This window comes from Furipterus horrens, unplaced genomic scaffold, assembly GCF_987537825.1.
Source record: "Furipterus horrens unplaced genomic scaffold, mFurHor1.1.pri manual_scaffold_10, whole genome shotgun sequence".
NCBI classification, from domain to species: Eukaryota; Metazoa; Chordata; class Mammalia; order Chiroptera; family Furipteridae; genus Furipterus; species Furipterus horrens.
In genome coordinates, this window is record NW_028327180.1 from 68,831,967 (window position 1) to 68,897,806 (window position 65,840).

Below are 65,840 nucleotides of genomic sequence, written 5' to 3' on the forward strand. Positions count from 1 at the left end.
CTGTGTGCTCTTGGGTAAGCTTTTACCTTCTCTGTGCCATAGTTTTCTCTCCCATAAAATGGGGATTACATTAGTGCTTATCTTAAATGAGGTCCCGCATTTAAGGCTAGGTGACTGACTCATGGTAAAGACTCAGAAAATAAAAGAGTTGTCAGCTTAAATGTCACTTATACAGAGTTGGAAGTGGGTACTTCCAACCCCGGCAGTTACTGTCCATCGTGGGTGTGTCACACTTTGCTCCTAAGTTACCACATGCGGCCTGTCTCTCCCCACACCCCAGTTTCTACCTCAGCATTTTCTAGGACTGAGATATCGCCCAAGTTCACCCAAAAAGTTATATGTGATTCAAGGAGCAACTGGCAAAGCATTCAGGAGGCCTTTAGAAGCCTCGAGAAGATCTAAGAACTGCCTAAGATTTGGAAAGATCCAGGAAAGGAAAGCCCTAGAAAAGATCCAGGAGACCCTAGAAGACATCTCAAGCCAAGGGTTAGCAAATGACAGCCTGCAGGCCAACTCTGGCCCACTGCCTGTGTTTATCGGGTGTTACGGCAGCACAGCCATGCCGCTTGTTTGTGTGCTATCTATGGCTGCCTCTGCACTACGGTAGCAGAATTAAGTAGTCGCACCAAAGCCTAAACTATTGACTCTCTGTCCCACACAGAGAAAACATGCCACGTTGTTTGCAAACTGGGTTCTAAGAAATAGTAGCACCCCTCAAGATGATGGGGGCCAACACAGAAAAAACAGGAGAGGGGCGATTCCTTGGTCAAATATGTTTGAGAAACGCCTCCTTCTAGATTTCTGCCCTAGAAATTGATGTTAATTTTAACATATGACTCCAGAAAGTTCTGCAGTTAAAACAAAGAGCAGCAACAACAATAAAACCTCTTTGAAAATTTCCCAAACTGATTTTGCTTGTCAGTGAGGTACTTTTTATGATGAAACCAATATTTCATGGGTTACTAGTAATGTGTGGTTTGCAATGACAAATATCTATGTAGCTCATTGCTGCCCATTTCAGCCATTTGTATGATCTTTATATTTGCCATGTGTATATACTACCCATATACTACTTATTAAATGTAATTATTAAAAATGTTTACTAAATCTTTCTTAAGCTTAATATTTTTTAAATTCTTTTTCATTGATTGATTTGAAAGAGAAAGAGAGAGAGATTGATTTATTGTTCCACTCGGTATTCATACATTCATTGGTTAATTCCTGTATATGCCCTAATTGGGGATTGAACTGATGACCTTGGCAAATTAGGACAATGCTCTGACCAACTGAGCTACCCAGTCAAGGCTTTAATTTAATCTCTTTTAAAACTTGGTCTCAACTAGGCAACAATATCCATGAAAGCATGGGCTTTATGTGCCTGTGTGTGTGTGTGTGTGTGTGTGTGTGTGTGTGTGTGTGTGTGTGTGAATGTGTGAGTTGGGGAGGTATAGCTACAAAAATAGACATATTTTCCTGTGTACCCACTTAATTGTTCACATGCTACCAATGGAGGAAACTATAAGCCATTTTGGCTTATAGTGGTTTATCCTACTAAAATGATTACAGTACCCAATTCCAGTGGGCTGTGGGATGGGGTAGGTCCCCTCACACCAAGCAATGCTTTGATAAGAGCTGCATATAATACAATTCAACTCGATTCTGACAATACCTGGAAATAGCATCAGATCCCACAGGTTAAGCGCTCAGTCCCACAAGACTTCTCCACCCCACTTCAGTCACCTGTCACAAGTCCAGGTTGTTACTTGTGTTTCTGAGCAGCTATATAAATCAGGAGTTTTCACAACCCCCTCCTTGGGTTTGATTCATTTGCTAGTGCAACTCACAGAACTCAAGTTCTTCAGTCTCATTAACCACACCGTAAATGTGCAAGCGCTCAATAGCCAGGTGGAGCTAGTGGTTACCAGACTGGGCACTGCAGATATACAGCCTTTCCATAATTGCAGAAAGTTTAACTGGATGGCACTGGGCCTTTCTAGAACCTTTTAAAACTACTCAACATTGTTGCCTCAGTCACCATCCCCACCCCTACCCTGTTTTGTATAAGTCTCCCAGTAAACTGGAAAGTATAGCTATTGGGGTTAAAGCTAACACTGTTTATCTTCTCCTTACTCCTCATTCCTCCCACAGTCTACCCCTCTTACACACACACACACACATGCGTGCACACACACACATAGACACTAATGCCACCAATTTGCACCCTTTCATTTATATGCAAGGATCCAGGTTTGCCCTCAGGGATCCAAGGACCAGTCTAGAAACTTACTGGGCAAAAAGAGTTTTCTATTCTGGACCACAGGCTCCCAAAATGCAAAAGAAGATTGAATTTGATGAGCTATCACAAATTGGTGGCCTGTGAACTCAATCTGGATTACAAAGGTGTTTAGTTTGGCCTACCTGATTTTTTAAAACTTTTCTTTGAAAGAAGGAGACATAAAAAGATAATGCATTTTAGAAATTTACATTTTCAGCTTCTCTTGAAAAATCAGATTTATTCACCTTGGAGCTCATTGTCCACCTGGCAGTGACTGGCTGATAATGAGTAACTTCTGCCCCTTGTAGGCCAGGTATGGACCCTCTAATTCACCACAATGGGCACCATTCTTCAGCTGTGTGTGTGGCTCACTGTTCTCATTTACATGATCTTCTGGCATTTGAGTCTGTTACCCTGAACTGGATAATCTCATAAGTTCCATCAGTTATTTTCTACCTATGAGTGTGCTCTCCTCAGAGGTAGTGCAATGGTTCTTGGGACCAAGGAGAGAACTAGGTACTATGTGGAGTAATGAATAGAAATGCACTTGTTTTCAAGGGCTGTTCATTCCCTATGATTGGAACCTTTATCTAGTAATAGGGTTGAAGAGCTGGGACTGGCCTAATATATTCCTAAATTTAGTATCTTCAAACCTATGACATCTTATTGCCAAGGTAATACATACTTGGTGTCTATAAACATAGTAGTTAGATTTTGAAGAGGTCACAGATCACTTTGAGAATTTGATAAAAGCTGTAGACTTAGTAAGGTTGGGAATATAAAAATAAAGAGACACCATTTTGCATATAGTTTCAGGAGCATACAAAATCTCCCTCCATTAAATTAGAGTTCCTGATCTGGAGCTTTCCAGTCAAAGCAGGAGACTGGACCCATGCATCAGCTTCGCTTGCTCCCAAAACCAACCTTAAAACAACCATTAAAGGGTATCTAAAGCATGACCCTACAGGGACAAAGAGAATAAGAAAGGAGACAATTGAAAAAAAGAAAAATGGGACCCTGGAAAGCAAACAAGTAAAAGTATTTCATTTAATAGAATTCAAGAAAGCTGCAAACTTCTGGTCAAGATGGAGACATAGGTAAACATGCTTTGCCTCCACACACAACTACAGAAAAAATTAGAACAAGCTCTCAAAACAGATAACATCCAGAATCATCAGAAAATTGAGCTATATGAAAGTCCAACAACCAAGGATGTAAAGAAGCCACATTCATCCAGATGGATAGGAGTTGGGCAGAGTTGTGGAGATAGGCAGAGAGGTTGGGAGACTCAGTGTGGTGCAAAGAGGCAGCAGAATGGGCAGTCCCACATCCATATCTGATGGATGAAAATCAGGAGAGATAACTTGGGGGTGAAGGATCCCACCTCCAGGACAGACCATAGAGCCCAGGGTTCCAACACCAGGAAGATAAGTCCCCATAACTTCTGGCTGCAAAAACCAGTGGGGGTTGGAGCGGTAGAAGAAACTGCTGGATTTTCAGGAGACTCTGCTTAAATGGCCCACACACACTTAGAACTAACACAGCCCCTCTGGGATTCAGCACCAGGAGAGCAGCTGGAAGGGCACCAGTCACATACAGGGAGTAAGTGAAGTGGCTAGAAACAGGGCAAGTACTGGGCAAACCTTCAGAAGCCAGGCAGCAGCATTGTTCCCTCTCCATATCCTCTCCCCACACAGAGCCACAAAGCCATGAAGCAGGTTGCCCTGCCCTGGTGATCACTTAAGGCTCTGCCCCACACAATTTACAGGTGCCTTTTCTACAATAGGCCACACTACCTAATACACAGGAACAAACACAGGGAGACTGCCAAACTGAGGAGAAAAAGGAATATGGCCCAAATGGAAAAACAGAACAAAACCTCAGAAAAAGAACTAAACGAAACAGAGATAACCAGCTTAACAGATACAGAATTCAAAACACTGGTGGTCAGGATGCTCAAAGAACTCATTGAGTATGGCAACAGCATAAAAAAGACCCAGGAAGAAATAAAGGTTACATTAAGTGAAATAAAGAAAAATCTACAGGGAACCAACAATGGAGGGGATGATGTCAAGATTCAAATAAACAATTTGGGACTTAAGGGAAAAAAAGCATTCGATCAGAAAAGAAAGAAGAAATAAGAATTCAAAAAAAATGAGGATAGTATAAGGAGCCTCTGGGACATCTCCAAACATACCAACATCCAAATAATAGGGATGCCAGAAGGAGAGGAAGAGCAAGAAATTGAAAAGTTATTTGAAAAAATAATGAAAGAAAACTTCCCTAATTTGGTGAAGGAAATAGCACAGAGTCCCAAACAAGTTGGACCCAAAGAGGACCACACCAAGACACATCATAAGTAAAATGCCAAAGATCAAATATAAATAGAGAATCGTAAAAGCAGCAAGAGAAAAGCAGACAGTTACCTACAAAGGAGTTCCCATAAAATTATTAGCTGATTTCTCAAAAGAAACTCTGCAGGCAAGAAGGAGCTGGCAAGAAGTATTCAAAGTGATGAAAAGCAAAAGCCTACAACCAGGATTACTCTAACCAGTAAGCTATCATTTAGAATGGAAGGGCAGATGACATGTTACCCAGACAAGGCAAAGCTAAAGGAGTTCATCACCACCAAGCCATTATTACATAAAATCTTAAAGGGACTTATTTAAGAAAAAGAAGAAGATCAAAACTATGTTCATTAAACTGGCAACAAATTTACAACTATCAACAAGCTAAGGAAACAACCAGAAGAGACAGAATCATAGATATGGAGATCATTTGGAGGGTTATCAGCTGAGAGGGGGGCTGGGGAGAATTGGGGATTAAAAAGCACAATTGGTAGGTACAAAATATACAGGGGGATGTTAAGAATAGTATAGGAAATGGAGAAGCCAAGGAACTTACATGCACGACCCATGGACATGAACTAATGGAGGAATTGCTAGAGGGAATAGGGCTACCAGGTGAAGGGGTCAAACAGGGAAAAATTGGGACAACTGTAATAGTGTAATCAATAAAATATTTTTTAAAAAGAATTCAAGAAAGCTGAATCCTTAGGCAGCAGTGGGAAAAGCTGATAAGCAACCAGAATTGCACAGAAGATTCCCTAAAATACTTGAGAAGTGGTAGTCCCACATATTTCTGGAAGTGGGACTTAAGGTAAGGGTGTACATGGGAGGCTTGTTTGGGAGATTGTTGAAAAAATAGTAATGTACAATAATAACAATGTATGGTGTCAGATGAGTGCTAAACTTATTGGGGTAATCCTTGCTAAGTTATATAGATATCTAATCACTATGCTGTATACCTGAAACTAATATGTATGTCATCTGTAATTAAAAATTAAATAATAAAGATATATAAAAGAAGCAGTTAGATTCTCACATTACCTCACCCACTTGACACAGGTAGGCAACTGCTTCTCCCAAACCTGGCAGAATACTGGTAATTTACTCACTGGAAAAAGGATTTTAAGTCATTGTGTTTGGGACACCAACCATTTAGAAAACAGAGGAATTAAATAAGATTTTACATTTTAAATGTTAAAAGTCCCTCTCATTTCCCTCATGTGGCACCTTAAACATGGGCAACTACACATATATCCTCCAAACAGGAAATTTAGGGATTCTTCTCTGGAAATCTAACCAGTTAAAAAAAAAAAAAAAAAAGCAAACAAAACGAGAACTAGTATTAGGAAACTCTAAGGAAACAGCCCGGCCAGGTCACTCTAATAGAAAACCAAAGTAAACAAGGCCAACTCATGTGCACAGAGTTTTCATTGAATTTTTTTACCCAGTTAACTCACCAGAACGTAACACAAGGCACAGAGACCAAAACAACCAATAATATTGAAAATAAAAGCACCTTGGGGGAAGCAAGCTCTGAGGAATCAGAAATTTAGAAGACATTATTACTAATATTTGGGATATAACTCAGAGATATAATAAGAGATTGCATTCATTAAACAAAAGAAAGTTTCTTTAAAGAACAAAGAGATTTTTGGATTGTGTGTGTGTGTGTGTGTGTGTGTGTGTGTGTGTGTGTGTGTGTGTGATAGGAGCAATAAAAAACTCAATAGAACAGTTGAAATATAAAATTTAGGAAGACAGCCATGGCATAGGAGGACTTGCCCCCTCCCATGAGTAAACTCAAATAGGAATAGCCCACTCAGTACAGACAACTGAGGGCTGAACAAAGAGCTTCTGACAAGAGAAAGAGACCAAATAGAGGCGAGGCTCTATCCTGGGGCCCTGGCCTACCTGCAAGATCACAGCAGCTTGTTCCCAGCTACACAGCCTGGAGCCTTTTGCTTTCAGAACACAGAGAGCAGGTGGAACCACGGGTGGTCATTGCAGCTTCGTGGCCTCCCTCCAGGAGTGCTCTAGCCCAGCAGGCCAGTGCCCCAGGGTCCCTAAGTAGCTGCCCAGCTCCCACCGGCTCCCCAAAACTACCAGGCGCAGAAAGTCTACACATCTACACAGATCCACTTGCTCTGCAACAAACAGCAGAGACTCAATAGAGAAGCCTGGGGAGCCACAGGAGCTTTCTGGAGACTGTGGAATTATCTGAGCTGGAAGTTGCGGGTAAGCGCCATTTTATTTGTGCCCTCCACCTCCACGGGTGGATTGGGGCTGTATCCTGGTGCTCTGGCCTACCTACAAGGTCACTGCAGCTTGTTTCCAGACTCATCTCCTGAACCCAATTTGGTCCCAAACAAAAGGAGCAAGCAGGATCAACAGGGATTACTCCAGGCACCTGGCCTCCCCACCTGGAGCGGCTCTGGGCTCTGTGGGCCGATGCCTGGAACCCTTGACACCCACTGGGCTCCTACCAGCCTGCCCAAACCACTGGGCACACACAGCCTACACAGGGGCCACTTCTACCTAAGGCCACTGCTCCAACGCTGGGAAAGACAGCTGTTTTGTCTAATTCATATAAATAAACATAGAATGTCAAACAATTAGTTCAGCCGGAAGTAAGTCAGAAGGCTCCAGGAGAGATTTCTTCAGGAAGATTAAAATTATAGAACACATTATGTGTTTGAAAGTTGGGAGAGAAGGTTTACATAAATGAGAATTTGGGGCTTGTTAATTAAAAAAAGAAACAGTAAATGAAACAAAGGAGAAAAGTAATGATTATTAATGATGCAGAAAGGAGAAGTAACAGTACTTTTTACATGGTTAGGCACTAAATGTTATTTGAGAGTAAAATATATGAACACTAAATATTGATCTAACCAGAATTAAAATTTAACTATATTAGAATGGCAAGGAGATGCAAATTGATGTTGGGAATGAGTGGGAGCTAAATCCTTATCTCATTACAGGGAAGTGAACAGATAATGCCTACAACTGAATGATCAAGAGGCAGCAACATAAACATGGTTTTTAGAGATAGTGAGGTAAGTACCCAAATGCTCAGCTACAGGGGTTGAAAGTGCTTGCCCTGGGGAATAGCTCTTCATCATACGAAGCCTTACTAAACTATCCAAATTGTTAACTTATGGACACACACTAACTTTGATTTTAAAAATAAATTAAAAAGAAAAAAAGTCCTGCTCTGATTCTTGGGAATAACAAAAGCACTGCCTACTTCCTAATTACCTAACCTTCTTGGTCCTAGAACCCAACCTGTGCTCCCTTGCAGGCATCCAACCTCTCATCCTCAGGAAAGCAGCAGCTCTTCTTATACTCCCATCCTATGAAACCATTAAAAATGTGTTTAAACTCTAAAGAGCCCAGCTACATACAGGCCAGCCGTTGGTTTGTTCTGGAGAAGATGTGTCTATCTCAACAGCTCATGTACAGAGAGAAGGGCCACATGCAAGCTGGGTCCATGTAATTCACAGCCAATGGGGAGACAGAGAACGTGGGTCCATCAGTATCATGATCTAGTATGGTTGCCAGGGACATGCACTTTCTTCTGCAGTTGACTGTTACCTCCTCCTGTCATTAAAAAAAAAAAAAATCATAGTCAAGTTCCATAACTTGGTGCCAACAAGTGTTAAGCTAAATCTAGGGCTTTGCCCTGACTGGTGTGGCTCAGCTGGTTGGGTATCATCCTGCAAAGCAAAAAGTCACTCATTCAATTCCTGGTTAGGCACATGCCAGGGTTGCAGGTTGGGTCCCTGGTCCATGTTTCTCTCCCTCTCTTTCTCCCTCCAGTCCCCTCTCTCTAAATATAAGGTCTTTGAAAATAAATAAATCACAGGGCTTTGGAGGTTATTATCTATCTCTTCAGCTTCCATGACTTTTCTCTCTGAAGAGGAGAGGGGAAGGAAAAGAACAGTATTCATAGGTTATAGAGTATGCTGACAGAGATATTCAGGAAGGTTAGGACTAGCTCCCAAACACTACAAACAGGTCAAGGTCAGGTTAACTCAGTCAGCACCTAACAAACAAATTGGTCGTGAGTCCCAGGAATGAGATGTCACTAGTGCTCAATTTGAGTGTGAGCTCCATAGGGGCAGGCACTGAGTCCCAAGTTCAATGCTGGGCCTGTCACAGAGTAATAACATCACAAATATTTGTTGATTTAACTCATTGTATTTCCAAACCTCAGCTATTTCTGATAAAGCCAGGCACCTACACAGAAATCAAGAGACCCCACGTTTCTTCAGTTTTTTTAATTCAACCTGAGCTAGAGAATGAGAAATAAATAAATAAGCAAAATTCAGGCTATTCAGAATCATTTTTATAATTGAATTTATTTTGTGTTGGATCAAATGGAGGTCTTTAGAGGCTTTAAACACTGAATACTTTGTGTTACTCCTCCTATATGAAATTAAAAACACTATCTCATAAAATATCTGAAAGGAAGTCTAGCACAAGTCTGAACCTGACTACTAGGATGCTTTTTAAAATACCAAATATTTCTTTTGTTATTTGAGGGGGATGTCTTTGCTTTGTGAGTACTCAAAGTGCATGTTCAGTTTGCCTTCTGGCAACGGAGCCCTAGCTTAGTGCTTTCTACACAGCCTGTTGCCTCTGCAACACCCAAGGATCTAAATGAAAAACTTCGAGACAATAACCAGTCCTCCCAAACACTTTGACAGTGTGATCAGGGAAGAGGATCATTAGAGGAAAAGAACTGAAGGAACAAAGGAAAAGAAATGTGTTTGTATGTTTGGTTGTTTGTTTGTTTTTAAACCATATCAGTAGGCAGAAGGCAGTCTGGGCCCTCAATCTAGTCCGTACTTTGCAAAACTGTTTTTAAATAACAACCCCCAAGTGACGTCCCACTTCCCCCTAAAGTCTCTATGACCATTACACTAACACCATAGACAATAGAGTGTTTTTGAGTCCCACTAAAACACTAAGTTGATAAAGGAGCAGAACCTAATGTTTTCCCTATTAGTAGTTTGAAGTATATATCTTGGTAATCCAAAGGGCAAATGCAAAGATAAAAATATTAAAATAATATTTGTTTTCCATGCTCCTTTAAGGAAGTTGTAAATTTTTTGGATGAGATGGTTCCTTTATATTTTGCACTGGAGGGATTTAGAAATGAGTAGCACCAGCTCCCTAAATCTGGGCAAGACATCAGAGTCACATGGAGAGATCGTGAAAAATAGAAATTCCTGAGCCCCTAGAAATACAACTTCATATTCTTCAGCCAGAGGATCTCTAAGAACATTTCTCTGTGCCTATATCATGAAAACTCTTCCTTGTGATAGAAAACCCCCACTGTGACAGTCCAGAAATATAGGTCTTCCTCTCAGTGACTTAATAAAAAGAATAGAATAGATAAGCCACCATATATGAAGCCATAAGCAGTAGTAAAATAATATAAGTGAAAATATCAAGAAGTAAAAACTACAGAACAGAGGCATTAGGTTAGGGTGGTCAAAAGGTACAGACTTCCAGTTAGAAGATAAGTAAGTTCTGGGATATAACATCCAACACGGTGACTATAGTTAACAATACTATATTTATATCTGAAAGCTGCTAAGAGAGTAGATCTTAAAATTTCTCACCACAAGGAAATATTTGTAACTATGTAAGATGATGAATGTTAACTAAACCTACTGTGATACACACTTTGCAATATATATACATATGTTGAATTATGATGTTGTATACCTTAAATTAATACAGTGTTATATGTCAATTATAGCTTAATAAAACTGAGTGGGGGGACTATAGAATAGATAACAGGAACTCTGGGAAGTTGAAGACAGAGGAGTTGAAAATGGTCCATCTTCTAATCATTTTACCTCAGCCGACATGATCAGTAATGCACAACCTCAAAGGCTGAGTGAACTCACAGCTACAAGCATTAACCCAGGTCAGAAGGGTAGAAAGATGAATATCCAACAGCAGAGAAAAAGAGTTCTGGCCAGTGTTCTCTTATCTATGGATTCCAGTAGGAGCTGGGATCAGTTTGAGTGCCCGGTACTACCCTGCCCTGCCCCAGTGACCTCCAGTTCCTCTGCTCCCCTCTGAGCTGGCTCTCCCCAGACCTGCCAAGGAACTGGCTTGGCTGAGCCAGGACTATTTAGTCTAACAAAATGTTCTCATCTCATCCTGTCTCCCACACCCACCTGCCTTTAATTTTTAAACTTACAAACTGTTGGTGTTTTTATTTTTTCATTAGGAGGTGGGGGTTGTGTTTCTGCCACACGGTTTTAGAATCTTCAATGCTAGGAACCCAGGAGATACCACATTCAGCAACCCCTTCTCCCAGGTCTACTTTGATTGCACAACTACCTGTTTAAACACAAGGTAGAAAAATAAAATAAGCCCCCAAAATATCAAGTGGAAGATACGCCAATGCCTATATACAGAAGCTCACATAATGTCACAGCTGGCACCTTCGGAAGTCATGTGTTCCAACCCTCTCATTTTACTGATAAGAAAAGAGGGGGCCAGGGCAGGGAAGTCCCCTGTTCAAAATCTCAATTCTAGTTGTTGGTAGATGGGTTTAAAAAAAAAAAAAAAAACCTAGATTTTGACCTGTAATGTAGTGTGTTTTTCACTCCACCACACTGTCTCTTGGGAGACTGACAAATGATCTGAAAATATAATTTTGCCAAAGCTATTGAAAGTCTTTGTTAACAACTGGCTCAAGTCTTTATTTTTGTCTTCAGTAAAGTTCTTCCCAGTTTGCTAACTAGATTCAGTGCTTATAAGTATTCGACCATAAATTCTGATAGTCCCATGAAAAATAACCTTTAGACTTGGTCCAGGAAGTCTTAATCTGAGACCCATAAACTCATGGGTTGAACCCAGGTAATCCATAGTTGAACTCCAGATATTTAGCAAAAATTTTGAATGCACAGATGTACCTTTTTTTTCTGGATTAGGAAAAGTATCCTTGGATTCTCAGGGGAGTCCATGAATCCTATCAAAATTGAAGTACTCTCTAATTCAATTTCCTCAACTTGGAGTTGGGGAACTGAGGCAATGTAAGTGAATAGAACTGCCAAGGTCACAGACAGAGGAAGGCCTGGAACTCAAATCTCTTTGTGCACATCCCAGGTTCTTTCCCCTGCACCATGCAATGCATCCTGTGCTCTGTACGCTGACCAGAGATGATTCCCATTCTCCCTGTAAAGTCTCTTCCACTCCATGCTTTCAACTACAAAAAGAATTCACTGATAGAGTATGCAGGACTCAAAGCAAATCAGTCCCACCCTGTACATCTCACAGCAGTCTGTCAGGATCACCACCTTGAACCTCTCTGGCAGAGACAGAATTGACATTCTGAGGCTCTCAGCTCCCTCACATGCAGGAGTTCAGCTGGAGTTTCTGCAGTCTGGTGTTCAATACCCACCACTGGGTGGATTATTAAATGATGTCACCAGTGTCTTCTGGAGTCCCATCATAGCTATGTATGCCAAGAAGAGTCATCTTACTGCAGAAATGGGCAGTAAAGATAGATTTTTTAAAAAGCATAATAAAAGCAAGGGCTATAGGAACCAAAGTACCCAATATGCAAAGGTAGCTCCATTAGAAGTATAATATCTAATTCCATGGTAATAACAGATAGACTGCCTTAAGTTCTATTTGGAATGAGGTAGGATAGAGCTCAGATCAAGCTATATGTTTGTGAGTAGGCAGTTTATATCCAGAATGGTGTCTGCACCTCCAAATTAATTCTTGGTTAAAAAAGTTGAATCAGAGTTTTCAACTGCCCATTCAATTTATATTCTTATATTGTTGATTTTATACAAAACTTCCTAGGATTCTTGATGTGAGAAGATTATTCAAGATGATTATATCTCTAGTTCTCTGATATCAGAGCAAGAAGTTCATGCACAACGACTAAAAATGACAAATCAAGAAATGGCAACTAGTAACATATCTCTGAAGTAGACACAAGAAATCGATAATGTTATTGCTCTTGGACAAAGGCAACTGGATAACTTGGGCCAAGGATGGGAAAAAGACTTTTCACTGTAAATCCTCTAGTTATTTTGACTTTCAATCATGTATTATTTCATCAGAATATTAAGAAATTATCCCTGAACTTTAAAAAGAGAGAAATACTATGCTGCACACCTGAAACTAATACAAAATAATGCTAAATGTAAACTGTAATTGTAAAATAAAATTTAAAGTTTTTTTTTTTTTTTTTAAAGAGAGAAACCAGGTCAAAATGTATTATTTAGACATGTAAGTAACTTCTACAGGAAACAGCGAAAAGTGGCTGAGGGCGGTGGTTGGTCAAGTTGCCCTTCTGCATTCAGTTTTTACCTATATGTATGACTTATTTTGACAAAATGTAAAACTAATTAAAAAAAATAAAATTACTCCAAGCAACTTGTTTTACAGGTAGGAAACTGAGGCCCAAGGGTGGCAGAAATCAGTGGCAGAGCCTGTATAGGTAAACACTCAGGCTGCTGTATCTAGGGCCAGAGCTTTCCTTACCATGGACAAAGACTCTTCCTGTGTCTAAATGCCTTCTAAGTAGTTATTATTGTTGTTGTTATTATTATTAGATTGAAATATTTTTAGAATATTTGAATAAAATTGACCTCTCCTCATTTTGATCCTCTGTGCTAATAATTGTCCCCCTTTTTTATTCATTCAATTACAAGCAAATCGACAGGAGACATTTATATGAGGCAGCTTAAACCCAAGCTAATGGAGTGCCTAATGACTAATTGATCAGATCCCAGCCCAGAGAGCAGCTCTGAGTGGCCTAAAGGAATTTATGCAATTAGTTTAGGTTTGGTAGAAATTGAGTGCATATGAAAGTAAGCTTTTTATGGTCTTGATTTATGAGAGCTGGACATTAACTATATCTGCCAAGAGGTGAGCCTTCTAGCAAGCCCCAGGCACTGGGGGACTCTCTGGCAGGCCAGGATGCGGGGTTCTGAGCTGATGTGGGGGCAGAGGGGGAAGACTAGAAGAAAGAGAGTAATTGGGATTGGGACTGGAATTCCGCCAGAGACCTCTTAAAATTATGGTGGTTCTTCCCCCTCATGTAATTCAAAATAAAAACAAGATTAAATCTTAAAATATATAAAGAAGTCTCACAAAGGCCTGATTTTCCCAAGATATACACTAGGATTTTTTGTGTGTGAAACTCTAAAACTAAAAGGAGGAGGGGGAGGGAGGGGGAGGAAAGAGAGGGGGGGAGAGAGAGAGAGAGAGAGAGAGAGAGAGAGAGAGAGAGAGAGAGAGAGAGAGAGAGAGAGAGAGAGAGAGAGAGAGAGAGAGAGAGAGGGAGAGAGACAGAGACCGTTGAGACTGTTTCGGTTCCAGGGCTGAGCTACGGGAGGCAGAGAACTGCCGTTTTATGGAGACAAGTACTCCACGCGCGCGCCGGTGACATGAAGCCACGGGGGAATGGATGGCGAGGACTCCCAGGGCGGAGACGGGCCTGGCCCCCCAGGCCTCTCTCCGGAACGCTCCTCCAGAAGCCCAGAGAGCTCCGGGCCCGCAGCACGGCGGAGGGGAAGCCCCCTCCAGGGGCGCCGGGGAGGGGCGGGGGAGAACCAGGCGAACCCTGACCCCGCAGGGGAGCCCCGGGAGCCCCGCGGGTGCGGAAGCGCTGTCGGGAGGGGCGGAGGGAAACCTGACCTAATCGGAAAAGAGCGATCGAAGGGGAGATTAATTCATCCGCCGGGGTCCTCGCGGCTCCGTCTGCCCGGGGCGGGGTTACCGCGGGGGCTCCCGCAGCTCCACGGAAGAGAGAAAGAGGGGCAGGGGGCTCCTCTGCAGCCCCACCTCGCTCCTGTACTTTGGGGTCAGAGTTTAACTCCTGCGAGGTTGGAGAGAAGCTAAGAGCGGGCTGCGTGGGAGACAAACAGACCGACGCGGGCGGGGGCAGAGCCGTGAGGCCCGCCGCGATGGAGCGCCGTGCGGGCGAAGCCCAGCGAGGACAGCGGGCATCCCGGGCTGCCGCCCCCAACACCGCGGCTCCTGCGGCTTCTCCAGCCACCCCTGGCGCGCCTGCTGCGCCCCCACCCCAGACGGCCCGCCAGCCCAGCACGGGCGAGGCGAAGAAACCAGCGGTCTGTCAGGTTTCTCCACCGAACTGTTGAGTTTAATACTTGACCTGGGCAAGTTACGTAAACATTCTGCCTCCCAGTTCTCGTCTGTAAAGTGGGGTTTCAAATGGTATCTCCTCGTTAGGCTCATTGGGGCTGATCACTTCGAAAGTTATATGGACGTCTAATCACTATGTTGTACACCTGAAACTAATATAATATTGTATGTCAACTAATTAAAAATAAAAATTAAATGGTACCTACTCATAGTTTAAGGATGAATAAATTAATGCACATAAGGTGCTTGGAAGAGTACCTGCCACGCAGGAAGCCCTCCGTACGTGTTAGATATCATTATTCTGTTTAAGCAGCAAACATTTGTGAAGCACTCACTCTACTAGACCCTCCGCTGGGTTCAGGGAGGCAGGCGGGACTGGGCAAGTGTGGTGCCTGTTCTCCTGGAGTGCATTTACTGCTAAATAAATAAACAGGGTGCTATCAGGGAGTAAGAAGGACTACTAGAGAGATAAAGTGGGGTAGTGTGATGGAGGTGGGGGGAGCAAATTTAGGTAGAAGGATCCGCCCTTCTCTGGGCCTCAGTCTCTCCTTCAGTAAAGAAAAGAAAAGAAAAAGAGGCGCTTTTAAAAAGATGCTCTGCCCTCCTGCTGACGCATTCCTGCGCCCAAAGGTGCAAGCTGGGCGGGGAGGAAGGAGCGGAGACCCCATCCTTCGCACCTCCTCTGCCCCCTAGAGCCCCGCCCCTCTGCAGGGAGCCTGCGCTGTGTCTGCAAGGCTGAGAGATGCTCGATGCTTGCCAGGATTCTGCAGGGGAGAAAGGCTGGAGTCGACGACTGGGTCAGCTTCTCACAGGGCACTACGTATTCGCACCATGGACTCCTGGAGAGCGAATTCGTCGTCCCTTCCATAGGTGAGATTCACACTGTGCCAAGAGATTTCTTTTATACTTTCCAGCTCCCTTCCATAGGTGAGATTCACAGTGTGCCAAGAGATTTCTTTTATACTTTACAGCTTGTCCCTGACAACCGCGTCGCAAGCACTGCTACTAACCTTATTTTATAGATGAACAGACTGTGTGGCCCACAAGATGGGAAATGTTGACCCCACACCTCTCCAAGCCCTGAATTTGCAACACTGCATCTTTCTTTTTCTGAGTATAAATAATACTTAAAGAGACCAATTATTCATTAATGCCTACTGTGTGTCAGGCCCTGGGCTTATGTGATTCCATTTGATGATCAGAGCAATCCTGAAAGTTAGTCTTTTTGTTCCAGTTTTAAAGATGAGGGTACTGAGGCTCAGGGCAGTAAAGTCACTCACTCAGGCAAAAATGGAGTAGGTATTTCACCCCAGGTGTGTTCACTCTAGACATGGAGCTGTTTCTATTTCAGCAAGAAAATAAAAGAGCTCAAGCACCACTGCAGGGTCATGAGAAAATCAGACACACTCAGTGGGGGAGAGGTCACCCCCTGATCCTCCTCCCTGATTCCTCCTCTAGGTACCAAGGGCCCATGTCACAGAGCACCCCTTCTGCACCCATGATCACCACAGAGCGAGGCAAAGACTCTTCTAATTTAAACAGGAAGGATCTTGGCTACCTTTGAATGGAAGCTTGAGTTGCAGACCACCACCTAGACTCTGGCCCCACCCCCAGAGATACTTGTCTATTCTTGATGGTATCTGTTCTCCCTTATACTCCTTAGACTCTAGAGAAGATTGAGTTGGAAGGGGTCCTTTCATTTTTCATTCATTCATTCAACAGATAGCCATCATCTGCCACTCTGGGCAAGATGTTGAGCTGGGAACTAGGCTTGAAACAGTGGACAAAACTGACACTGCCTTAGGCACAAAGAGGAGACTACTGGCCAGAGATCACATGGCTCAGACTCTGGAAGGGCAAGAATTTTGCCTCCAAATTCTGCCTGCTGGGGCTTTAGGCATGCTGGTTTGTGTATGCCTAGCTTAGTAGGGGTCAGGCCCTGGTTCCAGCCAGGCACGTGCCTAGAAGCCTTTGCCCTGGTCCACAGATGACTGTCGAAGTCCCACCTTGAGAGGCACAGTGCAGCTTTCCATATAAACCACCGTGAACATCGACCTCAGTCTCTCTTGGGACAGCTTTTAAAAACTCCCAGGTGGGCCTTGACCAGTGAATGTTGCAAGTTTACAGGATTTGAGAAAAGAATATCTGTTCTAGGGTGCTTTTCAATGACTTAATATAATTTGTGTGAGGTTTTACAGCCATCAGCAGAGGCTTAGAGAGGTGGTGTGACTTGCCCAAGGTCACACGGTTAGGCAATGTAAACCCCAAACCCGCTAGTACACCTCACCTCCTCCAACGCTCTTGAGAGGTTTGTGCCTCCAACTGACAATGGCAAAGGCGACTGCACAATTCCAGAGAAACCACAGCTCCCATTGCTTCCTGCGCGAGCCCAAGTAGAAAGGCAGCGGCGCCGTGCCGGCGCACTCAGGGGATGGAAGAGAGGGTGGCCTGGCCGCAGCTCCCGCCCTCCGGTAGAAACTGGATAAAATATTCGTGCGAGCTTGCAGTCCCCGGCGCCTGGACCCGACCAGGTGCAGAGGCGAGGTTCCCACTCCTAACCCAGCTTGGTCTGTTCTGACGCAGATCTTGCACTCAGGAGACTCATCTCGCCCTCTCCAAAAAAGTCTTCTAAACTTTTGATATTATTAATTAAAAAAAAAAAACTAAATAAATAACAGCAAGAAACTTTTTGAAAAGGAGATGAAGGCGAATATCCGGTTCTTTCCCTGGCCAGAAAAGCCAAAGGCTCTTACCTGAAGGAAATCTCACAGCCAGCAAAGACGCATCTGTCTGGAGCGCTTCGCTCCGGCGCGGGACGCTCGCGGCCACCTCCTCTGCAGCCCGGCTGGGCTCCGGCCTGTGTTTTATACCACTATAGGCAATTAATATTGCATCAGCCGTATTTTAAATTTTCAAAACCCACAATATAATGTAATGGCATAAGGGCATTTATTATTAAAGGACACCCGATGGAGAGGGGGTGGAGGAATCGCTGGGGATGTTGCACAAGGCAGGGGCGAGGGGCTGAGGCCTTGAGGCTGAGGGCGATCCTCAGGTTTGCTTTTGCAGTGCAGGGTCCGGGAAGGGGGCGCACTGTGCGGAGGGGAGACCCGTTCTGCTCTGAATTTTGAGTGGAAGGTCTGATGATCCAGAGCTCTTTGAAGACACAGTGTGGAGAAGTGCAGACGACTCCTTGACTTGGAGCATTAATTTTTAAACCATGAAGGTGTTTCTGCGGTTCACAAATAAAAAGGTTTCCTCCCCTTTTAGAGAAAGTAGAAGCGAGAGAAGGCAACTAGCGTCTGTTGAGCACCTATTATGCACAGGGCACTACACTAGGATCTTTGCAGCAGATACCTCATTTAGCGCCCCACACAGAAGCCGAGATAGACCATGGAGTGAGTAACCTTTTGGGTGAAAATTCCAAACGAATTTCTAAAGAGACCACCAAGGGGGCCCAACGGATTTTGTCCTAGCAAAGAACACCTTCTTCCCTTTTTGCACTCATCGCCTCATTTCCTATGTAGCTGTTTGAATGTATTAAAATAATAATGTTTAAGTGCCAGGCCACTATCAGAAGCCTTAAATAGTCTTATTTAATCCTGGCAATATTAGCATCTTCATCTAGAAGACAAACAGTAGAGGCTCAGAGAAGTTAAGAAACTGGCTTTAGGGTCATCCAGCCAATGAGTGGAGGCATTGGGGGGAGGGGAGGGCGTACAGCAGTCAGGCTTCAAAGTTTGCGATCTGAGTCAAGTTGAGCGAACAAAGGCTGACAGATTCGCCGGCACAGGAACTCGTGGAGGGAAGTGATTTGAAACACTGAAGTTTGGGCACCAGCGGCAGGATCTCCCTTGAGGAGGTCAGGGCGAGAGGATGAGGCTACCAAAGAAGAGAAAGGAGAGTAGATGGCGGGAGACTGGCTGGCCCAGAAGTAACCACCCAGGTCTTTTGGGCTCTCCTTTTTAAATCCTTTCCAAACCTAGTACTCCTTAGTCTCTGAGAAAAAAAAGAACTGCGATTCGGGTTGAAAAATAAAGGATTTATTTTAGAAGGTAATTGAAAGGGTAAAGAGAGAAGAAAACTTAACATTTATTTGCATCTACTTAGAGAACGAAACCAAAGATCACACAACACACAAATTACATGAAGCAACGAAAAATAAAATGTGATGGGACAAAAGGGAGTGAGGTGAGAAGGACCCAGGCTGGCAGTCTGGTCCCTCTTTCCACCCAAAACTATACGTGAACCTCCACCCAGAGGCATCCATAAAAGGGGGGTGGGAAGAAATGACATTAAATAAATAACAGGAAACAACAATGCTAACAATAACAATAAAGGAACGATGAGGTTAGATGTGTTGGAAGGACTTTGCATGTGATTCAGAGAAGTTACAATTACTTTCGAGAAGCCGCCTCTACAGTGCGCTGGGAGTCTGGCTGGAGCAGGGAACTAGGGTCTGAGAGTTCTCTGTCAGTTGGGAACACTGTCAAAATCCATCGCTCTCCAGCAGGCGGTAATTACCACTTCAATGCCAGCAGAGAGTAGAGGATGGGTGAGAGCAGGTGTCCACTGCTGCTTGCAAACAGCTAAGTGATCCAGCATGTGGGCCCTTTACTGGAGTCCGACCTATATGGAGAAACGCTCAGAGCCCGCAACTCCCTGCACACTTTTTCTGAACTTAATCCATGCTACCTTAGAGAATTTACAGCAAACCGAAGAATGAGATGGATAAAATTTAGGCGGGCAACGGAGTATAAGGCTATCTTTTGGAAACATACATGAGTTTATATACTCTAAATAAATCTCCAGTACATGTTTGTTCCCCAGTTAGACTTTGCATTATTATTTATCACTTTCTTCCCATCCCTTCATGCCTTGCCTAATCGTGCTTAGCAAAGTGGCCCCTTCACCGCAGTTGTGTGATCGGGCCAATTCACTCTCCCCTTCATTTGGGCTCCTGCCCTGAGGTCGCGCAGTCCAGCGCTCCAGGGAGATTTTCAGCACCATGGACAGCACAAGTCCCTCCAGGCCTGCCCTACATGAATTTTTCCTTAGCGCCAAAGCTTTCCTCGTGAGAATAGAATGGAAAAAAAGAGGAAGAGAAAGCCGGGAGACAATCAGGTGGGATAAAGGGGAAAGCCTGTGGCTTCGGGGAAGAGAGCCTGACCTGCCAGAAAACGTCTTGGAGTCCCCCATAACCGTCCCCCCGGGACGTACACTCAGCTTTCCCGGCCCCGAATGCTGCGCCCTGCCGCAGTCAGTGGACAGCCGAGTACTTCATTCGTTTCTGTTTCTGTCTCTGGTTGCAGAACCAGACTCTCACCACGTTCTTTTTAAGGTCCAGTTTCTCCGCGATGGCCGCGATCTTCTCGGATGAGGGCCGCGGCTGAATGGCGAAGTAGGCCTCGAGTGAGCGCTTCTCCGGCGCGGCGATGGACGTGCGTTTGCGCTTTCGCTCACTACCATTGAAGAGCTCCGGCTTGCTGTTTTTCTCTCGGTAGGCAGCCTCGGCTTCCTCTAGCCAAGCCTGGAGCACTGGCTTGAGCGCGATCATGTTGTTGTGGGAAAGAGTGAGAGACTCGAACCTGCAGATGGTGCTCTGGCTGAGGGAGCCTACGCCCGGGATCTTGAGGTTGGCTAGAGCCGCGCCCACGTCCGCCTGAGTCACCCCCAGCTTGATGCGTCGCTGCTTGAAGCGCTCTGCGAAGGCCTCCAGCTCTCGTGGGTCCGACTCCACATCGCTGAGGCATGCGGGCATAGCACTGTGAGGCGCCACGGCGTGTGGGTGACTCATGCCCATTGCCTGGTGCAGGTGGCCCATGGCACCCAGGTGATGCGGGTGGATCTGCGCTGGCATCACCGAGTGCTCGGGGGCGCCCAAGCCGCTGACGCTCAGCGTGGGCGAGATATGCTCTAGCAGGTCGCCCTCGAGGCCCTGGTGCACCGCGTGGTGCGGGTGGGAGGTGAGCGCGGCTGGGTGGGAGATGGGCACGGTGGACGAAGTGGACGTGCAGGGCACGCTACTCATGGTATGGTAAGTGGCGTCGGGCTTGAACGGATGGTTCTTGCCGTGGGAGACGATGTCCACCGCCGCCAGAGCTTCGGCGCGTGCCAGCAGGCTTTCATCAAAGCTTCCAAATATATTACCCTGCAGCTGCAAGCGAGAAGGCGCACAGCACGGTCAGTGGGGAATACTGTCAAGTCAGGATTAAAACACATTTTCAAGCAACCGAGATGCCTCTCCTCAAAGCCCAGGTCATAAAAATTAATACGGAAACAGAGGCTCTGCTGGAACAGACGTGTGGATCAGAGACATGAATGAGAGAGAGAGGGCGCCGGGAGAGAGTGTGGGGGAGACAAGAGAGGGGTTCAGACAGCGGCGATTGTTCTGGGCGACATGAAAAAAACATGAAGCCAGTGCCTGTCAAAAAATGTGCCTTAGAGCGGTAATTATGCTCCACTACGTACCTGCGGGGCTGGGAGGCAGACTCGGCGCATGGCCTCGGAGCCGGAGTGCAGGCTGGAGAATTTGGGTTCTTGAAGCACCGGGTGCATGCCGAAAGGCTGCTTGGTGTTCATGGCCATCATCTTCGCGCGCCTGGCAGGGAGGCAGCGAGGGACATGGATCAGGCTCGTCTCGCTCGCTCGCCGCGCTCCAAGTGAGCGCCGCTCAGCGCCCGCTCTCCCCTCGCCCTCTCGCTCGCTGCCTCCCCTCTCCCCCACCTGCTTCTTCACTCATCTTACAAGCAGCCTGCCAGGAAGGGCCCGGGAGCGCGCAGGCGTGCTCACGCGCCCGGGACTCGCAGGGGCCGCCCGGGAGGCAAGGCCAGTCAGTAGCTCTCCGCGTGCCTCCTGCGCCCGCCACAGCTGCCCCCGTCACGGCATTTATACCCAGACCCGGCCGGGCCTTTCCCGGCCTGCCCCGCCCCGCCTGGCTCCAACCCCGCCGACCTTCCGGATTCTCTCTTCTTCTTCGTGGACTACTCCCCCAAAGTCCCAAACCTCTCCGTCCTGTCCCAACTTGCATTGCCCAGATCGAAGGGCAGGCCGGGCTGATAGTGGCCCAGAAGCTGACCCTACTCCAACTCCGCATCACACACACACACACACACACACACACACACATACACACACGCACACGCACGCGCGCGCGCGCGCGCACACACACACACACACTCCTCGTCGGACCGGCTGCCGCCAAACTGCCCATTTCCAGGGCGCTCCTGGCCCCACGCCCGAGCCGTCCACTAGAGTCCGGCCCCGCGGCGCAGCTAAGAGGCGCCTCCAATCACCCAGACGGGCTCCGGGAAGGGTGAGGGGCTGCCATAATGAGCCCCAGGTGACCCCCATACCCCAATTGCCCGGCATTGTGGAGGTGGGGGAAGTAACTGCCTACGCAGTCGAGGAGGCCTGTGGCTTCCTCCCCACGCTTGCCTTTCCTGCCTTTGCTTAAGACGACTTGGCCTCTTCCCCCTCCTCAACCCTCCAGCCTAAGGAAGCTTACTAAGTATTTTTTAGAACGGTGAGTTCAGGACTGCCCGGTGACATTGGGAATCAGTCAGTGCACTTTTGCCGGGCCGCCAGCGCATACAAACGACCTTCCTTATAACAATAGCTACCATGTTTGAGCTCCTAATATGTGCTAGGCAACTTCGAGTCAGCTGGTGGTGTGCTCACACCCTGTGGAGTAGGTACTGTTATTCCGTTTTACAAACGAGGAGAACGATGGTCAGAGGGGTTAAGGGTCTGCCCAAGACAACATCGTTGGTTGGGATCGGCCATACAGTCACTCGATCGTTTCGCTGTCCATTACACAAATATTTACTGGTGGCCTACTGTGTGCCAGGAGCCAACGTTGGGCTTCCCAGGCTATTAACCATTTACCTGCTTTGTTTTCCGAACTGAAATATGGGGACCGAATTGCTCGGGAGTTACTACTGCCCCGCCCGCGCCTCCCCTCTGTTCTCATCCGGTCTGCTTTCCTCCTCTCCTTTCCCTGCGCTAGTAAACATCGTGAATAATGCATGGGGAATCCTGGGACTGTGGTCGCTCCGCCCTCCGAAGAGAGCAAAACCGGGTCCAGAGAGAAGCCCTGAGCCCATGTCTCGGAGGCTGAGGCCGCCGCCTCTACCCGTGGAGAGGTCTTGGGGGTTTCAAGGCGGCCCAACATGCGGCTGAGCCTCGCGCACCGCTGAATGGGGGGCCGGGTTTCCCAGATGTTAATATAGTGGGGCGAGGGGCGGAGTGTTGGAGGGGACCACCGCTTGGCCTAAGAGGAAGCCCTGCCTAGATCCGGGGGGCTACCTGTCCCCAAGCTTCACCAATCCTTCTCATGTCGGAGCCCTTGCGTGGGGCGAGAGAAGGGAACACGTTCTGACCTGCGACTACATAAAACGGCCCAAGGCAGGCGCAGGAGGTCAAGCAAGGCCCTTTCACTAAACCTCTCTGAGCTTCCGTTACCTGGGCTCTAAAGTGGGAATTGCAGTAGAGCTTGCTTTCTCGGGTTCTGGTGAAGACATTTTAAGCTAGACTAGAAAGAAAAGCATTGAGCATGGATCCTTAGTGCTCAGTAAACCTCCTCACAACGTGTTGCTTTGGAGGGTAGGCCCTGCCCTCAGATTCAAAAGCCACCTCTGCCTCTTGCTGCTTGAGAGGCCATGAGCCACCTCAACATCTCTGTACTACAGTTTCCTCATCTGTTAAATGGTGATAATAGATTTTCCTCCACTGATGGCTGTGAGGAATATGCTGACATAAGCCATTGGCGCAGTGCCTGGCACACTGAAATTATGGAATAAATGTCCCTCTCTTCTTTCTCCTTCAATTTAAAGAGAAAGCTTTGGGGAGTGGGAGTGGCCTGAGTCATCTCCCTAGAGAATGGCAGGTCTGGGTGTGCAAACTGGATCCTTGGTCTCCTCCATTCATTTAGCACCTGCCTGGTGCCAGACCCCACGCAGAGGGCTGGGACAGAGCTGTGGATCAGACTCCTTCCCCACCCTCACAGGGTCACCAATCTAAAGTCCACTGCAGAAAACTGACTGGAAATTGCACCACAGTGGAAGGATGTAGATTCATGTACAAGACACAGAGCAGGGCTGGTGGGATTCTTGAAATAGAGACTATGCATCAGAACTGTGGGTCCCTGGAAGGCTGGGTTCTGACCAGCATTCTACTACTGGGCCTATCCCACAAGGAGAGGGCTGGACTAAATGATTGCAAAGAACTTCAGTCCTAGCAAAAGACTATTATTCTGGTTAATTTAAGTGAAACATTATTAGGAGCAAATCAGAGCTTCTTTCCAGGGATGCTCAACTCCCCTGAAGCTGCATGTGGTGTTACTTTATCACTCACCGGCATTTAGGACCACTCATTCTTGTTTTCTGCCTAAAGCCACAAGAGAAAAGGAGATGGGAAGCTGGGGATACTGCATCCTCCTTAGAGAAAATTCTGTAACTAGCCTGGCCCATGGTGCCCTGAGACCCACACCCACTCCATAATACCCTAGTTGTCTGTGAAGCTGAACCTCCAGAAACAGTGGGAAAGGCCTGCTTTGTCCTCTCAGGGGCCTGGGGAATACTAGCCAGGGATGAGGTCAGGCAGGGGTCAGAGACAGAGCGAGATCAACTGGCCCCGTTAGGCCTCCCATGCTGCCTTCAGCTCACCAGCCTCCACTCCAGCATCCCAAGGCATTAGGATCACAAATCAAAACCCAAGCTTGCATCTGGCAACCTGTGTTCCCTGGATTTTTCCCATTCTTCCTTTTAAGAAGGTCTACTATCAGCTCTAGGCAGCCAGTAGTAAGATGACACCCATCCTTAGGGACCAGTCTTTCTGAGAAGGCCCTGGAGATGACAGACTGGAGAAGAAAGGAGGAAAAGACCATGCAGAAAGCAATGGAAAGGAAAGCCTTAGCATACAGTTGATCACATTCTGTATACTTTACAGGATTTGCAAGCTTAAATTCTGTTAGGAACAAATCTAGTAAAATAAATAAGCTGGATGTGTAAAAAGGAAGATTGAGATTGTGGTAAACTGGAGAGCACGTGCCCCATCCTTTCCTTAAATGGATAAATTTCATCATAATTAAACTACAGTTAAAACACACACACACACACACACACACACACACCATATAGGCCAAACAAAATCTGTCTGAAGTCCAAGTAAGAACCACATGGGCACTTATGCAAGTGTCACTAAGGGGGACAATTTTTCATTCTACAATCATTTCAGAATATCTACTGACAGCTGGGTCTTATGATGAGTTCTGTAGGGATAGCGCACACTGTTTCAGGGGCTCACAATATAGCAGGTATATAAAATTGCCACATGGAAGTCGAAATCAGGACACAAAGCACTATGTTGTCTAGAAGGACTAGCCCTGTAGGGATGCTGGATGAAGCATCACAGGACCACAGAGACTGTGACCACAAGGACGAAGGTGATTTTTAATAGACATCCATGATTAGCATGCAGGCGATCTGGACTCAAAGAAACAGTTTCTCTTTTTTGAGTTTTTTTGCATCATTCTCTATTATCTCCTAGTAAGAATGTGCCATTTTATGGTCTCTGCTCCTTCAAGGACCCTGGGACTTCTTTGAGGATGAGTTTTATCAGTCCTTGTGTCTCCAGTGCCATGCCTACAGGCTAGGTGTCATGTAGGAGCTTAATACAATAATTTGTGCTGAATGAATGCATGCATGAATAATATTCTCCCCAGGCTTCTGACCGATGATGTAGTGACAAGAAGAAGAGCCATTTAGGAGTGGTTCCTGATACACAAGCTCTGGGCTATGTGCATTAGGAGTATTGTACACTGAATCCCCACATCAAGCCTGTGAAGTTGATATTATTATCTCCATCTTACAGATAAGAAAACTGAGGCACAGAGAGATTGAACAGCCCAAGGCCACACAGTTAAGCATGGTCAAGTGAGGACTCGAACTCAGGTTTATCTTAACTAACACCCTGGACTAACGTCAGTTTCAAGGCCTCCCAAGCTCAGAGGCTAAAGAAGTGGGGTGACCCAGGTTTCACTTCTCTCCTAGAATGTCCCGCGTTCAGGGGTTCAGAGGCTGGCCCTGCTCCAGGCATACTTCCGGAGGAGGTCACTTGGAGAAGCCAGCAACTACCCCCTCCCACCTCCATCCCTGGCCAAGCTCCACCTCGGAGGGTTGGGGGGGGGGGGGTGGAATGGGAGATGGCTCCGATAGGATGATAGGATGGCCGGACTCAAGATGCCATCGCGGGGAGGCAGCTGGTGGGGCTGCCCGGCCAGGTGTTCGCAGCCGGCTGCCTCGCCTTCCTCTCCCTTTCTCTCGTCTCCTTTCACAAACTTCTCACATATACGCGCCGCCTGCGCAGCTGCTGCGGGACTCGCCTGTCGGCCGCTTGCTTTGTATTGTCTGCGCGAACCCAGAGGATCCGAGATGCCCAGAGGGACTCAGGAGCTGGAGGAGGCCGAGCATCCGTGGGGGATCGGCACGTGCCAGGAGCCCCCCTTCCCCGGAGATTCCCCTACTCAGGACCGAACGCAGTCACTCAGGCAGTGGGGCTCCAGGCAGGTCCCTGAGCCCTCATAGCCTCCATTTCCTCACCTGAAAAATGAGGGGACCAAGGCATGGGAACTCCAAGAGCTTTTTCTCCATTATGCCTATTCGTTGAGCAACTATTACATGGCAGTCAGAATGTTAGGAGACAGGAATTCAGCTGCATAAGACAGACATCCCCCTACTCCCACTTACCCCCTACTCACCTCCACTCCCCAGGATGCACCTACCCCTACTGAGGCTTCAGAAGATGGTGAGCAATAAAAAAAAAAAGAAACCCTCCAGTAGGGATAGCTGCCACAGAGAAAATCAACTGGGTGATGGAATAGAGACAGTGTGGGCAGAAAAGGAAGGAATTACCTTGGAGTCAAGGCCTGAAGGATAAAATGGAAGGCCAGGGGAGCAGGGTGCAAGCCTTGAGGAAGGAGCAAGCAGGTTGGTCAGAGCAGAGCAGGAAGACTAGAGTGGTGGGCATGTGCTGAGGAAACTGTGAATGTGAGAAATGATGGTCCAAGGGCAGGCCTGGGATTGGGGATGGCCTCAGGGAGCCGCCAGAGTGTAACCAGGACAGTGTTTAGATGTGAGGTCTACTTCTGGTGGCTGTGCAGGATTTGGTTCGCAGTGGTCCAGAGTGGACAAGAAAGACCCCAAATGTTCTGGGTTTAGTCTTCTGCTTCTTAGAGAATCAGGGTCAGTAGTTTGGATTTGAGGTGCCATTGTCCAGAAGACATCCCAATAACCTCCTATGGTCAGTGCTTGGCTCTTTCCTACTCCCACCCTCCATGTAGTTCCCCCCACCCCGTGTCTTCATCTCTGAGCTCTAGACTTTAGAATATCTGTTTCACCAGCAGCATGACCAGCTCTTTGCTCATCCTCAAGAATCTGGATAATACATGGTCCAAGCCCTGGCTGGTTTAGCTCAGTGGATTGAGCGTCGGCCTGCGAGCTAAGTGTCGCTGGTTCGATCTTCCAGTCAGGGCACATCAGAGAAGGAAAACTCTGACTCCAAAAAACCTCCGCTGCCTTGCGGCATACCTCTTCAGGGGAAAGGCTAAGGGAGTAAACCCCGACAGAAAATCCGGAGCCGGAGTCCCTAAGGCGGTTTGACGTTGTAGTCAACACCGGCAACTCCTGCGGTGCACCTGAAGCCAAGCTGTATTGACTCCGTCTTTCCCTTGGACCCTTCAGCTGCGAAGAGAGGGGTGGTCTGCTGCATGGGCAACAGCAGACCCTCCATATTACCCTGCCCAGGCTCTGTAGCTTCAGCGTCATCGCAAGATGTCGATTCAACACGGGAGGAGACAGATACTACCATGTCACTCCCGAGTCGGACTGCACAGCCATTCTCGGCGGTGCAGATAGACTCTTAAGAAGCTATACCATCGTCTCTCGAGACAGACGGCTGCCGACGATTTCTGGCACATGAGGACTGGTTTTGCCTTCTGCTCCAGGTCAAAGTCATAAAGTCAATCCCTGTGTGGCCGAGTTTGTTGTCATCTCTCCCATGGCCAAAGGATTAGGCCATTTCTTTTATCCAGCAAGCTTGGTTGGGAAGAGGCAGCAAGGGGGAGTGGACAGAGCACAGGAGGCCTGGATTCAAACAGGAACACATAGCTAACCTGCTGTGTGTCCCTGGACAAGTCACTAAGGGGCTCTGGGCCTCAGATTTCTTATCACTACAAGGCAGACAGGCTCCATGGGCCCGTTCAGTGAAAATACACCAAGGTTCTAAGTGTAAAGGGTAGAAAAAGGGTAGAGGCCAAATCTATCACCATAAATGGAAACCAGGTTCTGGTGTTTCTGCAGGGGGCTCTGTAGCTTCATGTATTGACCAACCGCTTGCTGAGCCCTTCCTCTGTGCAGGCACATGCTAGGTCTGAAGGTACAAGAATAAACAAGGGCTTGGTGCTTCCTGCTTCAAGAAGCTAGAGTCTGTGTTGTCTTATTCAGTCTTCACAATAACTCCCTAGAAGTGAACATTATTCCCCCACCTTTTCTTTACAGACAGAAAAGGAAACTGAGACTCAGAGAAGCAGTGCACAGCTCATTGTTTCTTGAGCTCTTATTCTGCTTGGCTCTGTGCATCCTTACAGATGCCATATCTGTGAAGTAGGTACTATATTTACCTCTGTTTCACAGATGGGAAGACTGAGGCTCAGAGAAGTTAAGTGTGCTCCTTGAGGCCACACAGGAGTAAGTGGCAGAGATACTATTTGAGCTCAGCTCTGATACTGGAGACCACAAGCTACCCCCCCCACACACACACACACACATACACACACCAGGCAGCCCCCAGAAAGAGGGGGTGAAGCTTCCTGCCACTTGTTCAAGTTCCCCTTAAGCTCTGGAGCAGCAAAGAGAAACAGAGTCATTAGTCAGCTCTGCAAGTTAAAATAAAATAAAATAAAAAGCAGAGGAAAAAAAGGTAGAAAAGAAAAAGGAAGAGGGAGAAGAAAACAAGTGAAGGCTCTGCTCCCATCAGGGGGGAAATCGGCGTCTTGTCGCCTAGCTCCATGCCCTGATTTATGATAAAAAATTTAGAGGAAATCATTTATATTTTAAAGGATCTAAATAGCTGCATGAAAGTTTTATCTAAAGTGCCACTGTATTTATAGGCAGTGCTTCCATGCTGGAGGTAATTAATAGATGTGTAAATCGCACGGGCTATGGCTCTCCTGCCTCCAGGGCTAGACGGCGTGGGCCTGGGCACTTGTGGACTGTTCCGGAAGGGGCAGGGGTGGCATCAGTGTGAGACCAGCATGGCACCTCCTCCCTCCCCAGTCCCCACCCAGCCCAGGCCGCGTGGTTTGTGAAGCCTTTGCGGGGACCCTGGAGATAATTTATAATAGACTAGCGGATCCCCCCCAAGCTGAGCTGCGGTTCCCAGCTGCCTGCCTTCTGCTTTCTTTCAGGAGATGTCAGAAGAGGGCTCAAGGGGCGGTGCTCCCTTCCCTCCTTCTGGCCCTGCAGCCAACATCAGGGAATCTACCGCTCACTCGGGCTGGTTTATAACCTGGGGAGGTTCTCATCAATGAAATCCTGGGCTCCCCTCACTCCTCCGCCCCAGTTTAGCCAAACTCCCCTTTCTCTCTCAGTGCCCCTGCTTACGGCACCCATGCCGGGTGCTTGTTTTGGAAAAGGAACCAGTTGAGAGGCCAGCAGCTCTCTGCTTACTTTAATTAAAGCTGTGAAATATTGATGGTTTTGGCTCTCTCTGTGGCTGCCACACCTTACAAGCAGGGAGAGAAGCCCGGGGATGAACAAGTTAAGGCAGGCCAGATGGTTTCCCTTCAGAAACGCCGCACAGACCTACAGAGGTGTCACTGCCTGAGAGCATCACACATCCTTAAATTATTGATGGGTCTCCTGAATTTGAAAAGGAGAAAAAGTCCACCAAACTGGAAATAACCATGATGACTCACTGGGGTTGAGCCTTTGGAAAGGAGGAGAGGGTGTGCGTACCTATGGACTCAGGGTGGACAGGCTGGGGCACAAACGGCAGCTTCCTTGGCCTGCTTCCTTCACTGGTTCCTTCCAGCAGAGCCCTGTTGAGTGGCTTCCTGTCAGAATCTAGGGCAGAGGCAGCCTTCCCCATCCAAACATGCTCCTTTCTCTTCCTTGGGGGACCAAAGGCAGGCGTTTCTTACAGAGGAGAAACTCCCTTTTAAAGTTCTTTAATTTACCATGCTCTGGTCATGTACCACCAAAAAGTGGGTTTAAAAGAGACTTGCATGATCCCCTATTTACTCCACCATTAAATTTGAACTGGAAGACAAATGTGTGTGTGAGACTGTGTGTGTGCACCTGACTGTGTGTGTGTGTGTATATATACACACATATATATATTAACTTGTCCCATGACCCCAAACACAGCAATATCAATAGAGTTGCCATCCTGGGGCATCCAGACCTTCTGACCTTTGACCTAGTGGATTTATTTACAGGACCTGGAAGGGGAGTGGTGTTGATGCTGTTGGTGGGGATGGAGGTGGTAGTGGTGGAGACCCTATTTTCCAAGAGCCATGTCCTCTGTCTGATCAAACCCTTTTCGGTGAACTGCGGTAAAAGATTATTTCAGCTTTTGACATAAATTTGACCTTGCCCTTGATGTATTTTAATATATTAGTCCAGAAGTTTATAGACAGTGCTTTCTTTTTACTAAAATTCATCAGTTTATAAACCAAACAAAATAGTATAAGACACTATCCCATTCCATTTCTTCCCATGTATATTTATCTATAGTTATTATATTTATCAAACACTTTTAAAATATAACAAATAGGATATGAAGGTCTGGCCCAGTCATCAGGTTTATCATTCAAGTTCTAGTTGGTTAGAAATATAAAAACCCTGGAAGTTTCTCTGCTGCTTTTTCAGACATTTTTTTCTTTCTGTGAGAATGGCAGTTTATCCATTTCTTCTGCTCTGGCATCCTCCTTCCTGAGCAGTGTAGAGAGTCCTGTGTGCATCTGCAACAGTCTTTTAAAATTTAAAATCAGGTCTGGTGGTAAACAGAAGGACCTGGAAATGAATGTCAGGTTGTAAAGACTGTAAGCGTCACAATATGGTAGGTGGATACTCTGTTCCATTTCATTTCACATGTAAAATCACCTTTCTCCAAAGAGAAATGAGTCAGTGTCCTGCAGAAGGAAATTACTGCATCCTTTGTGAATAAGTGATGAATCTTCCTGATTGGTGAGTCTTTGATAACTGCTCGGGGCTCTGTGACAGGGAATGGCCACAGGGCTTGAGGGAATCAGAGAAGCCTTCTCTGGGTTGCTAAGACCCAAGTGAGGAGAAGGAACCAGCCATAGGGCAATCTCTGGGAAGGGTTTCTGGGCAGAGAGAATAGTAACTGCTGTTCTCCAAGCTGGGAATCAGAGACCAGGAACAAGGCTACTGTGTCTGGAGCCAATGAAACAAGAGGAAAGGGAGATGAGGTCGGACAGATGAAGGGATCAAACAGGACATTATAAACCCTGGTAAGGAACTCGTGCTTTATTCTAAGTGCAGTGGAAGATTTTAAGCAGGAGCGTGATATTTTGATAAAGTCTCATAAAAGAGGACAGCCACCCAGGCTGGAGACAGGCTGTTGGAAGGGAGGTTTAAAAACCAGAATACAAAAACCATGGTACTGTTGCTCTTTCCTCTGACTGGCATGCTCTTCCCGCAGAGAGTCACATGACTCACTTTGACACATCCTTTGTCCTTTGGGGGTCAGCCCAGGTGTCAGTGAAGCCTACCCTGACCATATAAATGTCAACTATCTCTCCCCCACCTCCATTTCTTATTCCTCGCTTCCGCTTTATTTAGCTCCATAACACTCACCATTTTATATACTTTACAGTTGTATTTTACTTATTAGTTTCTTGTCTATTTTGCTAATAGAATGTGCATTTGATGAGGGCAGGGACTTGGTTTTACTCACTTCCGTGCACCTAGTATCACTGCCTGGAGCTCAATAAATATGTATGGAATAAGATAATTAACCTGAGCTGGGTTTTGACATCGGATTTTCAAATGCAAAGAGTGACACCACCTGTACTATTGATTTAGCACCTATTTTGAAAAGTTTAGCTCCATCTATATCCCCTCATTCAGACCCCCATGACCAAGTGGAGGCCACACAGTGTGTGCGTGTGTGTGTGTGTATGGTCTTGGAAGATATCAGAGGTGAGCACCCAATGTGGTCATCAACCTCACATTGTACTGTGCTCCCCACCATTCTGATCTCACCACATGGTCCTCAGACATGTGATGCCCATAAGTCCATTCCCATCTCAGAACCTTTGCCTTCCTGTTCCCCTTTCTGGAGTTTTCTTCCCTCATTTCTTCATCTGCTAGCTCCTTCTTGTCTTTCAGTTCTTAGCTCAAATGTCACCTCATCAGAGAAGATACCCTTGACCTTCCCTGACTGCCCAATCAAAATTATTTCCATCTACCCCATCTCCCCATGAGTCACTTTCTATCCCATTATTACATTTTAATTTTTCTACCTAGTACTTACCCTATTTGGAAATTACTTGCTCCTTTACTTGTTTATGTGGCTATTACATGCTTTCACTAGAATATAAACTCCATAAAAGCAGACAAGGTCAACCTTGCTTTTCGTGGAATCTCCGGTGCCTAGAACGCAGCAGGTGCTCCAAATGGGTGCTGAATGAATGCATAAATGAATAAATAAGTCAAACAAGCTAAGGTTGGCCTGGAGCTGCAGAGTAAGTGATTGGCATTGCCCAGGAAATCCAAGTCCTGGTTCCCTCCTCCCCTTTAGACCACATTGCCTTCCCGATGTATGTGGGAAAAGATACCCGAAAAGATAAACAAGAGGAGCTGAAACTTTCTAAGCCGAGACTACAGGGGAAATGCTGAGCTCTGGTGGAGGAAACGAGAAGCGTGTCGCAGCTCTGGGGGGATCACTGCTTCCATTGTTCACCTGAGCCTTTGGGTCAGGAAAGCAGATTTCTGACATCATAAAACCAATGAAGACAAAAAAAAAAAAAAAAAAAAACACAACAACAACAACTCGACACTGGCTATGACATGACTGTTCCACTGTACAATCTGATCGAGGAAATGTATCTAGGATTACCCAGACAGTCAATTATTCATGAGCTAAACGTCCAGGCATCAATTACCTGGCTTGATGCTCTTATTCATTAAGAAGATTGAACAGCCCAACTTAACAAAGCAGGAGAAAGTTGCTAAGTAACAGAAGTTACCTGACCAGCCCACAACACTGCAGCCTCCACAATATGAGTCCTTTCATGGCAAGAGAGGGCCCGGGGATCACCAGCAGGACAGATCGAGTGGTAAGCCCCACTGGGGCTGCTTTCAGCTTTGGCCAAGGGAAGGGGGCTGAGGGTAGAGGGTCTGGATTTACAGAGAGCAGAAGGAATGGACAAGATATAAGCTAAACCTTTTCCAAATGAGGTGGGCAAGGTAGTTACCATAAGGAATATGACTATTTCACAACACGTATTAGAAAATATTTTAAATAAGAGTCAAAGACGCTTATCTGGTATATAACTGAGCAAAAGTGAATTACAAGTATAACAGGAATACCCTGGGTGATACAAGTCCTTGGATTTTTTCTCTTGAGGCATCCATCTGAGAGTGAGTCTAAAAATTATTCTAAATATAGGGAAATTTACAAACAGGATACAAAAGTTTATATAGAGGACACAGGATTTTATATATTAACATAACTTTCTCCTTATAAAAACTTGTTCTGCTATACAATAGTCCCTCGCTATATCGTGGTTCACTTATCGTGGCCTCACTGTATCACAGGATTTTAAAAATATTATATTTAATTATTTATCCTGGACTTCTCGCTATATCGTGGGATTTTGTGGTACTATATACATATGTTGTTAAAGTTACGTAGGTTTAAGAGTGTAGAATAAATGTAAGGTTCCTACTTAGCTGGGGGTCTGGAATGTAATACCTGCGATAAGTGAGAGAATACTGTACATGAAACTATAATCTCCTTGACTATTTCTTTCAGTACATGTCTGTTTTACTTTAATAACCAGAAAAATATTTTCAGATTTGACATACAGATCTTGAGGAAAGGAGTTTGTGTTTTAGGCTTCAGTGGACACGGCAGTTGACACAGATTTATCAAAAAATCAGGATGCTCACCATTTCCAATGTATTGTTATGACACATAGCGTGACATAGGCAGGACCAGTTACAGATTGGGTTGGCCAAAAAGTTGTATGGTTTTTTTCATACAATGGCTCTAATAGTGCTTAATTGTCTTTGATTTTTGTTAGATTGTGTTGTGACAGCTGTCACATCAGCATGCATTTAAAAAAAACTTATCAAAGATGGTGAATTTTTGTGCAGCCATTTTAATATTGAATATGAACGAAGATATGCAACATTTTTGGCATATTACGCTTTGTTATTTTAAGGAAGGTAAAAACACAACTGAAATGCAAAAAAAGATTTGTGCAGTGTATGGAGAAGGGACTGTGACTGATTGAACCTGTCCAAAGGGGTTTGCAAATTTCTTGGTACTATTGAAATTTTGGCCAAATAATTCTGTGCTGTGGGGCTGTCTTATGAATTGGGAGATGTTTAGCAGCACCCTTGGCCTCTACCCACTAGAAGCCAATAGCGGGAGATAGCTGACATTCTTAAAATCTCCAAATCAATAAAGTTATTGGTGAAAATGAAAGATATGTCTTTCATTTTACAGAAAAAAAATCCATATAGACATTTTGGCCAACCCAATAATTTGCAGGGCCCAGCGCAAAATAAAAATGTAGATGCCCTTGTTCAAAAACTGTTAAGAATTTCAAGATGGCAACAGCAGAGTATTAAACCAGGCACCACTTCTAAGCACTAGGCCTTGTGCCACTACACAGATGACACACCCAGGAAGCTGATCCCCAGTTGCAGGGCTAAGATCACAGGCTTCGAGTGAGAGAGACTCCGTTATGAGCCCTGGCTTCACCTTTACAAGCTGCAAGGCCTCAGTGAGTCTCTATTTTCTTGGAGATAATAATAGGAGAAGAATGAGACCATGCCTGGCACATGCTAACCACTCCATGGGGGATAATTATCTTTAATGCTTTGGAAATGTTAATGACAAGTTCATGACAATGGAATGGGCCACTCCAGGCCTGGTGCTAAGTGTCTGCTTGGGGTAAACTTACAGAATCATAACAAACTCCAAAAACAAGGCAAACCACTGTCTCTCTGCCCTTGGGTATCACCTGGTCGCAGGGTTCAGTGGAATTCCTTTCTTCCCAAGCTATTAGCCCCTGAGTAGGGCCTGATTTGGGTTGATGTGAATATTTCATGTGAGGTGAGGCTGTTGCAAGTTTGATAACTGAGGTTCATTCTGAGCCAACATAATTTGGCTCATTCAATCATTCATTCAGGAAATACTTTGATGGTCATTTGCTGGCAATAGGGAAGCAGAAAATCATAAGCAATTCCTAGCATCAGAGTGGAGGAGGGGGCATGAGGACATGCATTCTGGAAAATACTGCCACAGGGCTTCATGTGACTGATTGGCTCACCTCTTTTTAGGTCTCAGCTCAAATGCCAGCTCCTCAGACAGGCCTTCCTCCACTCCCCTGCTTCGCGAACACTGCCAATAACTCTGTCCCCCAATCCATTTATTGCCTGCATAGATCCTGTTGCCTTATTTGTAAACAACAGGGACAGTGTCTTGTTATTCTGCATCTCTAGAACACAGAGAAAGGCCTGGCTCATAGTAGAAGTGCGGTAAATATTTTTCTTTTTTTTTTTAAGTCCTCACCTGAGGATATGTTTATTGATTTTATAGAGAGAGGAAGAGAGAGAGAGAAACATTGATGTGAGAAAGAAATATAGATCGGTTGCCTCTCATATGTACCCCAGCTGGGGATTGAACCTGCAACGTTTTGGTGCACAGGACAACACTCCAACCAAGTGAGCCACCTGGCCGAGGTGCACAGTAAATATTTTTCAGTGATTTAATGAATAATATACTATAGAAGTTTGATGGTGCTGTGGAAGCGTAAAGGAGAAGCACTGCATTCTGCCTGCAATTGTTGCTGACGGCTTCCCAGAGGAGGTGCCCTTTCAGATGTTTCTAAGGGATGAGAGGTAGTTTGACAGGCAAAGGTAGGTGGGGAGATACACCAGTGGGAGGGGTCAGCATGTGCAAAAGCAAGCAGCCCAAGAGACTGCAAGAACCGCAAATGTTTTAGTGGGACAAGGCAGGGCACAGGAGGGCAGGAATCAGGCCCAGAGATTGAATTGGAAACCAGGTCGCTAACTACATTGCATGTGATGCTAAGGAGGCTGAGTTTTCCATCCTGGAGGCAGTGAAGCCAGGCACCAAACTGAGTATAGTGCATACAGCAATGAGCAAGTCATACATGATCCCTGACCTCAGGGAGCATACTTTCCAGCAGGGAAGAGAAACATGACCTAAATACATAATGCTTCATTATTTAATCATTACAAAAATAATTACATGAGTTGTAATTAAATGTTACAGAGAAGAGGAGGGTATGAGAGCCCATCCCAGGGAGTGTAACCTGGTCTAGGGATTGAAGAAGCCTCCTTTCTCTGACTCTCAAATTGATCCTGGAAAAACCCATTGCTAGATGTCAAAAAGTAACTTAAACTGCATGTACCAATGGGAAAAGAATATCTCACATATACGAGGTCTGTACAGAAGGTACCCAGCTACGTGCTATGAAAAACAGAGATATTTACAGAAGAAGATACAAGAAACAAGAAACATTGTACCTAGGACAATGACACCTTAGTCCCCTTCAAACTAGGCACCTTGGGACCTCACACAGTTCTCCCAGTCATCATCAGCTGCCCTGTCATATTTTCCTAAATCTCATTGACAGTCTGAAATATCTTTCCTTTCAAAGGTGATTTTAGTTTTGGAAGAAGCCAAAAGTCACAGGGCACCAAATCTGGGCTGTAGCGGGGCTGATTTCACGTGGGTGATTTCATGTTTCACCAAAAAGCTCTGCACGAGACATGATGCATGAGCGGGCATGTTGTCATGAAGCTGCCAATCACCAGTTGCCCATAGCTGTGGCCTTCTGAATCATCCAAATAGTTTCCATGGAGGAATGTTCAAGCTTAACACAAAATGTGATGCATATTCATTGCTCTACTTGCTCAGTTATTTTTAATTCAATGGCCACACAGTACACATGTTCACTCAACAGCATCTACCGCCCCCATTGACTAGTCCAGTGAAGTCATCATTGTTCATGCGTGTGCGTTCCACTTCACTCTCCTTCGATACCAGGTTACATCAATGTCACGCAAACCATTCTCATTATATTAACAATGGCTGGGCTTTTTCCAGACAGATTGCATACACTCATGAGTACAAGAGGTCTATTCTCAGAAAAATATATTTGGTTTGATGTCATTTATATAATATTTTAGATCATGAAAAATATTATTTTCTACTGACACAAACATATAGTAAAAGACGAGCACGGAACAGATAACACCAGAGTAAGTATTGTGGTTCCTTGGGTGGAAGGGGAGGTTGGAATAAAGAATAGCACTGGGGAGGTTGAACTGTATTCATGTTTTATTTCTAAGCTGGGGATAGATACAAGGGTTAATTTTATTCTCTGTATCTTCTCCTATTTTGGAAGTATTTCTCTTTTAAAAAAATAAAGTTAACTGAAGTCTTTACTAAGTATTTTTTATTAGCCATTATTACCATTAAAGAGATTATAACACATCTGTTCTCCAAGAGAGTACAGGAAATGGAAACACATATGTGGTACCAATTCTGTCATATATTTCAGGGTAAATAAACTCCGAGCCCATAAAAATAGTATTAGGTTAAAAACTTTCCCCTGTCCTGTATATAAAACAAGAAGGAAGTAAAGGAAAGAAATGTTGTTTCTTCTCTCTTTCTTTTTTAAAAAAAAAATCTGTCCTGGTAAAACCAACTCTTCTTACAAACCAGGACTCTTTGGTGACTGGCTGAGCCTCTTTGCAAATTCTCTTTATCTTTAGTTGGGAAAGAGGCAAGTGAAAAAGGAAAGCAAGCCAGGGAACGCAGAAATGGCTGGAACCTCACACTGTCAACAGCAATGCCGAAGTCTAGGCATCAGGGGACGGCACCCTGATCAATGGCTAAGTGCATGGGAAGAGCTGATTCTCTGCCCCATCAGAAATGGCTTTCAGTGGTCCCCCTGTGGAGGGACTCCCGGACTTCTGGGCCTCTCTGGACTCTGTGATCAAGGTCAAAACAGGGCTTCCTCTTTCTGCATCTTTTCTCATGAGTCCATGGTGGGTCTCTGGGGTGGTCCTTAAAATAGCCAGCGAGGAGTAACTGGACTGGCAGCCAGTTATTGATCACTCAGCAAAGTGCTAGCAGTTGTCATCAGGCCAGAGTAATAGAGAGACCATGTACCTGCCCTCCCCTGGCAGAATACATTTCCCCAAATCCTTATCACGGACCCAGAACTAAAAGCCCTAACCAATTTGCTACCTCAGCAGCATGATATCTAATAATATCCTCTGATAAATGGAGATAAATAGTGTTTGGAAGGTGGACAGTACTCTCCAGATTGACAGCCCAGTCCTTAGAGACACAAAGGCGTCAAGCCATCATCTGAAGTGAAAGTCTATACAACCATCAGCAGTGGAGGCTCTTTTCAACCCTGGACCCGTTGCTTCAGGCCTGTTCAATTGCTAACTCCATCCATTCATCCATCCATCAAGACATGGCTCGATGTCTTTCTGTGTCAGGTTCCATTCCAGGTTAGGGATATGAAGATGACCAGGATTCTGGCTTGGAGGAGCATTGATCAATGTTGACTCTATGCCCATGGGAAATAGGACCTGGCATAAGATTTCTAAGGAAAAAATCCTCGCTCCAGCTTTGATCTGCCAAGTGAAGTAGATGATGAAATCAATGAAGACAGCCAGATAGTCTTGTCCAGGAAGAGCCAATGCGTTTGTTACATTCCTGTGTCGTTTACACTTAACTGGTGAAGGCTGTCCAGAACACTGGGATAAGAATGATTCTGAGCGGGTCAGGTGCTGGGGAAGAATATTGTGATTGCCTCGTGATGTCGGTTACAAGTGAAGGACGAGTGGCAGCACAGATCTGCTTTCTCCGGTGCAGTGAAAAGCCATGGGCTGGAACCTTGTACACAGAGACTCTCATTTTACTTTTATCAATAACTGTACCTTAGACAAGATAGTTGCTTCTCTCTCTCAGTTCCCTTATCTACAGAAAAAGGATGATAATATATGCTCTGCTCTATCTTCCTCCCAAGTTTGCTAATGAGAATTGAATGAAATAAAATATGAGAAAGTACTTATTACCATATCCTTATGATTATATTGTAGATTAAGAGTATACTCAAGAAAACTGAGTAGGCTTTAATCTGAGGGGGAAGAAGAACTAATCAGCTTGTTGCTCTTCTTTATGGATTTAATTTTGTTTTTCTGTTCTGTCCATACTTGCGTGAAGTAGGTCTTTTTGGAGGAACATTCAAAACAGGAGAAGAGTATCAAAAGCTTTCCTTTACAATGAGGGGAACAGAATTCTCACAGAAAGCCAGGCATACTGGAGGTTAATGAAGACCAGGCACCAGTTCAAGGCAAGGGGGTAGTTTTTGATCAGATGTAGCCCTAGGACCCTCTCCTCTCAGCAGCAGGAGTCTAATCCCTGCATTGTGATGTGACACTGGTGACAATAATAATGATGGAGTTGAAGGTAGTTATTGGTGCTGTGTCAGGCACTTTATCAAAGGCTTTACTGCAATTTCTACATTTAATCCTCACAATAGTCCATGAGGCATTCTTATTTTAGAGATGAGTTGAACAAAGTGTTAGGAGGATAAAGAATACCCAAAGTCACAAAGCCGGAAAGGACCATCTGACAGCAAAATCTGATGAGGTCTCATTGACTATACTCTACTATCATCCATCCTGGAAGTCTCCAAGAGAGATGATATAACCACCTAACAAAGAAGAATTTGTGCCCCAGCTAGGAGCTATATTAACAATACTGAGTCCTCAATAGTGGGGAGTTCTGTGATTCCAGCCCCATGCACACTGGTGGAAAGCACCATTGTCTTAAGTAGAAAGGTTACTTTTCAGGAACAGGTAACCTGATGAAGCCAAAGTGGGCATAATTAACCCAAGAATGTTGTAGTTCTATTATTCATGATTTTTTTAAAAAGTACTTTGGATTAACTTCTAGCAATGCAGCAAAAATTAGAATTTTCTCCCATTTCACTCACATTACCTGTTTCTGTTCCCAGAACTCGTAAAATTTCCATTTTCTAATATCACATTTTACAGAGCTCTTGTCCATAATGTAGATAGACCACATCCTTTTACCATACATCCTAACAGGTAAGTAACATTAATTTTAAGAAGTTCCCATCACATGCTTCTGAAGAACTAGCTGAAGTCTATATATAGTACAAATGTTTGGGCCTGTCTAGACCACCGAAAGGAACTATTCTGCCATAGAACATTGGATAAAGTTTGTTGACTTGACAGCCTCCTTATAGTCACTGCTTTCAAAATATCTTGTTGAAATTTCACATTTAAAGTTGTGTCTTACAGATTACAGGGACAGAATGAACAGATGGAACTCAGCTATTCAGCCCAAAATTCAGCTCAAGCTAAGGGGCCACAAAGTCCTACTCTTGGGTAGGAAAGTTTCAGAGAGTGGTTTATCTACATTTAGAGTATAATATTTGGTATATCATCATAGAATTGTTTCAAGGGGTAAAAATAAATTAATATGTACCAAGTGCTCAGTGTCTGAAACATTTAGGCCCTCATTAACAGCAGCTGTTAACCATTGCTGTGGTGGTGGCAATGGTTACCATATCTATTTTTCCACATCATTATAGAAATCTGTCTCTCAAGCTTTTCATGACTGCATAGTATTCCACTGAAAGAAATATATATAATTTCTTTATTCATCTGTATTTTCTGAACTTCTTAGAGTGATTATAATGTATCACATAAGTAATAAGAAAAATATGTTTGAAGACTGATACTTGCAGTCACTTGTCCTTGCTACTAAATAATCAGATATTAAAAGTCCTCATTAAACACACACACACTTGTAAGTGCAGTAATATTTTAGAATTGTTAAGGAAAGCCTCATGTAGCTAATCTTTAAATAACAAACACAAATGCCCTCATGTTATTACTAAGTAAAAGAACTATGTTTCCCAGAGAAACCTGGTGCATGGTGACACCCCTCTAAACTAAGAGAATGAGATCTCTATTTGTTCTTTGCAATGTTTAGCAGGATTCAGAGTGCCAACATTAATGTTATGGTAAGCTAGTTAACTCATTTCATTAAGAGCCTGAATATAAATTTTAGCCCCAATCTATATAAGCATGGTCCTCAACAGTGTCTCCTTCTGTAATACTGGATTGGGCAAGTGGGCTGGTTAAGAATCCACAGATAGCCCTGCCTGCTATGGCTCAGTGGATTGAGCATCGGCCCGCGAGCCAAGTGTCGCTGGTTTGATTCCCAGTCAGGGCACATTACTAGGTTGCATGTCAGGTCCCCAGTTAGGGGCGTGAGTGAGAGGCAACCACACAGTGATGTTTCTCTCCCTCTCTTTCTCTTTTCCTTCTCTCTAAACAATAAAATAAAACAAACAAATAAATAAATAAATTATTTGAAAAAAAAAAAAAAGAATCCACAGATAGTCGTGACCGTTGTGACTAGTCAGTTTGGCATCATCCTGCGAAGCAAAAGCTCACCAGTTCAATTCCCAGTCAGGGCACATGCCTGGGTTGCAGCTTTGGTCCTGGTCAGGGCGCGTTCGAGAGACAACTGATCAAGCTTCCTCTCTTACATTGATGTCTCTCTCTCTCTCTCTCTCTCTCTCTCTCTCTCTCTCTCTCTCTCCCTCCCTTCCCCTCACTCTGAAAATAAATAAAAATAAAGCCTTTTTAAAAAAGAAATCTACACATTACACAGTCATTAAGTACAACTATGCGCCACCTTCATTTTGTGAGTTATGGGAGCACTGAAGGGACGTTCCTATGTATTTTCAATGTGTGCATTTGAATAAACACACATTCAAAATATCACAAAGTTTTTAAAGGCATATAATAAGTTCAGACCTATTGTAATGGATTGATATATACACACATGTATGTGTGTGTATATATATGTGTGTGTGTACATTTAAGACAAATGAAATGTATTACATAGTTGGTTCCAAAATGAAGCAAAAGCCTTTACTTTTTTATTGGAGGTTTGAAGACTTTCTCCCAAAATCACTGTAATTGGGATCAGGATAACTGTTTCTATCTCAGCTGCGTGACTAAGTTACAGCTCTGCTATACATTTTATTGTGTCTTCCCATTCCTTTGGCTGTGGACTCTCTGCCTTGTTCTATAATAAACACATGGTTGCCCCACAGCTTCTGGTGGCAGGATTGTGGATGAGAGAGGGTTTATCAGGCAACTCAACCAACACTTCACAAAGGGCCATTTCAGTCCACGGAGGGGCCATGAGGCCAGGGGAAGGGTTTGTGAAATCCACGACCACCCATCACAGCCCTTCCCGAGGGACAGGCTCTGCACTTTCCCGAATGAAAGCATACATACAGTTGGCCCACGGCATGTTCGACTCGTGTCTGTGAAACCCTGAGCGTGACTTAGCTCTGTCTGTGTCATGACGTGGTAGTCATGTGCGGTGTGGCTCCAGTCTGTTCCTTAAAGAACAGCATGGCAGAGGATTGATGAGTCTAACTCCTGAAAAGACCTTGCAATATGCTAACCGTCTTTGAAAGTCTCTACCTCCACAGGCTTGGGAAACACTGTTGGATGAACTGCTCTCAGCAGTTAAGAGTTGGTCCCCTAGGGACACCTCACCCTGCTCAGCCCAACCATAGGTGCAGATAACAGTGAACTTTCTGTCAGGCTCTGGCCAGCACTCCTAAGGTTGGGACATGCCACGTCAGGATGTGTTCGCAATAATCAGAATGGCAGATGGGTAGCAAGGAACGTGCCTGTCCCAGCAGGCACATGCAAAAGACACAGCGTGCACAGGAGGCACTGGTTCTGCGGGGAGACAGTGTGAGATATGGCTTAAGAGCGGCGGTTCTCAAATCTGAGGGACAGGAGCTCTGTGACCTGGGGCAAATTACTTAACCACACTGAGCTTTAATTTCCTCATTTGTAAAATAGGGGTACCATTATTACCTACTTCCCAGGGTTAGGCGTGAGTGCTCATTATAATTGGTGCAATTAAGCAAATCCCTCTACAAAGAGGCTATTCTATCATTAGTCATGCTCGCCCAAATCACACCTGATGACAACAATGACAGCAACACATGGGATAAAAATGACAGCAGTCATTGTAGCCAGCATTTGCCAAGCCTTCACCATAGGCAGGCACTATACTCAGCTTTCACGGACACTCTCAAATTTGACCCTTACAACAAGCCAAGACGCAGGTATAATTTGCATCCCCATTTACCAGGGTGAAAATAGAGGCATGGATTCTTACGTAGCTATACTAATGGAGCTAAGAAGTGTCTGAACCTGGACTTGACCCCAGGTCTGATTGACTTCAGAGGCTGACCTTCTAAAGATGCTGCCTCCAGCACCTCTTGCCTTCTAACTCACTTCCTGACTGCTACCTTTATCTCCCAGCTCTCTAGTCAATTCTCAAAATAGCCAAAGTGATCTCTTTAAAAGAGTTTTGTACTGGTTGGTGTGGCTCAGTGGATTGTGTGCCAGCCTGTGAATCAAGTGGTCGCTGGTTCAATTCCCAGTCAGGGCACATGCCTGGGTTGCAGGCCAGGTCCCTAGTTGGGGCATGCAAGAGGCAACCGATCTATGTATCTCTCACACATTGATGTTTCTCTCCCTCTCTTTCTTCCTCCCTTCCCCTCTGTCTAAAAATAAATAAAATCCTTTTTTAAAAAAAGTTTCATCATATCATACCCTTGTAAAAACCTTCTCATTGCTTACTATCACACTCAGAATAAAATCCCAGAGCTTTCCCAGGCCCACAAAGTCCTACATGATCTACTCCCCTCACCAACTGTCCCCACTGCCTCTACATCTTATCTATCCCAACAATTCCCACCACCCACCCCGCTTCCTGCACCCCAGTGTCTGGAATAGCAGGACTCCACTCTAAATTTACCTCTCTGTCTGGAACCCTCTGCTCCCAAGTTGTGCACATGACTTGTTATCATGTACATCTCAGCTTTATTTGTTTATGTTCTGTCTCCCTCACCAGGATAAAGTCCATGAAAGCAGGGGACTTTGTTTACATCATTCACTGATGAGGTCCCACATTCTATTACTGTGTCTGTCAGCTAAGAGAGATGCACCATATGTAAGACTAAAAATTACACTATCAAATGTAAAACTACAACTGTGACAACTGAGTGTACTAGTCAGGATAGGCCAGGTTATGCTACAGTAACAAACAACCCCCATATCTCAGTGTCAAGTAACAAGAATTGTTTCTCTCTCACAGTACAGGTCCATCATATGTCAGTGGGGATGAGAGGTGGTCACTGCCCAGGTCACCTGAACTCAGTGATGAAGGCTGACTGAATCTCTACCATTGGATAGCACAAGTCCATGGCAGAGAGAAGAGATTAGAGCAAATTGGACTGTTTCTTAAAGATTTCTATAGGTAATTTATACTTGTTGTTTCTATTCTCATTTCTCAAACCAAAGCAAGTCACATGGTCATTCTTACCTCCATGGAGGCCAGGGATGCATGATCCAATCATGTGTCTCTACAGAGAGGAATCAGAAGTACAGTGTGTCCACAAAACCTAAAAACATAGGCAAATACATAATGAATACATTGTAGCTCATGACAGGATTGTACTTTCTTTTGTTTTAAGGATTTTATTTATTTATTTTTAGAGAGAGAGGGGAAGGGAGGAAGAGAAGGAGAGAAACATCGCTGTAAGAAAGAAACATCAATCGGCTGCCTCTCACATGCCCCCAACTGGGGACCTGGCCTGCAACCCAGGCAAGTCCTCTGACCTGGAATAGAACTGGTGACCTTTTGGCTTGCAGGACAATGCCCAACCCACTGAGCCACACCAGTCAGGGAAGCATTATATTTTTTTGTTTCTAGACTTTTGGATACCCTGTGTTTGGTCAGTAACACTATCCACTGTCACAGTGCTGTGCAGATAATGTCTTTCTCAACTATCGTGACACTAAGAACACCAAACAGGAATGTGACCCCTATTTGTGGGAAATGATGTTTGAGCTGAGAGCTGAAGGATGGATAGATAAAGGGCTTGTGGCAAAAGAGGAGAGGCAGAGAACAGCTGGAGACAAAGCAAGAGAGGCAGGTATGACCAGGGCTCTGTGTGCCTTTGAGTGAGGGTTAGGGTGTGTACACTAGTACTATTGTTGCAAAGCTAGTATCAAACTCAAATTGTTTTATAGCCTATTTTTTCTAACTTGATCTTTATATCATGAACAACTTTTATTGTTCTTATAAACAGTAATACAACTTATTTTTAATCACAGAATAGATTATTATATAACCAAATCATAATTCATTTAATCAATCTATTGTTTAGCTTTAAAATGGTTAATTTTTTTTTTTAACCACTGTAAATGATGCTACAGAGAAGATCCTTATCATTCAATCTTTGCCTTCTTCCACCATTTTTCACTTTGGATAAATTACACAAGGCACGACTGCTGAGTAAATGGATATGCACATTTTTTAAAGCTTTTTAAAAAATAAATTGACAAGTCATCCTCTGAAAAGCTTCTGTACTCACACAATTAATATGGCTTTACTTTCAATGTTAAGGCATTTGAAAGTTATTTTATTTTACTCTTTTATGGCACAACCCATTATACCAGAATCTACGGAAAGAGCTGTGAGGAGAGAGATCTCCAAGTGCACAGGGATATTTCATTGAGACAAAACAGCAAACCTCATATATCAGGCAATAGTTTCCAGTAAGTACCCATCACCATATCCACAGTATAGATCTCTCTGGCAGCAAACATTTAAGGGCCATATAATTCAAGAGTCATTGTCGAAAAAGATCAATGGGTGCTGCACGTGATAACAAGCTTTCACCCGCAATTGAGAGCAGGGGAGTCTGTGCCTCTCTTGACAGAGCAACCCAGACGTGAATGGCAAATCACCATTCAGCTCTGGGTGGGCGTGGGCGGAGGGAGCACTTTCCTCACCAAGTGCAGCCCTGCAGCAGCGGAAGGGGAAGCAGTGTGGCTTTGTGGTTTGCTTAGAGGACTGGCCCATTAGAACTTTCAGTTCTCTTTGGGGCTCTGTCAATGACTTCTGCCAGGGCCTTGTGCTGTCTCCTTTTCCTTAGCGGTGAAATGGAGACAGCACTGCTCACTTCTTCCACATAAAGTGTACATCCAAGGGCTTAGAGCCTCTGAACCCTTCTGGGCAACCATAAAGGAAACTTAGTTGCCCAGGACAATTAAAAATTTTTTAAAAAATCATTGTGTCAGAGATTTTGTTGTATCACTCCAGAAAAATCTCAAGTTTTATGGTCACATTAAGAGGGGTGATAACTTTGTAAAATAAATAATTATCTACCACTATGCTATATACCTGGAACTAATATAAATGTCAACTGTAATTGAAAAATTTGGAAAAATAAATAAATAAATGTGGTAAATTGTCTTTGTTTCCACAAAGACTCAGTAAGCAAAAATGATTTTAACTATGAAGCTTGTTGGAAGTATTAAAACAATGTAAAAGAACTATTTTTATAATTATGGAAGATAGCTTATTGTTGAGTGAACAGGTAATAAAAGCAATATGATCAACATGATTTTGTTTCTTAAAAATTGTGAGCATATATACTGAATAGCTAATTACTTTAAACACAGAGAGAAAAAAATGTAGAGATATATACACAAAAACTTACTATGTGGTTGTCTATAGATTTCTTTTGTCTTCTACTTGGCCAATTTTTATTTTCTGATTTTTCTACAATGAATATAAATTACTTGTGTGCTAAAAATTACTTTAAAGTAAGTGATGAATATTTTAGAGGACAGTGATCTTTGTGAACCTAAATAGAGAACTAAGCGGGAAGCTTTCATAGTATATATACATTTGGACACAATCCAAAATTGAGTAAGATGAAATATTTGTATTCATTGGAAAGAAGTAAATAAATTAAGGGGAGGAGGCATTCCCTGACTTGAAGTGGACATAATCAGGGGCCTGATTAGGAACAATTATTGACTTTTGTATCACCATTTAGAAAACGCTGTCTCCAAATGCTGTTACAGATCAGATGCTCCTTGTCCTCTGCAGATGATGTAGACTTCAACACACAGAGCCAATCATCACCTCCTATTGCTAGTAGTCTCAACTCAACACCTAGCACCGCGCAGCCTCGCATAAGTCTGGAGGGCACACCAAGTACAAGCCTACCATACCAAGTACCACAGAGCTAGGTGGGGTTGCTCCATGAGTATGAAGACAACAAGCCTACATATGGCAGCTCTTCTCAGAGACTGCATGCTCACAATACCACTCTGGGGGAAAGATCAAGTAAATGTTAAAAGAACAGAATAAACAACTATTTTTAACCTATCATCCATTTACCCTTCTACTGTAAACACTCCAATTTTGCTTTGGGGAACTAGCCCTTCATGAGTGGATGCAATCTTGGCAGGACTGTCGATTAATCAAGAGTCCTACTCTCTTCTGGGTAATGGTGTTGGTGTATGACTCAAGGTAGGCCAGGCACGTGTCCTTGACATGGGCCCTGAACCCTGAATGAACTGTAAAGGACTGTAGGAGCTCATTCACAGCAATTGCAACAGCTGAAAGTATGGTCCCTTCATTCCTGTTGCCTTAGAACTGCCTTGTTCTTGCCATCCCTTGAGATTTTCACACTTTCCTTCTATTCTGTATGCTTCTCTATATTTAATTACATTTTTTTTTGTTTAAATTATCAACAAAAAAATTTTATTGCTCACAGCCAAGGAGTCCCAAGAGCTATAAAGTCGCCTTGTCTTGGATTATATTCACATTCAGTCCTTTGAGTCTCTGCAAGGTCATCAGATGGTACTGCCTGGAGTCTGGTGCCAAGAGGAGAAAAAATAGCTATTATTCCCTAGAAATAAAAAGAATACAAAGCAATATATATATCATACTATGGTGCTCTGAAAGTAGCATGTTCTTGAGATTGTGATGAGTCCCCACGACAAGTATATGCTATAAGAAGAAAAAGTTTATAAGCTACAACTAATGCAAAATAAACTGAAATGCTGGGAAACAGAACCCAAAGCAATGATGATGTAGCAGTGAAAGTTTTTAGTGACCCCCAGGGAAAGAGTTCTGAAAGGGGGGAGGGGAACACAAGAAGCAAAGAAGAGGCAACATCACAAAATGCTCTAGGCTGAGAATCAACAGAGCTCAGCTTTAGAAAGCATGATGAAGCTGGTGAGTCCAGGCATTTCTAAATGACACCGCTCAGATCTAGAAAGGAGACAGCGTTATTCCTTGACCTTCTCTCTATCCAAATTCCCAGAAGACATTCTGGCTGATTCTGCCCACCAATGGCTGCTTTTCCCTAAGTTAGGTGTCCACTCTTGGTTCAACCACTTGAAGGGTGACAGAAGGACAAGCTCATGTCATCTGAAAAAGGATGCACAAACACAGCTCTGGGGAGGAGGGGACAGTTATGAAAGGCAGGGGCAGAGCTGGGAAAGAGTCTCCTGCAGGAAGGCAATGTTAGCACAAGATGGGATTAGAAAGCTGGACCATAGTTGCCAGACTGAGGCTTTAACTACATAATCACATCAGTGCTTAGAATACAAGCTTTATGATAAAGGGTCACATTAGCTACTTTCCAAAGCCCTGCCAGCAACTGAGCACCATGGTCAAGTTCAAGTACAATTTGAAGGTGACTTTGCTAGTAAACAAAGAATGTTCCTTCATGCATATGTTTCAAGAGAGGCAGGTATATTGCACAGTGATAGACATAGATCTGGGAGTGGGACTCCCCGCATTCAATCCTGGCTCTCAGTGTCCCTCCCATTTCACAGGAGCTCTCCAATGCCACCTTGTATGCTTATTACGGGGGAAACACAAAACAGTTGAAGCAAAGGCCTCATTGCAAGGCCTGGCATTTTATTTTTATGATATAGGGAAGTTCCACTGTTATAGAAACAAACAAACAAAAAAGGTCTGAACAAAAGCATTTCTTTCTCTCTGCCTAATTTCAGTTTTTAATCCATGATAATTTTGTAACCTGGTATCAACCTTTTGCGATACCAATCTGATCTCTGAAATAATTCTTTATTATAGATGACCTCTTAAGATAAAGTGGAAGAAACAAAACAGAAATTGCTCATTTATCATAAAAGCATTGATAATTGTCTGTTGTTGTTTTTTAAGTGATGAGAGAAAAAGAAGAACATTACTCACTAAATCCTGGTTCACACAGTGAATATTAACACTGACACCTCTCCCCCCAGCCTCCGCCCCCCCTCCCTGGATCTGCCCCACCCCCTCCCTCCCTTCATCCTTCCTGTTAGCATCTCCCTGGCATTGTCCTAGCTCCTCTGATGTACCCTCCCAGGACTATCTTCAATAGAAGGGAAAAAAATACACTTTTTATTGATTTCATTTCATATATATTTATGCTGTTGGTTGGCTGCTTTTATGTTACATCCAACCTTCAGAATTCAGGTTGAGTGTGTCATGCCATGGTTCACAGGGGGCTTGCCAAGAGCGCCCCTGGACTTTAATGGAAGCCAAGTACATTCAAAGGAAGAATTTTGCTTTCAGTGTATTTAACACTGTTTGCCTGGAGAGCCATCTCCACAGGGGCTAACATCTGTGTAAGGCGGCAGGGAGAGGGGCTCCTGGCCTGGGTCCTGCTGAGAACAAAGCCAGGCTACCTGGGAATTAAAAGGCTCTCCCATTCTTCAAAGACTCCTAAGAACTGTCATCCCCAGCACAGCCTGACACTTCCTACCTGCGTAGGCATCACTAAACGATTCATAAACAGCAGCATTGTGCAGGTTTATAAACTGGATATAAATGGCATCATAGTGCATGCATTCTATTGCCATTGGCTCTAGGCGATCGGCATCATGTTTTTCAGATTTATCCACATCGCTCAAGCTCATTCATTTTAATAGCTGCAATGCATTTTATCTTCTATAATGCTTTATTTCCTAAGCTGAGTGGTGGAGATACCTTTGGTGCTTCTTACAGTCTTTTTCTAAACGTTATAGGAAGTCTGAAATATCATGATTTAAAAACTGAAGCATGTGTCTCTTTCAGATTTTCCCAGATATATAATGCTTCTTGCAGCTACGCTCGGCGGTCCTGGTAGGCAGCAGAGTGCAGCTTTGCACTCATCCACGTTCCTGGCTCTGTAGGCTTGAGCTCAGCAACGAATAGTTTTATAATAATACCTAGTTGTGTTTACTTAACTTTTATGCTGCGTCAGGCCCGGTGCCAAGTGCTTTGAGAGAGTGGTCTCATTTAGCCCTCATAATACTACTACATGGAGGGGGGGTGTCATTATTACCCTCCAGTTATAGCTGAGAAAGCTGAAGCTCGCAAGTTTGCTAACATGGCCAATATCTGACAGCTAGGAACATGGGGAGCCTGTATTCAAAAGCAGGCCTGACACCAGGATGAATGTCCTCACCACTGCACCGCATTCTGCCGTAGCCGGGGGAGGGAAGGGTTCCTTCGGCCTCATCTGAACACTTGGTTTACCTGTTCCCTCCATGAGAGCTTCTTATCCAGACACCTCCCAACCCCTCCTTCACTATAGTAACAGTGAAGAAAACACACTTTAGGATGGTTTGATCTACATATTAAAATGGTTTAAAGGTCCAGATATTGCCCCAGCCCCACTTCCACTGAACACAGGCATTTGCCCAGGGTCTGCCTCCCACGCTGAGGCTCCTTTGGGTGGGACCTTCAGACCTGCAAGGTTTTCCTCCATGTAAGGTTATTATACCTAAAGTCATTGTAATTCTTCTTTTCTCTCTTCTCCCTTCTTTCTTCCCTTCTTCTTCTTTAAATGCTAAAAGCACTTATACTATTTAATGTGAAGATTTTAAATATGCCAGTTCCATCCTCTCATTTTGTTATTTCTTTTCCTTTTTTTTTTTTTTTTTCAGGGTGGGGGATAGAAAACAGAAATTTATTTCTCACAGTTCTGGAGGCTGAAAGTACAAGATCAACGTGTGAACAGATGCAGTTTTTCCTGAGGCCTCTCTCCTGGGCCTGCAGATGGCTGTCCCCTCCAGGTGTTCTCCCTTGGCCTTTGAGCACATGCGTCCCATGTCTCTTCCTTGTATAAGGAACCTAGTCGTATTGATTTGGTGCCTCATCCTTGTGACCTCATTTAAACTTAATTTTTCTCCTTACAGGTCCTATCGCCAAATATAGTCACAGCGTCAACATATAAACCAGGGAGAATTCAGGCCATAACATTTAGTAAAATCCAGGAACTGGTTTCATGGGCACCTGCTCTTTCAAAGAGTAATCTTTACTTTGTACTTATGCATTTATATATAAAATAGGTCATACATAAAAGTATTAATACATTTATGTACATAAGTATTAGACTTACGATTCTGAAATGAATCTCAAAGTCAGTATATTGCTGTAAAGATTACATAGCCAACTCATCTCCAATAGACAGCAGTATGTTGTTATTTTAGGAAAGATCTAGATCTTAAGTGGAAATAATATTTTATTTTAATTTAGTTTTTTTTCCATCACCATTTATCCCCTTGTACTGCCTCTTTCACCACCTCCTCCCCACCCTCTCCCACACCCCTCTCCCTGCAGTCACCTCACTGAGTCCATGCTCATGAGTCCTTTTTTTTTCCCTCAATCCCACCCCCCACCCCAGCTTCCCCAAGAGCCTGCTCTCTATGAGTCTGTCTCTATTTTGCTTGTTAATTTATTTTGTTCACTAGATTCGGGGTGTGTGTGTGTGTGTGTGTGTTTTACTGTTATCAGGAGCCTTTAAAACCTGGCAGTGGCCTGGACTGCTAAGAAGTCTTGCTTGTGTTTGGGGGGGGGGGGGGTGCAGGGACTTGTAGGTCATCCCCCTGCATGCTGGGACACCCTCTGGTGCCCAGAAGAACTCTCAAGCTGTTGCAACAACTGGACAAAATGAAGCCTTTCTGTATTCACTATCTGTAGCAGGCCTAATGAAGGTAATACAAAGGGGATCAGGTTTTGTTTGTTCGTTTTTAGCATACATCCAATCCAAATTAGCACTGATTGCGGATGAGTAATTGTTGCAGATTGCTGTTGCAGGACCACACTGACAGGTAACACCTCTCTCACCTGCAACCTTCTCCCAAAATCTACTCCAACAGTCCCGCAGCTATTTATTCTGCAGCTGTCTACCAAAATCCAAACCAGTGGGTGGAAAAGAGAAAGAAAAAGAACATTATGCTTCTGAAAAAATCCGCACTTCATTCATCAGTCATCAGACAAGATTGCTTCCTAGTCAGAGGTCTGATCTGCTGTTTTAATAATTCTAAATGTTCTGAGGAAGACCACTGCTCCTTTTGAAAGACTGCGGTAACTTCGGGCACTTGTGACAAAACCTAGGTGAATTATTAGACAGTTTCATGCTGGGCTGCAGAGTGATTAAAACAAGAGGCCTTGAATGAAGAGTCTATGTTATAAAGCAATGGAGCCTTTCAGTTATAAAAGATGTATCAATCAAGAGAAAGAAAGTCCAAATTAAAGTTTGATGAGCAGTTGGATATTAATTGGTACTAACTCCGCTTTTTATGTCACTTTGATGTGGAGTGGATCATAAACATGGTAAGCAATACTCATAATGTATAGTCACTTCAATACAACTTTATGGCACCATTTATTAAAGAAACCAGTATTGAGATGGCGTTGTGAGCACACCGGTTTGCACTTGGCCATGTGTGTCTTCACCTAACTCTCACCATGTGGGCTCTTGCACAGCCTGGGGGGGGGGGGGGGGTACGCTGCCATTGGTTAGATGTATGAGAGTCATTGTCTAGCTGTTTCTTTATGGACCAATTCTAAATTATAATGGAAATTAATCTTACAATGAACTAGGGCTTTATACTTTTTTCCAGAGTCATTTTGTTTGTTTTTTTTACACATGGTGTGCTCTTTTCTGAAGTTAGACACCAAGCTCAAGGAAAGAAGGCATTTTAAGGTCATTGAGTCAACATGAAATAGACATGGAGTGTAGTCATATTTAGCCAACACACACTTATGTCAAATATAATCCCACATCTTTATTTCAAATATAGAAGTATTGATCACTACTAAAAGAAAAAAATATAATAAAAATGTCTTCTAAAAATTAAAATGGCAACATACTGGGTAATCAGTTTCATAATGTCCTTTTCTCCTTTAGCAGTCAATTTGGACAATTTTTAAATTTCATCTCACCTGGATTCACAGCCAAGTTCTGCCTTTTCTTCAATGTGTGATCCTGTACAAGTTATTAAGTTCTCTGTGCTTTAGCTTTTCATCTGTAAAATGGGGATAATAATAGGTACCTTAAGGATTATTGTAAAACTAAATGAGGCACTTTTTAAGACATTCTGTAAAACTATTATTTAACACTTAGCACTATGCCTCACATGTTTAAAAAGTTAGCTATTTTTATTGTGACACTATTATTTATAATGGGTGGGGTCTATTCAGCTGTATTGCCAAACTATAATTTATTAACTCAATCTACCAATGCTGCTCTTTCAGGCTGATATCAACATTTCTCATTAATACCAACATTTCTCATTAATACTTGACATCATTAGCTAGGGACAGAGCTTCAGGAGCCAGCATGGCTAAGAAAACACCTAAGAAATACAGCTTCCCTTTGCAATGGTTGCCATTACTTAGAATTTTAGCACAGCCATGTAGGTGATATAAAATATATCACTATGTTGGAGGCACTTATTTCTGTATTATAAATTTATTCTACTAATTTTGTTGTTTCATTTTGAAACCAACCACAATTTGCTTTTGGTTGGGTGAAGTGCAGCTCAGCATAGAGCCAGGCTACACATTTCTTGAGATCCTTGGGAAGTCCAAAAGGGTACGTTGTTGACATTGGGGGGCATGGGGAGCAGGGTGCGTGTAAGCTTTGCCAACCCTGGCAGTCAGAACCAGGCAAATACTAATGTGCATTTAATTTTTTTCATAGAAGGAAATCTATTAATTAGGCTAAAGCTCTTAGGGAAGCATTTCACTGGACTATTTGCTTCAGAAACTGTATATTTTTTTTATTGTTTGTCCATTAATATGAACAGCTTATTTAAAGGGGATGTGTATCAATCAATAGCAAGAGAGGGAACTAAAAAACGAAACTGGGGTAAGGATTTAATGGTATGTACATGAACTTAGAGGCAGCTCCCAGCAGGTAATGAAATGGGGCTGTTTTACACAGGAAAGAGAGGAAAGGGGTCAAGTGCAGCAAGAGAAGAGGAATCCATGTGTTTCGGATTTGTCTGATTAAAAGGCACACTTTGTAAATATGTCCATACAATAAGTAGTCACTACTTGTGTAAATTGGGGGGAAATGGCAGGTTTGTGCGGAAGATTAGAGAACAAGATCACAGAACAGACACCTTGTGATGGAAGGCCCTTAGCAAACAAAAGACACGTGTTGCATTGTATTAAAGGGGCTTCCTTTTATTGCCATCGATAGACTCTGAAGTCATCATTTTCCCTAAAAAGTAATGGCTTATTTTCAAAATAGGCAGTCCCTGCTCCGTATATCTGCTCTTAATTCAAGAAATATATCTGACTGTAGTCTAACAAGAGTCAGTTTCAGAAGAAATTAATGAGGGGCATCCATTAATTATTTATGCTTTGAAACAGTAGGTCTGCTAATGTTTCTGCTAATCACCAAAGCTAAACAGATGTATCTTCATAAAGACAACCTTGAGGAACAGAATGAGTACAAAAGAGGCACAAATAGAAAAAACATGAATATGTACAGCGATGACAAGAAGCAATAATAGTGGATGGATAGCTGCCCTCCAGACAATATTTGCCTAAACGGCAAGGCACAGTAAAATCGTCCAAGCAAGTTCTGTTCACATTTTCCAATATTTAAGAATTATATTAAGCAATAATAATACAAGTTGAATATATAAAGGCTAAAACTAATGTTAGAGAATGAAAAGAATGAGATGCTAATCTCTAAAACAGCCATTTAGAAAGCTGCTCGATTTCCATTAGTATTGTAAACTCAGCTTCTTCCCTGGATGTTAAATGAGCGGTAAAGTTGTCACTTTTGAAATCAGCATATACAAATCCAAAATGATTCAAACCTTCATTTTTGCCTCATACAAACTTGCAGAATAAAATCGATTGGTTCCTTCTTTGAGTCGCAAAGGTTGTGCCCTGTGACCTGTAGTGTGGGGTAGCTGTCAAGTGGGGACATTTCCGAGAACTGGACCATCTCGATTTAAATCCACGTACTAACTTTGTAACATGAGGAAGCTCACCTCCCAGAACCTCCCCTTCCTCGTTGGCAAAAGGGTATAATAAGAGGACCCATCTTAAAAGGTTATAAATGAGCTCTTAGGACAAAGTATGTGCTCAATTTTTGTAAGTTATTATATTATTTCCAAGGTAGTTTTGTTGTGGTTGATTTATGAGTATGACAGTACTGGATATTTTATATAGAATTCACATTCTGTACAGCCACAGTTACATGACAGATGACAGTGACAGGCTCCATCTTGCCTCCTAATTCATATTCTCAGTCATGATTATGTGTCTCCTGATCCTCCGAATAGAACACAATTCCCTGTATGCTCCAAGGAAGATTTACAGGATGGTTGGTATCAATGCACTGACTCAATTGGGAGCTCTTGGAGGCTGGTTTGCTCACCCAGTCCTTTCCCAGTGCTCGCTTCTGACCCACGCCAGAGACTGAGAAGTAGAACCTTTCAAAGGCACTTGTGGGACTGAGCTGTGGTAGCTGAAGAGTCACAGGGTCCCAACCTTCTGTTGGGAAAGTCACCAGTGTCCAGCCTGCTGAATTACATGCCATCAATATATGCAGTGCTCCTCAGAAGCACCTCTCCTGCCACATGCCAGAATCCCTTGGGGAAATATTAAAAATCATACACACACACGTGTGCATTTTTATATTTTGTGTGCATTTGTGCATGTGTGTGCATGTGTGCTTGTGTGTACACACTCAAACTCCTCTATAGGACTACTGAATTAGAATCTTCATAGCTGGGACCCAGTAACCTGCAGTTTTAAAAGTTCCCTAGAAACCTTCTGGTGTGCAGTTAGACTTTGGAGACACTATTTAAAGGCAGGAATTCTCAACATCCTGCATCATGATGTGTTTGTGTGTCTCACATCATCTGCTAGGATTTAAAAAGTGTTAATGTTTATGAAGGATCCGCTGTCATAAATTAGGGTGGATTTGAGGTTATCCCCATAATAAAGTCACTCTCCCTCACTCTAATGCTTCCTTGCATGGTGAGAAGAGGGAGTTATATTGCCAGCGCAAAACCCGGCATCCTGTCTAATCTCTGCGGGAGTCTGGAATGAGTGAATGCCAGCTGATGAGCTGTTAGTCCATGTGGTTGAAATATTGCTTTACTAACCACAAAATATTCAGGGGGATGGGGTTATTTTCAGTAGCTAGTACAATACACCCATGAGGTATACATCCCCCACCAAGGGGGCAGGACAGACCCTGCCCTAGTCTACAGCAGATAAAGGCACGTTCTCCTAGGGCCAGAATGACCATTTTACCATTGAAGTAAGAGCCCCTCCCTCACTGGCAAGAATCCACTCGCACTCCACTATCAAGCTCTCTTCATTGCTTCTGTAGGCTTTCCTCTGTGTCTGCTCAGCTGGGGTCGCTTCAGCCAAGGATCCAGAGGAGATGGAAAAGGAAATAGATGTGAAACAATACAAGAACAATAGATTCCTTTAGTGTGTCCATCCTCCCCTGCTATCTGCCCCCTCTGCAATACTCCCTTTGCATCAGCAATCCCTGGACCAGTAGTTAGGGTGTGAAATTAAAATAGAAATACCACAAAGGGAAGAAGAGAACCTATTACCTAAAACCAAGCCCTCTGGAAGTAGCTCATTCGTCCAAATTGGGGAGTGCGGGGTTAGGCAGGGGCTGAGCAACACATCCATGCCATCAGCTGTACCAACAAAATCAGACTCAACGTGCAGCCAAAGCTCTCTGTGTCTCTTCAATGTTTGTTAACCACCACCACGTCAGGCCATGGAACTGGCGCTGCTTGCTGTACAGAGACCAAGCGAATTCAAAGAGCCACTCAGGTGTATGGCAACAGTCTATTTAGGTCTTTCTACTCACACTGGTCATGTTTGTAGGTCCTTCTCCACACATTTCTTACTCGAAGAACATGCTTATTTGCGATGTGATCTCTAAAATCACTTAAACTCTCACAGAGCAGAATGCAATTAGTCTAAAGTACAATCACACACTTTATAAACCAAAAAATAAAAAAGGTGAGAAAGTGGAGAGATAGGTTGCTGATTACCCAACTGGTTATGTGTTTTGTACTGCATTGCAGCAAATTTTCTAACGTGCCTATGAAGGTGTTCAAAGTTACAATTTTCAGACCATTCTTTGATTTAACAGATCTGCTCAAACTTCTGCTCAGGCATTTACTTTAGGGCAGATTCTATTATCACCTTAAAAAAGCAACCTCTGTAATTGTACCCATTACCAAAATATCTGTAGTGTATTACAGTAACGATTAAACCAGCTAGGGGGAGAAAGGAAGACAATTAAACAGCTATTCCAGAAGTCTCTTCTTCCCAGTGTTGCCAGCTTCTTACTGCTTAGAATGAGGAGATTAATTCTTATTTAAAACCTGAGCTTATTAGCCTTATTAGGTAATGCAAAACCACTAATTTAGGGGAACATGGCAAGGATGTCTCTTCTGTTTATAAAATGTAATATAGCCCTGAAACAAACAGGCAGGAGACACTGTTTCTGATGCAGTAGTTCTTCAGAAAGATGTTCAGTACTACTGCCACTGCAGTGACAAGAGCCAATGATCTTTTCCTACATGAAAGCACCAAACTCTCACGTAATCCGTGACCCTGCGTAGAAAGTACTATAACATTGTAAAGGTTTGAATGATTCCATGATTCTTAGGTTTGTTGCCTGAAGAAGGCACTGTGTTAGAAAATAGGCTTTATGCTTACCGTATAGTGTTATTATAGAATGGAATCCACAGGTAATATTCATTACAGTGGAAAAGGCCCCTTCACATAATATTCCAGATGTAGTCCAGATAAAGCCATTATCAAAATTTTCACACCTGTTACACCATTTTGATTTTAAATTTGAAATGCAACTTCGCCTCTGGCTTCTGGGTAGTCACATTAAGTTAATCACTCCAACAGTAAGAAAGAATAAGGTAGAAAACAAAGAGGCCCGGTGAATTAAGCATAGTGCTACTGCCCAATCCTGATGGACTCATGTGGCCAGACACCTTTCTCCCTGAAGGGGAGCCCTTTGCTACAGGGAATGGGTTTAAAAAGGGAAAAGTCTTGCAGTTTTATAAATAGAAAGATGATGTCCTGAGAAAATGTAAAATACAGATAGAAAAACAATCTCAAAAAAAGAAAAAGTTTCCCTCTGGCCACTCTAATAGTGGGGTAAGTTAGACAGAAGGAGGGGAAAGGTGCCTCCTCTCCAGACAACATGTGTGTCTATTTCCAAGTGTTAAAAACATCGTTATCTTTCAGAATGTTCAATAAATCAATACATTTGCTTAAATTGTTACAATAGAATCAGACTAAAAAAAGAAATGCTTAATAGTTTTTAGAACATGATTCTTTTCACTATGTATCTTTGATACTTTTAGAGAGATGGAGAAAATGACAGCTTGTTTTTAAGTATTTTTTCCTGCCTTTTACCTAGAAACACAAAATCCATACACAATTTGTGCAGTTACTTTACATACATGTTACTAATAATATATCTATTTAATAGCTAATTCCAGTGCCCCCCAAAACTATCCTATATGCAAAAGTCTCATCAATTTTACTTGTTTCCTGATGGTCACACTCTAAAGCATAGTTCGTTGACAACCACTTTATATACAAGAATATACACTGTACAGAATTGTTAATGCAAGGAAAAATCTCATTTTACATAACTAAGAGATTTACACTAAAGGACTTATCAGACTGGAGCAGATCATATGCCAAACAACAGAACAGCCAGGGAATGTGATTCTGAAATATGAAAGTTAAATAAATTCCCAGGTCAAAGGGCTTGAGACTTTGGGGAAATATTGATGCTTTTCTGTAGTAAATTACTTAAATCTGTTAAAAAATACTTATGTTCTTCTGTGTAAGATTGGTAAGGGGACTCTGGTCAGGAAAGAGACCCCTTCAACCATTTGCAGTGACTTGACTCACCTCATGGCTAGATGTGATATACACTTTAAATTGCTAAGGACTAGAAGATGTCATTGGTTACAGTCTAGTTGCCTTTATCTAGTTGATTAGTGTGGCATATTAAAGAAATAGAAAAGTGCAAACTCGTGTTTGAAGTATTCCTTTCTCTTTTCTCCAACACTGTTAAACACATTTAAGCAATTCCACAAGACTTAATATCCAATGTAGAAAATTCAACTGTAGATAAGACCAACTCCATTCAGACAATTCAATGAAGATTAGAAGGTTTGCTAATAGTGGATAACATTGCAAAGAGTACTTTCAGAAACATTAACTCATTTAATGTTTATTGCAATCCTGTGAACATTCAATGGGTACTAATATTATAATTCCCGTTTTTTATGAGCAAACTCAGCATTCAAAGCACCAATTAACTGCAGCTCACACAGGTAGCAAGAATTGGGACATGAACACAGTAGCAAGCAATGGTTAAAAGCCTTACTTTGAAGTCAGATATAAGGGGGCTTCAATTGTTGGCTTTGCTGTGAGATTGTGACACACCTGTCTGAGCCTCATTTTCCTTTGTACAAAAAGGGAAAACTCTTAGTTAATACCTCAGAGTTGTTGAAAGGACTAAACAAGTATGTCTGAAAACACGCAGCACAGTGGGTCACGTAAAGAGCACTGCAATGGGAGACAATGCTATGTTGACCCTAAGATGGGAGATGAGCTACCTGCATCAGCCCTGTGAGTCCTCAGAGTTCTGCTTGCCCTCCCTCTTTCAGACTAGGAACACTGACACTGTACACAACAATGGTACCATGTTTAAGGAAAACAAGACTAAAACTTAAAAAAGAAAGAAAAATCCTCGTAGGGAATACATTAGGAAATAATAATAGTCTCACCGTAGTTGTGGCTCAGAGGATTGAGCGCCGGCCTGTGAACCAAAAGGTCAACAGTTTGATTCCCAGTCAGAGCACATAACTACCTGGGTGGCGGGGCAGGTTCCTGGTTCTTCAAGCCATTTACTTGAGCTATTCAAGAGCTTCTGTGAGCAGAATATTTTACCTTATGTGATTTGTTTTAACTATTTATTTATGGTACACACACACACATTTCTGGGCAAAACTGGTCAATGACAGTCTAACTAAAATGTTGGACAGAATCCAAACTCTATACTTTTCTCCTATTTTAAGTGCCACATTTTCTGTGGGTTCTCACTCTCACAGCCACAGAAGAGAAACAAGTGGAACCACCTACGTAACCCTTCCCCCCGCCCTATGTCTACGAAGCCTAAAGCCACCACCACCAGTGACGATAAACCTCAAAGTGAATTAAAAGTCAATCCTCCCGAGCTGTAACAAAGGAGAGGCAAAATATGCCACGTACTGTTTCTACAGACAATGTTCTCAGCTTTCTGAACATCTGAATGTATACCAGTTAGGTTCTGTTTTTTATTTTTGAAGATACAGCCATTTCTGAGAAATAGGTAAGTGCCCAAAACTCATAGCTTTCTAAAAAACAGTAAGAACGCAGCACAGAAGCTTGTCATTAAAAAAAAAGTCCTTACATACATAAGCTCTTGCTTCTAAGTAGATTTCAATCATTCACTTCAATCTTTCAGCTTTTGGTTTATCGATAGTAGTCATTTGAAAACATAAAACAGAGTGGATGAAACTTCTCTGACATACTCGGGGCTCAGGAGACCACACAGCACAGTTCTATAGCAATGACTCCAAATAATTTTCACACGAATGGCTGAAGTGCAGAAATGTATGATTTATTAGGATTTAAATAAATCAGAGAGAAGTGCTTTAAAGTTATTGGTAAGACGTTTTCAAAAAATAAAAATTACCATTCTAAGAAATTATGTTCTATATATAAAATTCTTCCCACTTTAATATTTCAAAGGAAAACATGTTAATGCTTTAAAAACAACCCACATGCGTCTTAAGCACCTGATGACAGAAAAATAATTTTCAATGACACAACCCAAATTTTAGGGATAAACACCTTTCTAGTAACATGTACTGTTGTCCTGGCTGGTGTGGCTCAGTAGACTGAGCGCCAGCTTGCAAACCAAGGGGTCATTGGTTTGATTCCCAGTCAGGGCACATGACTGGATTGTGGTCCAGGCCCCCAGTTGGGGGCGCATCAGAGGCAATCATACATTGATGTTTCTCTCCTTCTCTTTCTCCCTCCTTTCCCCTCTCTAAAAATAAATAAATAAAGTCTTTAAAAAAAAAAAAATCACGTACTGTCACCAGGAGAATATTAGTCATTTTGTCTCAGCAATTTTCCTGATATATTTACCATATTGGAAATATTCCCAATGGCCACTAAATTTGTCAAGAACAAAAATCTTCTGTTGAATGTATTAGAACATGCCTAGTTTTCTCATGGGCTGTCAGAGAATAAAAGTCCCCTTGCTCCCAATGGTGCTTACATCTTTGCCTTTTTTTTTGGCAGATGACAATTACTACTACACCATTAGTAGTCAATAAACATTTTATAGTTGCCAAAATAGCTAAAATTAGAACTCCACAAGGATTTAGAATGACATTACTAAGATAAAAAACCTGAAAATGTAAAAGTCAAATAATTCATAAACAATAGAACATGAACATCAGTTTTATTCACTGAGAATATATTCTTTTTAAAAATCTATGGCATAAATATAACTATAAATGAACACTGCTATTCTCAGCACTTTCTGCCTAGGAAATTCAGTATACTATATGAAAACATCATTAAATTAAAGCAAGTAACTTATTTATGTACAACATGATTTTTTTAGTGCCAAGGTTAAAAGGAAGAAGGCACTAGAAATATTGAAAAACACAAAGAAACAAGGTAGAAATACTGCAAGATTATCATAATTCAGTTTGCCACAGGAAAAATATTTAAGATAAAATTGAAAATAAAATAAACATAGGTTATGATACAGCCAAATTATTGTGAAATGTATGAAACTGGCTGGCTGTACCTTACGGAGGTCACAGAAAATTACTTTAAAATGTTACCCCACAAATTAGCATAATAAACACTGTTTGCTACGGTTTCCAATATGTTACCTAAAAGCACAGTGTTGCTCCCCATGGGAGCCTGGTTCCAATCCGAGGCAGGTGAAGTAGATGGAGCCATAATCGCAGTGTTTGACAGACACTAATAAAAAGACCAGTGACATTCTACAGACTTGCAATATTCCATTTTATTAGAAACAGCAGAGCATGAGCACTGGAGTCAGATCTGTGTTCAAATCCTAGTCCCACCACGACAGGCTGTGTGACCTCCAGGAACCACTTAATCTTTCCAAAACTAAGTTCAAAGCTGGACAATGGAGGTTAGAGCTTCTTCAAAGGGCCGCTGCAAACACAGGATGGATGCAAACTACTGATCCCTTCCCAGGACACCGTCTGCATTCAGTACACTCCAGGTTGTCCTTTTGTTTTTGTTTTTTTGAGTACTTTAAAATTATCAACCAGTTTAGCTGAAAAGATTGACTCAGCATCAAAGTATTACAGGAAAGTCAGGTTTTATTGCTTTAAGGAATCCCAAAAGGAATGTACATAGATGGAGGACAAATACTAAAATGTACAAATAACTTACATTTCCATGATTAGGGCTGATTTCATTACTTTGCACTTAATGGTTTCGTTTGTGGATTTCTGAAGATATGGCAACATTCTCATTAACATGTTCCTAATCTTTCTCTTTACATTTTTTTCTCTATATACATTTTAGAAACTGGAAAAGCTCAGACATGTAAAGATACAAATGACACACTTGTCCCAGATTAAAAGTGGCAAGGATTAGGTAATTATTCTTTATATAGGTGTCTATCAGTATCTCCTATTTCTTATACACCTACAAGAGAATGTGTTTGAAAAGGGTGAAGTGCAATGGCACAAGGCTGAATTGTGTCCAGTTTTCTCCTACATCAAACTTGGTTCGTTCTGATGGCTGAGAGCTAAGATGACTCTAAATGCAAAGCTCAAAGCCAAATAATCTTTTATTGATTCAGACACTAAAGACCGACAGTTGTATGGACTTCACACACAGGTCTTTTTTTTTTGTTTTTAAACAAATAATTTCTGGAAAGTGACATGAATTTCATAAAAAGTAGCACCAATATACCAGTATTCTACTCCCTTCCCAGGACAAATAATGACACAAATATAAAAGTGGAGGCAAGCTTAAAAAGTCACGCGTTGTTGTCTATCTTAAAAATTAAAAACTATAAAATACCTTCACGTTCCAGAACATAAAGCAATTAATAAACATTGATGTTTAAATTTTCACCTTTAATTTCAGACTCTAGACTACTTTTCCAAGCAAAATAATGTTAAATTATATCATTTTATGTTCAAAATAGTATTGAGACAATATCACAGCACAGAAGAGAGTGACTTAAAAATGTAATTCACCCTGTACCTCAATAGCTAGTGTTTTCCAAACTGCAGTTTTGAAAGCCAAATAGTGGGTCCTGACAAGAATAGAATAAAATATATCAGGTGCATATCGAGTAATAGGGGTATTGTTTGGTAAACTCTTGTTTTTTTGTGTGGGGGGCGGTATATATGTTGGATTGCAATGCAAAATGTTTTTCCCTGTGAGTTGCCCTTAAAGAAAAGATTGTCACTGCTCTAGGTTGGACTAAGTTTTGCCTACTAGAGCCCTCTACAGGCTTTAAATGCTGAAAACTTGACTCCTGCAATAAACACATCTTTTGCTGGGAGGGTGGTTCAGGAACTAGATGTTTACACAGATAACTAGGCAGTGTTTGGTCTAAGAACTCAAACTAATCATGTGCACAGCCTCAACCTTGAGGCCAGAACATCCTCAAGAAACCAAAATAATTGGGCAAGGTCTCTATTAGCCCTTATTATCCAATTTAATTTAAAATTGGGAGAAATATATCAGTATCTCACACTGATAGTTCTCTGGGGCAAACTAAGAAAAGATGGAATCACAAGGACTTGAGAAAACTGTTAAAAAGACATTCACTCTTATGAGGTTTTTACAAAGTAATACTGAGAACAGAAACAGGGTTAGGCAATGAAGGCTTGTTTCCACCTCAACTCCCTGACAAAGACTAAAGTGAAGAACAAGTTTGAGCAATCAAATACTAACCCAGCAGCCCTTTATAAAAAATAACTATTAATTACTAATGGACCACTATATCAAACTACCAGAATGCTATAAAATGATGTGGGAGGTACAGGCTAATTTTCATTGACAACAAGTGAACAGGCTCTTAGATTAGGGCCTTCTTCTCTTGCTCCACTTTCACAAAAATTAAGATAATAGCATAAATACAAAAAATAAACCAACAGCAATGTTTATCGTGCACAATGACCACCACCACCAAAAAAAAAAAAAGGGAAAAAAATCTGCTTGCAGAAGCCTAAGAAAAGAGTAGCCTCGAACTGCAAATACCTTGCAACAGTGATCAAACACAATTCTGACCTTAATTCACTTGTTTCAAGTCACCTATCTCGGAATGCTGGATGGTTTAGTTAACCTAAGGTCAACTGCAGAGCGTGGTAAGAGGCCAAATGGCAGATGATCCTGTAGAAAGGAGATCAGCTGGCAGTAAAATCAATTTAGCATAAATGAAGGTGATTCATAACACATGCAGCAGCCGTTGACAGCCTTATATTTTTTTATTTTTGAGTTGGTGCTCGCTGGTCCCCTCAAAAACGACCCAGTACGTGCTGGTGCGCACTGCAAGATAATGTTGCTGCGTTTGTTTAAAGCAACCCTGACTCTGTCATCTAAAATGATCCCAACTGTTGACATAGAAGCTGCTTTCTTCTGTTTACTGGAACATAATTAAATCCAGACTAGATAGTATACTGGGGCTCATGAGTCAAAACTTAACATTGGCTTTAGAATAATTTACATCAAAATCGGTTTAAAAAAAAATCCCATAAAACCAGTAATTTTAATGAGGGGTCCATTTTAGTAAAATTAAATTAATATTAAATACATACAACTACATTCAGAATTATGCTTGTCTCTACTAAAATTCCCAGAACTAATGTTTATTAACATATATAGGATAAATTACCATCTATTTGAACAAATGGTCATACAGCTTATTTGCCATTTACCTAATTCATAAAATACAGATGAAATTTGTTTATTTGAAAAGACTGAAAAAAACTTATTCCCAGTCTTTAGTATTTCCCTGGATAAGCTGAGATTTAAAGACTGACTCTTCTTAGACAATGAATAATCATTTAAAGGGAAATTATTATAAGAAAAGCAATTTTTAAAATGAGAAATTATGAATCCAAGTGATAGACTTCCCTTTCTCACCACCGCCCCAGTCCTTAGTGTAAGATCACTTCCTTCACTGTGATTCCTTACACATCTCCACCACCATTAGAGGTCAGCTCTTCAAGGTGTTCTTTCTTATCTCTCTATTCCGCTGTAGAAAAACGTCCTTCCTGTTGTTGGCAGGCATATTGAATATCCTCAAGATAACACATGGCTTTTATAAAATTGTTTGTGCTTTACATCTGGGATGCCAAGACCCATCAAGAATAAAGAAATATGGCTATCAAAGCTTACTTACAAGTAATACTTTTAATCCCCTT

At 43.1% G+C, this 65,840-nt stretch overlaps 1 protein-coding gene across 1 annotated transcript; it reads right to left on the bottom strand.

Annotated features, from left to right (window-relative positions):
* Positions 1-20,032: 20,032 nt before the first annotated feature.
* POU4F3 (POU class 4 homeobox 3) lies at positions 20,033-21,363 on the bottom strand. Its single transcript, XM_090288073.1, has 2 exons — positions 21,244-21,363; positions 20,033-20,929 (listed from the first exon to the last, which is right to left on the bottom strand). The coding sequence occupies exons 1-2, from the start codon at positions 21,361-21,363 to the stop codon at positions 20,033-20,035; spliced, it is 1,017 nt and encodes a 338-aa protein (XP_090144199.1).
* Between the last annotated feature and the right edge of the window lie 44,477 nt (positions 21,364-65,840).

What these genes read in the sequence shown, in the direction of transcription:
- POU4F3 (XM_090288073.1), bottom strand. Translation starts at nt 21,363, where the DNA reads ATGATGGCCATGAACACCAAGCAGCCTTTCGGCATGCACCCGGTGCTT. An exon ending in TCTGCCTCCCAGCCCCGCAG is followed by an intron (nt 20,930 to 21,243) that starts GTACGTAGTGGA and finishes TCTCGCTTGCAG; the next exon opens with CTGCAGGGTAATATATTTGG.